The sequence below is a fragment of the Ahaetulla prasina genome, chromosome 1, assembly GCF_028640845.1.
Source record: "Ahaetulla prasina isolate Xishuangbanna chromosome 1, ASM2864084v1, whole genome shotgun sequence".
NCBI classification, from domain to species: domain Eukaryota; kingdom Metazoa; phylum Chordata; class Lepidosauria; order Squamata; family Colubridae; genus Ahaetulla; species Ahaetulla prasina.
The window spans coordinates 210,420,211-210,492,299 of NC_080539.1; the positions used below are offsets into that span (position 1 = coordinate 210,420,211).

The window sequence follows — 72,089 nt, forward strand, 5'->3', positions numbered from 1 at the left end:
CAGTTATCAAAGGAAAATAAAGAACCAACTTTGGAAATAGCTAAGAACAAGTATTGCCATCATCAAATTTTTATTTTGGGGAACTGAGAGTGACTGGCATAAGGTCACCCAGCTGGCTTTATAACTAAACCAGGATTAGAACTCAATCTCCCTAGTCCCTTAACCACTACCAAAGTGGCTACCTTACCTATATTTGGGCTTTAAAATTTCTAACAATGATTCAGTTTACTTTTCATACTAAATAAATATAATCGGAACTCCTCTCCTTGCCAAATGATTATTAGTTCATCTGGCATAGCAGTTTAAAATCTATACTGGCTTCATGAAATTTTCACTTTGTGCCTTATTTTTATTGGGGTTTGAACAAGCTTTACAAAGCATGAAATAATATGTAACTGTGACAGTCAACTGAGTTTGACTCTTTGCCAACCAGTTACCTTACCTATTTAATCCCTCTCAGACACTATAGGAATTTTTATGTTCATTCCAGCAACTTCCATACTTTGGCAAAAGCAATTAGCCGTTTTTGTAATTTTGATATGTTTTAATTTGTTTTAATTGTACATATTTTGTATTTTATCTCCGGCTGTACACCGCCCTGAGTCCTTCGGGAGAAGGGCGGTATAAAAATTCAATAAATAAATTTAAAAAAATTACATCATAGGTTCTGCCCTTCTGTACATGCGTGGGATATCATGGCATATATAGAAAAGGTAGGATCCACATTGCAACACTGTGATAATGCTTGGATCACTCTGAATCTTTTTGTGTGACACTGTGGACACTGCTGATTAGATTGATTTCTTATTTATTTGGAGGCCATTTCAACCAACCAATTTTGAATGGCATATGACTTCTCCAATTTGTAATTTGGATGAAAATAAATACATAATAGTTAAAAACTAAAATGAGAAGGGCACAACACAAACAATTATATGCACCAGGAATCAAACATAAAAAAACCACCAGCAACTATTAAAGTAGTTGTTCATTCAGGGGGAAGGTCATATTTTATTGGCCAAGTGTGATTGGACACACACAAGGAATTTGTCTCCAGTGCATAAGCTCTCAGTGTATATACAGTGTACAAGACTTCACAAAATAATCTAGGGTCCACTAATTTTCTGAAGATATGGAAAGAGACTATTCCAGAGGACAGGGAGACCAACAGAAAAAACCCCTCTGACTAAGGAGCTGCATAAGCAGCCTGCCTTGTTAGGTCCTATAAGATAGAGAGATATCAATGGGAGAAGGTATAAATTTCAACCATATATATATATATAAAACCATATATATATAAATAAATATCAATGGGAGAAGGTATTTCAACCAGCAAATGCTCAGTCTTACATATAGGAAAAAAGAACCCAAAAACTAAGTACATACTAGAAACTAAATGGACATTACCTTACAGACGACCCCCATCCCGTTAAAGACCTTGGAGTTTTCATGTCAAATGATCTAAGTGCCAAAGCCCACTGCAACTACATAGCAAAAAAAGCTCTAAGAGTTGTAAACCTAATCTTGCGTAGCTTCTTTTCCAAAAACACCACACTACTAACCAGAGCATATAAAACATTTGCTAGACCAATTCTAGAATACAGCTCCCCTGTTTGGAACCCTCACCACATCTCTGACATCAATACAATTGAACGTGTCCAGAAATATTTTACAAGAAGAGTTCTCCATTCCTCTGAAAACAATAGAATACCCTATCCCATCAGACTCGAAATCCTAGGCTTAGAAAACTTGGAACTCCGTCGCCTTCGACAAGACCTAAGCTTAACTCACAGAATCATCTATTGTAATGTCCTTCTGGTTAAAGACTACTTCAGCTTTAATTGCAATAATACTAGAGCAACTAATAGATTTAAACTTAATGTCAACCGCTTTAATCTAGATTGCAGAAAATATGACTTCTGTAACAGAATCATCAGTGCTTGGAATACTTTACCTGACTCTGTGGTCTCTTCCCATAATCCTAAAAGCTTTATCCAAAAACTTTCTACTATTGACCTCACCCCATTCCTAAGAGGACCATAAAGGGCGTGCATAAGCGCACAAACGTGCCTACTGTTCCTGTCCTATTGTTTTTCTTTTCTTCTTTCTATATATATGCTTATACCTCCTTATATTTACCCATATATGTTTATATACTATATAATCTTTTGTATGATTCCTACATATATTGTTGTGACAAAATAAAATAAATAAATAAAAATAAATAAAAATATGCCCAGTTATATTCAGGCTCTGAAACATGCAGGGTTTTAAAGCTGACAAGCAGGACCTTCTTTTGAGGACAGAAACCAACTGACAACTGGTGCCGCTCTCAAAGCATGACTATTATGTGAATGCCTCTAGATGTATTCATATCAGGGGTGAAATGCTCCCGGTTCGGACTGGATTGCACAATCCGGTAGCGATGGGGGCAGGTAGTTCGGAGAATAGGTAGTCCTATTGTTTTTCTTTTCTTCTTCCTATATATGTTTGTATGTGTATATACTATATAATCTTTTTGTATGATGTTGTGACAAAATAAATAAATAAAAATAACCGGTAGCAAAAATCCCTGCCCACCCACACCCCGCCCATGCCCACCCAATTGCCCGGTCTCCACTTGCCTACTTGCTGCTTTTTTCAGGCTTGCTAAGCCTTGCTTTGGCTGCTGCAATCAATTGCATCAGCTAGCAACTGAATCTGCCTGCCTGCAATCCATGTCATCAGTGAGCAACTCAATCTACCTGCCTTGTCCCTTGGATAAGTAACTGGGGGGGGGAGCTTTAAAAATAGTTAATTGAGGTTTTTTAAAGTTTTTTTAAGACATAGCAATTAACTTTAAATTGCTACGTCTAAATTTAAAAGGAAGTTTTAAATTTGACTGCTTTTATCTAAAAATATATATAAAATAAAATAAAATATTTGCGCAGCTTTTTGAGATTTGGTGTGTTTCTGTAGTGTTTCACTCTAACTACACAAGTACACAAAATCTCGCAAAGCTGTATGTGGTATTTTGTGTGTGTGTGTGTCAGTTGTGTTGTGTGTGTGTGTAAATTGTGAAAGTTGGTTTTTGAGCTTTTTGTGGCTGTGTGAGGTTCCTGCTTGTTGCAGGGGCCATTTTGGGTGAAGTGCAGCTGCTTTTACATTGTGTGAGTCAGTTGTGTTGTGTTGTGTGTGTGTAAAGTGTGAAAATTGGTTTTAGGTACCTCTTATTGTTTTGTATACTTTGTTTATTATTTTTATTATTTATTGTTATTGGCTATGCCCACCCAGTCATCTGACCACCAAGCCACACCCACCAATTAAGCCACGCCCACAGAACCCGTAGGGAATTTTTTTAGATTTCACCTGATTTATATCTATATAAACACCACATTCTGGATCTTCAGGTTTTACCATCAGTATTCTTAGTCTATAGATACTTATATCAAAACGAAGGACCAAGCTTGAATTTGTGAACATGAAGACCAAAGATGATCTTGGCAGAATGCAGAATAACAGAATTGGAAGGGACTTTGGAAATCTTCTACTCCAACCCTAACCCTAACTTCTGTGGCACCGAGGGGCCTCTGTGGCTCAGACTGGTAAGACAGTCTGTTATTAACAGCAACTGCCTGCAATTACTGCAGGTTCAAGCCCCACCAGGCCAAAGGTTGACTCAGCCTTCCATCCTTTATAAGGTAGGTAAAATGAGGACCCAGATTGTTGGGGGCAATAAGTTGACTTTGTATATAAATATACAAATAGGATGAAGACTATTGCTTGACATAGTGAAAGCCGCCCTGAGTCTTCGGAGAAGGGCGGGGTATAAATGCAAATAAAAAAAAAAACTTCTGAAGGCAAGCCATTTCAATAATTACTTTTTCTCAGTGTCAAGAAATTTCTCCTTAATTCTAGGTTGGATCTCTCTTTAAGTTTCCATTCATTATTTCTCGTCTTGCCCCCAGGTGGTATGGAAAATAGGTTGTCCCACTCTTCTGTGTGACAGCCTTTCAACTATTGGAAGACCGCTATGATGTCACCCCAGTCCTTTTCTTCATTAGACTATAAGCAACAATTCATCATATGATTCAGCCTAATCATCTTTGTTGCTCTTCTCTACACTCTTTCCAGAGTCTCAACATCTTTTTCATATCATGGTGACCAGAACTGGATGTAGTATTCCAAGTGTGGTCTTCTCAAAGCAATATATAATGGTACTAACACTTCGCATGATCTTGATACTGTTCCTCTGTTGAGGCAGCCTAGGATTGCATTGGCTTTTTTTTTTTTTGGCAAGGATGTTGGAAGAGGCAGAACAAAAAGGAAGACCGAAGGAGGGAGAAAGGCTGCAGTTTACTGATGCTTATTGACGGTGAATTAATGATGATAATCTCATGAGTGCTGCAAGGGAATTACAGTATTGTGATCTGCAACGAGCCCAGTGTTGCCTTCTTACCTGAAGAGAACTCAAAACTACGTCTGCTACAAGCCCAAGTTTAGGTCTTGATTACTGCAGAAGAAAATGTAAAAAAAAGTTTGAGGAAAGAGTTTCTAGACTGCAAAGTGGGAGAGTCAATCAGAATTGTACACGTTATGGGTCATCTGTCAGAGAGCTTCTAGTAGATCCTGCCCTGAGCTAGATGGCCTTTAAAGTCTCTTTTAATTCTATGATTCTGCAGTTTGCTTTTGACTTAGCATGATGAGCAAATTCATTATGGCTTACTAGTAGGCAAAAGTGTTCAGTCAAATAAATAAATGGGGCCGGAGGGGGTAATTGCAAATATGCAATGCCTCACCCCTTTGTACTTGTGTCTACATATTTGCCTCCCTCCTCTGTTCCCAAAAATCTGGTCCCCTTAAACATTACCAGAAACCTCTTTTATTGCCCTTACAAGGGATAATGTGATTTCACTGAATGTGACAAGGCTAATAGGTTTGCACAATACACTTCAACAGAACACAAAAACTGAGTCAGCAGGAGGATAAGAGAGGATTAGTTTTCTCCCCAAATAGCCTCAGGCTTGTTTTAGTTTAAACTGTTTCCCCCTGCTCAGCTATGTCAGGGTGAACCTGGGGAAAAAAAAAAAAGAGGTAATGCAAGATTCAATCTCCTTCTAGGGACAAGGGGCTAAAATTTGAAATAAGATGGGGGTGGGTGGGTGGAAGGCATCTGGCTTTGCTTTTCACTCCTACGCAGGGGGAAGGTGAAACGGAAAGGGAATGAAGATGGCTAAGCCTACCATCACCATATCCAGTGTCTCTAACTCCAGTTGAGCCATGGTGACACACCCTCCCCCCACTTAATTTTTTTTAAGGCCTGAGGTCTCAACCAAGATGGCCTCCTCCTATTTCTATCATGTCCCCCACAATCAACGCCTAGGTATTCTCTGAGGCAGATTTGTGTCCAAGTGTGCAAATATAGTTAGGAGTTTCAATAAGGAATCAAAAGCTACTAATTGCCCCCATCAGGCTTGCTACGTCATACATTGCCTTGCAGAGTATTACAAAACATGTTGGGCAAGTGTAATACATTCTTCTCCTCTTCAGTTATCTTTATTTTTTCTGGACATGTCACAGATGCTTGATCTGAAGGTTGCATCTGCTGAAACCGTCTGCTTTGGGAATTTGGCTTTTATTAGCATGCCTTGCTGCACGCAAGCAAAGTCTTTTATTTATTTGGCTGAAGCGACAAGTCTTTCTTTCCTGGATTTTGTGACTGGGGAAAAAAAATAATCCTTGGAACAACTATGGTAGCATTTTGGTTAGTTCTTTGATTTCTAGGAAAAGGATCAAACTTTCCTTGGGAAATTTTAAATTCATGATATCCATGTAATGTTTCTATAGCATAACTGGTTTAGGCCAAAAGAGCCCATTTCTAGTTCTGAGAGCATCCCGTGGATATTCTTTAAAAAATAGTGTGATGGCTGAGGGACTATACCCAAAATGGCTGATAAAAGATATTTAATAGAAAGTAAGTAAGTATAGTTCTCCTCACTGTACTCTAATCCTCCCCACATTTTGTTTTCTCAAGTCATATTTCCAAACAATATTTTGGGTTACAACCAGTGGTGGGATTCAGCCAGTTCGCACCGCTTAGGGAGAACCAGTTGTTAACTTTCTAAGCAGTTTGGCAAACTGGTTGTTGGAAGAAATCATTAGGACAGAGAACCGGTTGTTAAATTACTTGAATCCCTCCACTGGTTACAACCATCCATCATTTTTCCCTCCTTAAAATGAGATCTGGCAACATTTTGTAAAAACAATACTGGAAATGGCTACCGACTTGAAATATGCCAAGCAACGTCCCATATCTTCAATAAATATACTTCAAGTAATAAGAGGGGTCGGATAGGGAGTGTAAGGACACTGAAGGAGGTATCTGCAATGGCATGAGCATTGTGCATACATGTCTGTGCGAGATAATCTGCACGATGGCAGTGTGATTCATCAAGTTCATATGCACCAGAGGCAATTTTGATCATGAAGTTCTGTCCTTCATCTTGTAGATTTTGATCTCCCTCCAACAGATGGCCAGGTAGGTGTCCCTGATACTTGGATCGACCACTCTTGTTCAAAATGAAAAACCAGGCATCCATTTTGGGCCCATTTGATTCGCCAACCAGAGGAACAAATACATCACTGCATGTAACAGCTACCGTCATAAGGATATTTAATGGTTGTGTCACTTTATGATGGTATCATAAATATAAATTTATGATGAAACCACGTTTGAAATGCTGGAAAGAGTTTATAATACTTCAACAAAAAATATGAGTAATGATATTCGAAGTGTTTCATATAAGAACTGTGTACAGATCTTAAACCTGTTTTGATGGAACTAATAGGCTTGTTTATTTCTGGACTGGTGAAATCTGAGGAAGGGAATAGGGCCCTTTAGCTCCTTAGGATGGCTGATAGGACATGTTTGGTGATTAATGCCATTTTTAGGGACTGTAAAATGCCACTGTCCTTAAAGGTGGTGTGCCCTCTTGAAATCTAGCCATGTTGGGCAACTTCCACCTAGGCTCCAACTTTCCCTTTTTAGGAGAGGGTAGTATGGAATCAGGGTTTCAACGTCTGCTTCACAGATACTTGCTGCGGGGTCTTTGAGAAACTAAGGGCAGTGGATGAATGGATGGATGTTCAGACACAGTTCATTTTCTATCATTAGAGCTTTGCCTCTTGATTAAAGTTTCTGGGAATTTTGAAAAGCGAGACAGTTAAGAACATATTCAGGAAAAAAAATATGACAAACATTACATATCACAATCCTGAAATACAGTTTAATTTCTTATAAATTCTGGTTTACAATACAATCATGGAGTGAGACAAGAACTTTTGTCAGTCACAGTGTAGCTCTTTATCTGTTCTGCTTAAAAGGGCTAAAAAGAATAGTGTTTTTTATTTGTAAACTTTACAACTGGTTTTAAAACAGAATTGCTATTCTCGCACCAAACGTTTATAAAGGTCCTCTTTGAATACACAGAAGTACAGGCACCCAGGAACAGGTAAGGTATATATTTTCCCCCCAGACAAGTTGTTTTAGCTTTTGTGCCTTCACATATATTTGACTCCCAAAACCGTAGCCCATAATGGGCCCATCTCACAAATGAGTTCAGGCTACTTACATGAACACTTCTTCAAATACAAGCCCAATGAATCAAATATTTATTCTGTGTTTCTTCAATTGCTTGTTCTACTTCCAGTCTAGTATCCAAAAGTATGACTACATACTTAATCATTCAAGAATATAGGAGTGTTTTCCTACAGTGTAGAATCTTTGGCCTAGATTGTATCATCAAGGAGCTCAAAGGTAGGTAAGCCTAAGAGATCTTCCAAACCCTGTCATAAATCAAGTTTCCTTATTAGCAAAACCCATTCTCCTATACAGAAAATAATTTGCAAGTCACTTTCTAAGAGTAAAAGTAAATGGCAGGCAGCTTTTTCTCTCTCTTCCTGCAAGGTAGCATTTTAAAAGATTTTTTTACATTACTGAATCGTGCATCCCAAATAGGCTATATGAGAAACTGATGAATAAAAACTTTTATCAATAGATGTAGCCATTTTATCTATTATTTTCTATTACAGACCAAATCATATTCTTGTTTTGCTTTCTATTCATCAGCAATGTCTATAACCTTAGCCTTGGAAGAAGCATATCTGGAAATTTTATAACAAGATTTGCATTCCTAGCTCAGTTATCATTACATCTGGGTATGGATATTTCAGATTATGGAAGTACATATACCCTTCCTGATCCTTCCATATGCAGAAAAATATTACACATACAAGAAGTGAGTAACAATTAGGATGTGGTCACCAATAGTTGACCTCAACTTGATGGCAGATAATCAAAAAAGCTGTAAGTGTGAAAAGTGGTGTCCTTATCTTAAAACAACACTGTCTTGTGTCAAATCTTGTGTCAATATTAAACACCACACTTCATTTTTAAGCAAAGAAAGATTTTTTTTTCAAGTGGCTAGCAAGAGAATTGCAAGGAAAGATGTGAGAAAAGAAGTGAAATACGGACTTAAGAACCTGAAATAAGTTTCGTAATTTTATAGGTCTTGATCTGGCATCAGACGAGTATTTATTATACTGTAAGGGTATACATCAAGGACACTGTTCTCAATCCTTGAACAAGTCTAATAAGACTATCTCAAGTAGGTTCCCAATATTACAAGCTTCACAAAAGTTAACCATAACCATCAGTAAATGTTCGGAAGGCACTTGAAATATATATTTATGTTTTATAATTCTGCTTCTTAAGACATAGGAGTAGGCTGGCAACAAAGCACACTGTGCGTCTCAGACGCAGGTTTGACTATCCTGTTCTAAAAAAACAGAATAATTCTGCTGTGGCACAAACTGTAAAAAGGTGTACTCTGAACTGGAAAAATTCCATCCAGCTATATCTTCCTATGGGCTTGCTTTTTAAAATGTGTATCTGCTTTGATGTCAAAAGCTTTAAGCTGGTCTTCTATAGTTGCTTACCTGGAAACATGTTTTGCTGAAACCAATGAATTTCCATGCCAATATTATCTCCCTGTCGCTTCAAGTGATCATGACAGAAGCCACGATGGGTAATCCCTCTGTCCATTAATGTTCTTAGATATATTATTACCATCTGCAGAAGGAAACTCTTTAGCCTGGGATGAAAAACCAAACTGCTTTAGCTTGCAACACTGCAACCTTGTGCTTGTACTGCCAGCTGCTGAACTGAGCTCACTGTATGATCCTAGAGACAATGTCATTGCTCTTTGAACACTTACAGTGATGTTCCAGAAAATGTTCCACCAACCACCAAGCATGGTTTTCTCTTAGCTGCCATGCACTGAAATCTTCATGTAGTTGTTTGTGATGATCTGAGTGCTCTTCAACATAGTCTAGAAGTTGGGATAACTCATATTCTACATAAAGAGGGTCGAATGTTAAAGGGAATTGATTATTCCTAGATCTTTAGCTTACTCAGTGAATCCTTGACAAAGCGCACTAACAGTAAAACCGGAGTTCAGTCTTTTTCCCTCAGAGACGAAGAGATTTGCTTAGTCTTTCTATCTTGAAGAAAAGACTGTTCACCTGCCATCTTATTGAGGTTCTTTTTTCAACATAAGAAAAGACGATTCTCTAGAGTACGATTCGGAAGGTGGAAAGAAAAAAGAAAAAAACCCCCACTACCTATCAAGTCCCATGTCCACAATCAAAGAAGAACAGCCTTCCTGAGATGCAGTTAGGGTGCCAAACTGGTTGCTGGAGTTGACGTCTCTGTTACTAAATGTACACTTTGGATGATTCAGAGCATGTTCCTTAATAGTCATAGAAGATTCACGTGCCCAGGAATTTCAGTGCATTTCCTTTTCTTCTTGAGGAACATGATCTGATCAGACCACTGCTGCAGATTTGAATCCACTTCTTAATTTAGAGTTCATCCTGGTTTTCAGAAAAGGGAGGAAAAGAACAGAAAACACAACTGAGCGAGTAAAATACTGAGAAATTATTAATTCGTAGTCTCAGAAACCCAGCTTCCTCTGTTCTACCTGCTATAGGAATATCAGCTGTGTTACATCTTAAAGAGAGGAAAACTCTTTTCATTAGCTTTATATTAAATGTATTAAATATTTCCTAGTTGTTCAAAATTGGTCCCTTTCCTCTTTGGATTAAATCTTATGGCTCACTCTTTTTCCTGAACATATTGTTGTGTTATTTTGCAATGATCTCCCAGGGATTGCAAAGGACTCCCATATCAGATATTTGTTTACTACCACCTGTTTGGGCTGCAGTCCCATTCAAAGTCAGCCTTCTTAACTCCACCAATCTGCAAATATTTGAAATGATTCAGTCTCAACCGTGAAATGTTGAAATTGAAAAAGGAAAGGAAAGGAAATGTAAGAATGCCATCCTTTGGAAACAAAGTGGTTTTTTGTTCACAGGATGCATTTTTCCAGGCTTGAATTATATGGTATTTTTGCTTTTTGGCAGTTTCTCAAACCTGGCATGCATACAGCAACCCAAATTCCAGTCACCAAGGCCAACATATCTGGAGGGCATGAAGGAGGTGTTCATATTAGTAGTTGATCATCCAATAAGTTGGGACACCCAAATTTCAGTGATCTGATCAAATATTCTGAAAAGTTACTTTCAGGAGCAACTACTACCATATCTGAGCTGTAAATATTCAGGAAAATCTCTTCATTAACATCTAATCATCACACTGATTTTTTGCAGGCCAAATGTAGCAGCTCTAACAATTTCAAAGATACTGATGGTACAAGATAATAACATTAAGGTACGTTTCTGAAAAAAACCTTTTAAAATATTGCCCACCTTTTTTCTGGAAGATTGTTTTTTCTTTTTTTTAAGGCTTTCCACTTTCTCCATCAGTAGTTCGGCTATGACTTTTGCATCGTGACTTTCAATCTGCTCCCCCAAAATATTTTTCTTTAAAAACAAAGCAAGAAAGAATGATCAGCTCTGCTCAAGATACACGCACATACAGGAACAAACAGATTTACGGGTGGTTTAATAGTAATGTTTGGTGTTGCTTATGTAGGTAATGTATCAGTAGTGGGATTCAAATCCCATCGCTAATGGTTTGCTCATGGGTGCGTGCTCACTTGCGGGTAACGCTTCTGTGTATACGCAGAGACGTCCGGGCGGGTGGCTGGAGCCTCCCACCACCGCCACTAGTTCGCCTGAACCAAAGTGAACCGATAGAAACCCACCACTATAATGTATATGTAGGCTTGATACTGTTGTCTTTGGAAGAACAAAGTGATACATATAAATAAAGAATAGCTTAATATTTGGGCTTTTGTTCTGAGCTCCGAGCTTGGCAATTTGGTTGCAAAAGCTTTGTCGCCATTCGAGGAGACATCGTCAGTGAGCTTTGAATTGTGGTCATCTGTCAGCACACTGGACTTTAAATACCTTTTTATGTGATGCAAATTAGTGTAGATGTTGTTTGGCTACTTCTGAGTCATAGTAGCGGAACAAACAACATCCACACTAATTTGCATCACATAAAAAGGTATTTAAAGGCCAATGCTCTGACAGACAAGCACAATTCATAGCACACTGACGATGTCTCCTTGAATGCTGATGAAACGTTTGGAACCAAATTGCCAAGCTCGGAGCTCAGACCAACAGCCCAACTACCAACCCGAGCTACTTATATTCAAATATTCATAGTTTAATATTGAGAGATCAGGAGCAAGAAATCCCCCCTCCCCAACCTCTTTTTGGCTTACAGTACTTAAAAAGTGGGTTTATAATCAGTGAGTGAGGCTCTGCATATGACCAGGTACATTTTATTGGATGCATTTCTAAGATAACACAAGAAGATTCTTTTGGAACATATATCAATCTATACATACCGTATTTTTCAGAGTATAAGACGCACCATAGTATAAGACGCGCCTTAGTTTTTGGGGAGGAAAATAAGAAAAAAGCTGATTGGCAGGTGGATTGGCCTCCCAGAATAGACCCAATCAGCTGTTCCCAGAGGTGAATTTTAGCAACAGGTTCCTTGGTTGTGAGCTCTGTGCCTTGCTTTTTTTTCTGCCTCTGAAAGCCTCTGAAACAGCTTCAGAAAAAAAGCCTCTGAAGTTTTGTTTGGGGCTTTTTTTCTGAAGCTGTTTGGGAGCTTCTTTTCTGAAGCCTAGCTTCTGATGCTTTTTTCAGCCTCTGAAACCTCCGGGGCTACATTCGGAGTATAAGACGCACCCAGATTTTCACCCTCTTTTTTGGGGGAAAAAGGTGTGTCTTATACTCCGAAAAATACGGTATGTATTTTCTGAAAACAGTTGTAATAATGCCCATCCTATATCTATTTTAGCAAACCATGGTTTATTATACTCCTTGCAACTGCTGATATAGATGGCTTACCTTTGTTCCTTGATAAGGATAAAATTTAACTGTGGGATAGGCTCTGATGCCCGCAGATTGACACGTATGTGCATAGGCTTGGCAGTCAACTTTGCCAGCTTTCACTTTTCCTTTAACAGTCTTTAAAACGGGGGAAAAAGAAAAGGAGCTGCATGTTAAAGTCCATTAGCTTAACAATTAGTTTTACTACTAAGCAATTAGGTGAAAGCAGTTAACTTGCCATTCATTCATTCATTCATTCATTCATTCATTCATTCATTCATTCATTCATTCACTCACTCACTCACTCATTCATTCATTCATTCATTCATTCATTCATTCATTCAAGCTTTTATAACACTCCAGTCTCATAACTCTGTGCAGTTAATGCTCCTGTCATCCCAAATAACTGATTTTCTAACTAATCAGTTCTCAAGAGCTTCAAAATCAATGGATCTTGGTTCAGCCATTCTCAACTTTTTAGGCTGTTTCAAGGAAAGGAGAGAACTCCCACCCCACCCCAAAATGTAGCCCATTCCTCGTTTGAGGATTTGCCATAAGAGGATTTGTTTGTTTGGAATGATAAAGCAGTTCTAGCATTACTAATACGGACATAAATCAACCAAGCAGATCCTGGGAAAGCGGCCTTTGAACTATCTATTATACAATGAACTCCTGTGAGAAAGTCACACTCATGTGCTTGAGCGATTGAAACGGATTTTCAAAGTTCATGTTCAGACACTTTCTGTCCCACAAACCATCCCTGCTCATGATTGTCTCCTCGTCATTTTTTTATCCCACCTTTTTATATATATACACCATATAGACTTGTGGCTATATCTATTCACAGATAAGCTGATCTTGGCTTATCTGCACAAAAATACAGTAATTCAAGGTGGCAAAAATATTTCATACTCCTGCCTCCTATACTCCCCCCCAACAATCCTGTGAGATTAGTGGGGTTGAGAGAGTAACTGGTCCAAAACCACAAAATTAGCTTTCAAGGAAGGCCTAGATGTGACCGTCTTCTGGTTTCTAGGCCAGCACCTTAACCACCAAACCAAATAAGTCAATGAAGTTCCCCATTATTTTTTCTAGATGCTAATGGAAAATTTAGTTGCCAGAAAAGAACCATGCTTAGGTAAGTATATTGTCAACATTTCTATTTCTGACATAGACTCCATTTACTCTTTTGCTTCAACTGTCATTGCCAACTTTTGAGTTTTGAGAGACTATATTTGAAGTCATTGGTGCTCACTAATGACCTTAGCTAGATTGACATTACCTTGGTCTGTGATGGCGAACCTATGGCATGTGTGCCAGAGGTGGCATGCAGCGCCCACTTTGATGGCATGTGAGCCGTTGCCCCAGTTCAGCTCTGCTGCGTATGCGTGTGCGCCACCTGCCGGCCAGCTGGTCTTTGGGTCTCTGCTGTGCATGCGCAGGGTGTGTGTGCATATGTATGGGAGCCACGCACTCATATGTGGGGATGGGGGCATGCATGGGAACCGTGTGCGCATTGCATTTTGGGGGTCCAGGCGCATGTGTGCGCATTTGCACACACATGCACTTTGGGCATTTGGTCCGGAAAAGGTTAGCCATCACTGACCTAGGTGTTCATTGTGATATCAGGAGCACACACTCTGATGTTAGGAGCATCATGATGTTGCTCATCAGTGATGTTGCTCACTGTTAATGTCACCTATTTAAGTAACGAAACATCCACACACAAATAAGCAAGCTTAGAGAGCACCAAGGAGTCCACATTTCAACCCTGAGCTACATGTATTTTCTTCTACTGGAGACTATATTTGAATGAGAAAAATAATCTAGAGGTTAAAATGCTAGATATCCTGGTTGGGATATAATTTGGGGTCTAGATCAAGTAAATTCAATTGAACAAATATTTTCTGATGCTGGAAAACCATAAGAATTTACCTTTGCAAGTATCTCAAACTCTGGAGCAAAATTTTGGCAAGGGCCACACCAAGGCGCATAAAAGTCAATGACCCAATGCTCCTTTCCATTCAGAACTTTATCACTGAAGCTCTGAGGTGTCAGGTCCAGAGACACTTGAGGCAGATAACTAAAGAAACAGAAGAGCCATAGTGAAATCAACAATGAAGTTAGTACCTTCATGTGAAGGAGTTCAGAGAATCTCCGAGTGCAACAAACAACTCAATATTCTTAAAAGCAGAGATTCATGAAAGTTTATTTGATTGCACATTCATCATCATGAAGAGCACCTCCTGAAATATTGATCAGCCTGAGCTTCAGAAAAAAGTAACATTTTACTTTTGAGTGATTATAATCACTCAATTCTTAATTCTAATTAAGATTAATTAGAATTCCAGTTAAGATTAATTAGAATCTTAATAAAATTTTGAAGATCTCCAACTATTTAAATATTGAATCAACTCCAAAAATGTATTCATCAAAAGGAGCTAGGGTAGGCCAGAATTTCTGGTTTTAAAAGATGCATTATACACTTGCCTACAATATAATATGAAAAGCATTACTATAACCATTGCTGTAAGCTTCCATATTTCTAAAAATTCTTCGTTAGGCAAACTGATTTTTTTTAAGCCGAAAAAAGAAGTTCAATCAAGTTGTGAACAAAGGTAGAGCTAAGCAACTTACCCAAGTGTCCATCTTCGCAATGAATAGGCATCTCGATGCCAGCCATTGTAGCTACTGTTGAAAGGTATATATATATATAAAAAACAAAGTTACCTTTCTACTAAAAGATTCAGTTTCGAGAAGAGCTGCATAAAAATATCCTTACCCGGAATCTGACTAATAGTGCGCCCTCATCTGGCGTTTCTTACACAGTCATCCCTAATAGGTGCTATTAGGATCTATTTCACCCCAATTTATCTAAGCATCTTTTAAAGTCCCTACACTAGATTCTGTCACCACATCTCAAGGGCATGAATTCCACAAATGAGTAGTTAAATACAACTAAATAATAAAAATGGTGCAGAAAAAGATTTATTCCAAAGAATAACAAAGCACTACGCTAGGACACCTACATCACTATGCTCATTTAGCTTAGTTAATGGTGAGATCCACAATATGAATAGTGACATTTGAATGTAAGTCATATTCTACACCTGTTTTTTGATAAATATTTAGAAAGAGAGTGATCAAAGTACTACAGATGCTATTGTACAAATATTGAGCAACAGGACCTCAGAAACAAAAAAAAAAGATGTTTTGGAATACATAAGGTGCAAATATAGCACCTATATTCAATTCTTTAAAGGAGTTGTACACTTCCCCTGGATTGTGTTGTTGTATTCTGCAGCTGCTGTGCAATCCTGAAAAAGATGCAATGATGTAAGGAGTTGCAAGTAGCAGCTATATTTGCATTTCCAGCCATGCCAAATTACTAATACGCTTTCAGTTATGAAATAGTACACAATTGTAATGAATAAGGTTTAATCCAAATCACTGAATTTTATATTAGACCATCATTATTTTTCCAATCTACACAAATAAATACTTGTTCGGATCTTCAAAATACACCACACATACAAGCATTTTTAACTAAAGCATTTTTTGCATGAATGTAGACTGGAATAAGAACAACTGCATTACTCACTAGTGCTGATAAGAGGAAGCCGATTTTTGTGGGAACAGCCTGATTTCAGGATAGCCTTGAATATTTTCTTGATGACACAGAGAAAAATATTTTTGGCAGTCCACACTACCGACTACAATCAGTCCATTCAGCAACTAAAACAAAGGATTGGATTATTCTAGTTGAGTTGTAAAAATTGCTCCAATAAACCATCCAAACATAACTGCAATAAAAAAATTAAATATGTTTTTTTAAAGAAAACCTACCCAACTACCTTATTCAATAGCTTGTCATCTGAAGAGTTTGCTGAGAGTTTCTCCCCAGGCATGTACTCAGGGCTTGACTAGCAAGCAAGTATACTGGCATGAAATTTGGTAGTCTCCTTATCGTCCCTCTATAGATGGACTGTTTCAACTCACTCAACTTCCCTCCAATGTAACAGGAAACAAAGCCTGACAGATTTTATACAGCTTGAGGCTGTTCTTTGGCAGTGTCAGAATAAGTGGAAAGATACCTCTTTAACACCAGTACAACTAAGAACAACTTAAGACTACCTCACTCATAGGCAGGGTAAGAAATAAAAGCAACCTCTTGAGGACACAGCAAAAAAAGTAGCTGCCATGCATATTAGTGCCCCAATTACATACATATTAGAAAAGGCCCCCAGACTACCTTTATTTTTGCATGTTTTTCAGTTAAGATGCCACACTGGGTGTAAAAGGAAGAACATACACCCCTCTGCTTTTTCCAAAATGAAAAGCCTATGTCCTAGGTCAGTGATGGCTAACCTTTTTGTCATCACGTGCCAGGAGTGGGGTGGGTGGGGGATGGGTTGCGTGCACGCCCACACTCATAATTCTATGCGCCCCATCCCCGCGCATGCGATCCCCCCTCCTGCTCCCGGCACACGATAGCGTGGTAGGCCCGTTTCTCTCTCTCACTAGGCTCCAGAGCCTTTCTAGGAGTCTGGGGAGGGAGAAAACGGCCCTCCGGAGGCCAGAAACGGCCCATTTGCCAACTTCCAGTCCCACCTGAGCTCCAATATGGCTACGCGTGCCACCATATTCGCCATCATGGTCCTAGGTGGTGAATTTGAGTTTTTATATGTGTATAATGGTTATGGGGATGATAGTAAACCAAACCTTTAAGATCTCATTATGAAAACGAACTAAAGGATAAAATGGTAGTAATCGGATGAACTGTAGCTGATGTTCACCTAGCTAAGTTTTTCCAGTGAGTTCCGGTCCCAAATTTGCTTGTACAAAAGTTAAGGGAAAAAGCAATTTGGAGATGTTTCTTTTTAGCACCTTCCTGTTCCTAAAGACAATATTTTGCAATTGTAGTCAGCCAGCCAAGAAGTTATCATTTCCCCTGTGTTTGCATAAGTTAATGCTCTTTTTCTGGGTTTCTTTTCTCTGACATTCTGCGCCATGAATAGCAATGCATTATTCAAAATAACTGAGGAACTTAAACAGACCAGAGCCATAAATCAGATATGGAATTTCAATAATTTCAAAAGAAAAGCATAACCCTATTTAATGTCTGTTTTCACTGCATTTAAAAATCTGTGGCACTATTCCAATGAATTCGAACTAGGGAATTAGTTGCTTTGGAATATCGGTATCCGCTACAAAAATGTAATTCATAAGGGCAAGCAGGTAACCTGGACCCTGCTTATGTTCAAGTCTATTATCTATTATTACATACCCTTTTCTTCTTATGACAGAAAGGGAAGAAAATATTGAATGGACTAAATCAATAGCTGTCATGGCAAGCTTAAACTCAGATGAAGGAAACCAACATTGAACGGCCAGTTCCAGAACTACTGGACTAACTACTGCCTGAGGAGTTTCAGAGGAAGTAGAGCTGTATAGGCAAACCAGCAGGTACAGCTGCTGCTGATCTCTGAAGATCAGGACCCGAAGTTACCATCATTCGCCCCTCCAGTAGAAGGGCTTGCCATGTGGAGAGCAGAGTAAAGAAAGGAACATTACCCTTCTAAATGTGCGACACTGGGGTTGTTTTATTTAAGAGCGGCATGCTCAGGCCTCTCTGTTGGCAACAACTTTTTATTTACTCTGACTGTGTGAGCTTTGACTCCCAATTTGAATAGAATGGCTTGCCTTCAGAAGTAGTGGGTGCTCCATCACTGGAGGCTTTTAAGAAGAGACAGGACAGTGCCACTTGTCTGAAATGCTATAGGGTTTTCTGCTTCAGTAGAGGGTTGGGCTAGAAGGCCTCCAAGCAGTGGTGGGATTCAGCCAGTTCGCACCACTTCAGGAGAACCGCTTGTTAACTTTCTGAGCAGTTTGGCAAACTGGTTGTTGGAAGAAATCATTAGGGCAGAGAACCGGTTGTTAAATGACTTGAATCCCACCACTGCCTCCAAGGCTTCCATCTCTGTTATTCTGTCTTTGAGCTTGGACCCGGAACCGGATGATGAAGCTTCTACAACCCTTCGACTTCATTTGACCACTCTTGCACCTGCTCTTTTGGACTGGAACCTTAAGGCAAGCTTTTGGGGAACTTCTTTCCTCTGTTCTGGACATGTGTGCAGCTGCACTTGCATTTCCTTTTCCTCTTGTTTATATATTTGACAGATGTTATCAGTAAAGTTTGCAACCATCTCTCTAGGGGTTTGTGTAAGCTTCCCCTGGAACAGGACAGGAGTTCGTTTATCACAGACAAAAAGTTATGTAAAAAATTATGATAGACAAAGTATATTAAAATTAAATGTTATGGAACACTGAGGGAGTTTCTATGGATGGTATTTTTTTTGGGGGGGGGGGAAATGCTGTATACACTCTAAGACAACTTAAAATAAGCAATATTTGCTTTTACCCTTGCCATCTTCTTCCATTCTGGCATTAAAGCTTGGCATGGACCACACCACGGGGCATAAAAATCAACCACCCAGATTTCGTTATTCTTCCTTTTCTTCACTAGCTCAGCGAAGGTATCTGGTGTTAGGGATATCACTGAAGGGTTCATAAGATCCTGAAACACAGAATGGAAAAGGTTTAATGAGATTCCCTTTCAAATGTATCAACCCTCACCAACCACACCAAATGGGGCTAGGCAACATTTCCTCTGAGGGGATAGGTAGCACTTCTCATATCAAGGTTTAAAATTGGAAAAATGGGTGTCACACAGTTTACATTTCCTTCCTTGTAATTGCTTATTACCTTATGATTGTTTATATTTTACTTTTGATTATTTTAAATTATTTACTAAATATAATAATATATAATGCTTTTAATGTACCACAGCAACATTTGCAACGTTTTTTTAAATATAAAAGTTTCATTAAATGAATTTATGATCAAAATAAATTGCCATTTTTTTCCATACATATCTTACAGGCCAAAGAGTCTAACATATCCTTGAATTATTTCTGGCTTGTATACTTCAGGTTTTGTACAATGCTAACTGGACCATAGATGTTCTATTTGTTTTCCTGTAAAGCTGTTGAGACTCCTGTTGGATCGCAATGTGGTAGAAAATGTTAATAAATAAATAAATACCTCAATAAACTCTAAGATCTGTTCAGCTGAGTGATGTCCTCCATATTCATGCGTGTGAGACTGATTGAATACCACAGTGGTTGGATAAGCTCTAATGTTGTGCTATAAAAGATCATGAAGTAAAAGGTCTTGAGAAATGGCAGGAGCTAGGCCTCCTTTCATTCAGTACTTTCTTCTGAAAACTAAACCAAAGCACCCATATCCTATATCACTGCACTTATTTATTTTTTTAAAAAAAACCAGAAGTGAACAAAACACAGGTGTCAGATCCGATAAATATTAATCAGGTTAAAAAAAAGTTTTATTTTGCAATTGAATATATTTAAGTCCCAACAAACATGGATAAGACTACAGGTTCAAAGTTACACATTGTAATTCACAGAACATGATTTTAACTTCTGAGAAGTGCTTTGAACCTTTTTTTAAGAAGTAGAGTTTAACTTAAGGAAATAAACTTATTTTCTGATTATTAAGAACCAAACTCTTGAGCTTTTAACAGTAAATAAGCAATAGATTTGTCCAGAGATATCTGTTATCTGGATAGTCATCTCTATTATAAAGTTATAATTCTTTAAAATCAGGTAAACTATTCTGCCTACGTTCTATGCACTTTATTCTTTACTTTCAAGGTTTAAGGTTTTAGTAAACCTTAAAGTTTAAAAGTTGTAAGATCCTCAAAGAATTAGTGTGTCTGCGCATGTGCACGTGTATGTGTAGAAGACAGTCTTTCATATAAATAGATACTTTAAAAAAGCTGTAATTTCCCAATTCTCCCATCATGTGTTAATACCATGTTTCTCCGAAAATAAGACCTCCCCTGAAAATAAGCCCTTACCCAAGAATAAGCCTCCCCCCCAAATGCATAGGCAGCCAGTCCCCGCCATTTTCTCTGGTTAGGGTTAGGGAGACAGAGCTGGAAATCAGGTAAGACGGCAAAAGGAGCCCCGTCTTGCTCCACGGGCCCCAAAATAATAAGACCTCCCCGAAAATAAGGCCAAGCGCTTATTTCAGGGTTCAAAAAACATATAAGACAGTGTCTTATTTTCGGGGAAACACGGTATGTGTAAGCGTATGCCAGCGTAAGTGTATGCAAGTAATGTTACTTGGAACTTACCAAATTACAAATCCCTTCATGAACTGTACAATCCAATGTCCCAAACTTGAGTTGGCCATACAGATGCTTTGATGCTTTCCTCAGTTCTGGCAATAAAGCCCGGCAAGGAGGACACCACTAATATCAAAGAGAGAATGAAGGGGAAAAAAATCTCCCCAGTCATAGAGCACCACAATTTTTGGTTCTTTTTTGACCTATTGTTGTTGGTAATTACCTATTCGTACATAATCATTCCCTAGAGTTTAACTGGGAGGAATGCACAAATCTCTCTGGGCTTAGTTCTTTAAGGATGAATTTACTTCTATGCTTCAACATATACTCCTCCACTAGCTACATGGAAGTACTGTAATTCGCCCAAAATAAGACCGGGTCTTATTAATTTTTGCTACAAAAGACGCATCATGGCTTATTTTCCAGTTAGGTCTTATTTTGGGGGAAGTACAGTACTAAACGCCTCCGTCTGGTTGGCAATCTTAACTGGGGCTTATTTTTGGGGTAGGCCTTTTATTAGGAGCATCCTGAAAAATCATGCAAGGGCTTATTTTCCAATTGGGTCTTATTTTTGGGGAAACAGGGTATGGTGATGTACTTTTTTGTGTGTCTGCCTTCAAGTCAGTTGTGACTCCTTGTGACTCCCTGGATATGTCCTTGCAGTTTTTATGAGAAGATTTTCAGAAGGGCCCTGCCATTTGCCTTTTCCCTAGGGCTGAGAGAGAATACCTTGTCCAAGATCACCCAGCTGGCTTTATATTAAAAGTGGAACTAGAACTCACAGTGTCCTCGATTCTACCTTCATTACTTAACTACCACACAAAACTGGCTCTTGATGAAATACTTACAGGTGCAAAAAAATCAACAAGCCATGGTTCTTTCTCCTTGCCAGGAAAATTTTGAGGTCCAAGTGTAATGACGTGGGAATTCACGCTCTCCTTGGCAAAGGCCACTAAATCATATAGAATATTTTTCCCTTTAAAAGGAAACAAAAATAAGAGATGTGGTGTAGACAGCCACCTACTGTTCGTTCAACAAAAGACAGGCAAAAGTCAGATGAAGATGAGAAAGAGAGCTTCAAGTAAAAGAACATGCGTTCTGAGGAAGATTAATCAAGTTTGCAAAATCATTACTTCCCGAAAGGGAATTTAATGTTTCTTTTTAAAGAAGTCATAATAAATATAGCACTCCTAATGAAAGAAAGCAAGTCAATGCCACAAGTCAATTTGTCTAACGGAAGTATGTTTTAGAATGCAATTTTCATCATCAATATAAACCAGTATCTATAACAGACAGCCAGTGGTGGGATTCAAGTAATTTAACAACTGGTTCTCTGCCCTAATAATTTCTTCCAACAACCAGTTTGCCAAACTACTCAGAAGGTTAACAACCAGTTCTCCCGAAGTGGTGCGAACTGGCTGAATCCCACCACTGCAGACAGCTACTTAAGGAAAGCTACAATAGATGAATGATCCAGTATTGCGAGAAAGCCTCTTTCAATCACCCTGAGCTTAATTCCAAAAACCTTATGGAATAATCATCCCTGAATTCTACAGCATCCTAATTTTTTACTTAAAGTAGCAAAAATAAAATCAATTCTCTTTCTGGTGAACTGAGAGCAAAATTTGGGCTCCAGAAAACTCCACAAATGGGACAACAAACTAGGCACTGTGTTAAATCAATCAGAACCAAATCAATTTATGATGAATCTAAGGAATACCTATTAAATGGTATCCCATCTTCCACCAAATGAAAAACAGTCTTAGGGGAGCAAAACAAGCAAAAGGAAAAGATTGCTTATATTCATAGAAAAAAAATGAGAAAATTGGCCATTTTCACATTCAAAGGGCCACACATACCTCAAATTATTTTCCAAGCTGTGTTAAAAGCAAGCGGTTTAGAGAATGACAGCAAAGGAGGGAAGAGGTGATTAAGAATGGAAAAAATGACCAATATAGAAACAGCTGAAAACTCTCCTAGTCATATTTTTGCTTAACAATAGCAGTGTCCAAGATTGCTTTTGATGTATATCTTAAATATGACATTTGGTACATGCAGATTTTTATTTTCCCACTGTGGTTAGAGTGGTCAAACCTTTTGTTTTGGAAGCCATTTCCCGTTTCTATATATCACATTATTTTTAATATCAGAATGGATAGACCAAGCTTGTTGGCCCTTTTCCAAATATTTATGCGTATGTGTGGAGCTGTGTCATTAGTTAGTAAAGAATAAACCTGAGGTTTGGAGGTGGGGCTAAGGGTAGCAGGGTATGCCTTAATCTGCACAAGTTGTTATCACACAACCTTTGTGACTCCAGAATCCTAACTATTAAAAAAAAAAAACCTTCACGGAGGATTTCAATGGGTGTTGTAAAAGGGGGCGGGGGGAGCAGCAGACAATTCAACCCTTCCCTAAAGAAAGGTTATCAAATACCACAACATAATAAATCAGAAATAAGCGATCTACTCGTTTTGTATTTTGATTCCAATTGATTAGAATGTCAATGGCAAGGAACCCTGAAGCTACAGTTAAATATATCTGTAAAAACGAAATTGTCTATTGCAGTTATAAGTGTAAAATTTCTATATAAAAATTGTTTACCATGGTGGATTTCATAGTTATCCATTCCCCGTCCTTTAAAGACCACTACACATGGTTCATAAACATACAGACTGTTACAAATATTAGCAGCAGTAAGACAGTCAAACTTCCCAACCTGTGAAAGAAACAGATAAGTTTAAGGCAAATTTTCCACAAAATAAACATTCTACTTTCACTCTCATTTTTAAAACTAGTTTCCTTTTCTTGTTTGTCCATTTTTTCCTCAAGAGCTTTGTTGAGTAATAAATTTTTCTTCCTTCCTTCCTTCCTTCCTTCCCTTCCTTCTTTTTCTTTTCTTTCATTTTTTGCAAATGAGAGCATTGGTCAGTTCTGACATATTTTAGCCAATGGGCCTTAAATGCAATCAAAGCCTAGTTTTATACCAAGCATGCTCACACTGTTCTAGTGTGCAAGTTATGGTAGAATCTCAAATCTTGAGACTATCTTGCAACTTCATTATATTTTTCATTATAGAAGAAACATCCAGAGCTTTCTAATATTATTTCTGTGTGCTTCCAAATCTATCCCAACTTGAAAGGGGAAAGACTATTATTTTAGATGCTGACTCAGCACATGCTCTAAATCCTCAATGAAGGCACAAGTAGCTGCTGATTTTCAGTATGGGGAAAAAAGTTTAATTCAAGTCTTCCCAACTCAAGGATATATCTTTAAGAAAAGGGCATGGGTGACCAGATAGAGGTGGGAAGCAAGGGACTAAAAGAAAACAGCAGAAAGCTTCAAAATGATTAGGATTTGAAGAAAAAGGTACTACATAAAACAGTATTTTCTCTTTAAATCAAAGATTATTGAGCTTCACACACTTACTTGAATATTTTCAGCTTTAAGGAGAACACTTAGCTTCTTAAGGTCATGGGAATCTGACTTGCTGTTTTTGCCAAACTGAAAGAATATTAACCATCGATGGTGGGCCACGTGGTCCTTGGAAAAGGGAAAAGGCAAGGAAAAACAACTCAGGCTTTTTGAAGGAAAAACATATTAAACAGAGAATAGAGAAAGCGATCAAATAGATTAGCTGATTTTTCCCAGGTGTATATAACATGTCAAGTTATCTGTAGCTCCCCATATTATTTATTGTATGCATGTTTTCTCCCATTGAATAATCATAAATATGTATTTCTTCTTAACGCACAATGCAATTCTATGGAAGTTTTTTGAAATGTATATTTCTGTGGCGCCAAACGTATACACGGGTAAATGTGCTTTACTTACGCAGTATGTTGTATCAAACATATGGCATACCAAATTAAATAAATTTACCAATAATATGTTCATATTATTTGACTTTTCATTCAAAAGGGCAGTTTGAGCTTCCCAACCAAAACAGATTTTATTTTCTTCCCTGCTTTTTTACGTTCTGGTTTAAGCCAGGTGTATCACTAAACCTCAGGAGAAGGTCTGCACATTTTGTAGATGGAATGGGCCATACTGATGGCAGCAACAGAGTTGGAAACTCTGGTGAAGCCTCGAGACATGTGAGAGCCTAAGCAGTCTGTTTCAGGAGGGCAGAGGCAGAAACTTCCTGGTAACCTATGGCAGCAAGGAATTTACTGATATGTTTAAAAATGCTAGTGGGCCACACAAGGCCTTGTGTTGTACAGGCCTACTCTGCGGTTTAAAAGAAAACACGGCCCAGATTTAAGAAAAGAGAATTGGTATGACCTCTTAGGGAAAAAATGAGCGGATTTAGGGAACAAAAATAAAATAAAATAAATGTGTTGCAATGAAGAGAGAGATTGAAAGTTGAAATCGTTACCTCTAAAGTAGATGCCAGGATTGTATCGAAGTCTGGAAGGTGCTTCATGACTTCCAAATATATTTCTCTTGCATCTAAGGAGTTCAGGTGCTGAAAAGGGTGGAAAATCATCATATAAATGTTATTCAACTGTACAGTAGGTATTTTATTTACCATAATTTAATTGTTTGCAGTAATGTTTCAGTAATTTTTAATGCATTTCAGGAGCCATTTCTGCCCTCTCTTGAATAGACGAGATGAAGAAAAAAAATGTAACACTAAGAATAAAAAAAGTTTTATTTCGTTGCATAGCTTATATTTACTGCCACTTCCGATACCTTCTCATTCCTTAAAACATTTCAGTCTTCTTGAAATGATCCCAAGTTAGAGAGAACTTAGAAATGAGATAACTTTTTTCACTATGTATTCCTTCTTACCCTTACTTAGATTTAAGAATACACAAAGGAATTCTAGAGAGGAAAAGAACCCGATTATTTTTCAGAAGTGGTTTGCCACTGTCTCTTTCCTAGGGCTGAGAGAAACTGACCGGTCCAAGATCATCCAATTGGTTTTGTGCCTAAGACTAAAACTCAAGGTCTCCTGCTTTCTAGCCTGATGGTTTAAACGCTACATCAGTTACTCAGTATCTACGAATATTAATTATCCTAAATATTTATACTTTGTCCAACATTAGAAAAAGAATACAATAAATAGAATAAAGTGGTATAGTTAAGCACTGGACACTTTAGTATCTTCAGGACAATTAACTGCCAGAATGCAGTTATATGCTCTCTAAAGATGTAACAGAATAGCACTTAATCTTATATGCTGTCCCATTGTGTTTTGCAGCACTCTGTGGCTGGTTTACAATGCCAGCATATTGACTCCAACAATCTGGGTCCTCATTTTATCGACCTCAGAAACATGGAAGGCTGAGTCAACCTTGAGTTGGCCAGGATCGAACTCCTGGCAGTGGGCAGTCATCCTACAATACTGCATTCTAACCACTGCTCCACCAGGGCTCCAATTGATACCTTCCAAGTATGATCAATAAGAAATCTGAGCAGTGCAGCTAGCAGTATCATGGACAATGTTGCCTAGGGATTATGGTAGAACAGGGGTGTCCAAACTTGGCCCCTTGAAGAGTGGTGGACTTCAACTCCCAGAATTCACCAGCCAGCATGAGCTATAAATATGAGCAAGTTGCTGGCTGGGGAATTCTGTGAGTTGAAGTCCACCACTCTTCAAGAGGCCAAGTTTGGACATCCCTGGTTTAGAACAACATATTTCAAGGGTGCCAGATTGAATGAGTGTTCTTCAATACACAAAACTTTACTCATTCCCTAGAATGCCAACAATAGCCAAACACTTAAAATTTAACAAGTACCACCTGAGCATAAGCAAAATCCAGGAAAAAAAAATACTAAGGTATTTATTTTATTTTATTTTATTTTTTTATTTATTAGATTTTTATACCGCCCTTCTCCCGAAGGATTCAGGGCGGTTTACAGCCAAAATAAAAACAATAACAATGTACAATTAAAACAAAATTAAAAAACTTATTATATAATTGGCCGAAAATTTAAAAACATTGAAAATCTAAAAACCCTTAAAATTTATCTAAAAATTTAAAATTTAAAAATTTAAAATTTAAGCCAGCCCCGCGCGAGTAAATAAATACGTTTTCAGCTCGCGGCGAAAGGTCCGAAGGTCAGGCAATTGACGCAAGCCAGGGGGAAGTTCGTTCCAGAGGGTAGGAGCCCCCACAGAGAAGGATCTTACCCTGGGGACCGCAAGCCGACATTGCTTGGCGGACAGCACCCTGAGAAGTCCCTCTCTGTGTGAGCGTACGGGTTGGTGGGAGGCGTGAGGTAACAGTAGGCGGTCCCGTAAGTACCCAGGCCCTAAGCCATGGAGCGCTTTAAAGGTAGTAACCAAAACCTTAAAGTGTACCCGAAAGACCATAGGCAGCCAGTGCAGCCTGCGCAGTATTACCCGCGCAGCTGCATTCTGAACTAACTGGAGCCTCCGAGTGCACTTTAAGGGGAGCCCCATGTAGAGAGCATTGCAATAATCTAAGCAAGAGGTGACAAGAGCATGAGTGACCGTGCATAAGGCATCCCGATCAAGAAAGGGGTGCAACTGGCGAACCAGGCGAACCTGGTGAAAAGCTCTCCTGGAGACGGCCGTCAAATGATCTTCAAACGACAGCCGTCCATCCAGGAGAACACCCAAGTTGCGCACCCTTTCCATTGGGGCCAATGACTCGCCCCCAACAATCAGCTGCGGCTGCAGCTGACTGTATCGGGGTGCCGGCATCCACAGCCACTCCGTCTTGGAGGGATTGAGCTTGAGCCTGTTTCTCCCCATCCAGACCCGTACAGCTTCCAAACACCGGGATAGCACTTCAACAGCTTCGTTGGGGTGGCCCGGGGTGGAGAAGTACAGCTGCGTGTCATCAGCGTACAGTTGGTATCTCACCCCAAAGCCACTGATGATCTCACCCAGCGGCTTCATATAGATGTTGAACAGGAGAGGCGAGAGAATCGACCCGTGGCACCCCACAAGTAAGGCGCCTCGCGGTCGACCTCTGCCCCCCTGTCAACACCGTCTGCGACCGGTCAGAGAGATAGGAGAACCACCGGTAAACGGTGCTTCCCACTCCCAGACCCTCCAACCAGTGCAGCAAGATACCATGGTCGATGGTATCAAAAGCCGCTGAGAGATCTAATAGGACCAGGGCAGAGGAACACTCCCTGTCTCTGGCCCTCCAGAGATCATCCACCAATGTGACCAAAGCTGTCTCCGTACTATATCCGAGTCGGAAGCTGGACTGGAACGGGTCTAGATAGACAACTTCATCCAGGTATCGGGGTAGCTGCCATGCCACCACACTCTCTACAACCTTCACAACGAAGCGAAGGTTGGAGACCGGACGATAATTACCCAAAATAGCTGGGTCCAGGGAAGGCTTCTTGAGGAGGGGTCTCACTACCGCCTCTTTCAAGGCGGCAGGGAAAACCCCTTCCAACAAGGAAGCATTAATAATCCCCCGGAGCCAGCCTCGTGTCACCTCCTGTGTGGCCAGCACCAACCAGGAAGGGCACGGGTCCAGTAAACATGTGGTGGCGTGCAGCCTCCCCAATCCTTCATCACCTCCACCACCACCAACTATTCAGCGTACACAAAGGCAAACCAATGGTAAAACTCATACCAAAACACCTCCTTTCTCTTTATTAGTTAAGGTGGCTCCAGGTGGAAAATACGCTGTTGTGCTAGATGAGATATCCAAACTATCACAAAGCTCACCCTGGGTGGCACAGTCCATCCAGCCTACTTTAACCAGGCCTTCCTGTATCAAAAAACAAAAGAAAAATGAAAAACTGGAATCTAACAGAGATACATCACACATCTATTTGAATGACAGGCATATTTTGCCATTCAGTTTATGCTTCGTTTACAAAATAATTCCATCCCAGGGAGGGGTTAGAAATAATGGCCAAAACAAAGTTAACGTGAGATAAAGGACTCCAGTATGTATTTTGCTCTTTCCCACTGAAGTCAGTGAGATGAAGTGCTTTCCTTTGGGCCAAATTTCACTGGTGTATTTAATATTTTTTTTAAAAAAAATAAAAATAAAACACCAATGCTTACCAACATGCCAGCCAGTTTAAGGCGTGTTCGAGAAGTCAAACAATCTAGATAAATTACATTAAAATGAGTAAACATATTTTTAAAAAATATTATATTAATCTACACTAGCATTTCTCAACCTTGGCCATTTTAAAATGTGTGGACTTCAACTCCCAGATTTCCCAGTTAGTGCTGGCTGGGAAATTCTGGGAGTTGAAGTTCATACATTTGATTTACATATTTGTATGTCTATTCAAATACCATTGCACAGCTAAATATTCTTCGGGGAAAATTGTTAAGGTACATTTTCAGCACAAAGAGATTATACAATACATGGCATTGAATCCTATAAAAAATAGGAAAGATTTCTTCATGTGTCTCAACTGAACTACAGAACATACTAAATCAAGGCTGCAAAGCATCTAAATCATTTTCTGACTATCTATTGTAGTCCTATTTTTCCTTATTTAACATTATACACACACACCCCACCCAAAGCTTTGCAGGGAAGCACGAGGGCCTGGAATTCCATGTTTGGTTCCCTGCTTGGTTTGACACCAGGGTTGCTTCTTGCCCAACCAGGGAAGGAGGATGGATAACCTCCATCCCTCTGAAAAGATAATTTACAATCAAAGAGGAGGTCTAAAATTAACAAGAAAGGGCAAAGAAAATAGTAATGCAGATGAGATTTTAAAAATAGCTTTTCAAAAGACTTGTTAAAAAAGCAAAAGCCTACTCCTGCAGGATTATATTATCTAATTACAGAATGCTGCCTCTTGAAGTTCAAAATATATGAATGAAAACGAAATTAATTCCTGTCCTAGATGCAATTCTAAATATTTTCCTGCTTAGTTTCAATTTTAAGGTTTTTTTTGGCTGTTAGAAGAATTAAAATTTCTCATCCATTCTTTGATAAGTAAACATATATTTACCTCCTTGTTCAGTACAAAATGTAATTAACCAGCCAATACCAGAAGCAAATGCAGTTTCAACAGTGTTAACAAAATTTCCTAGGGAAAAAAAGAGGAAACTGGATTTAGGAATTTGCATCTATTGTTTTACTTATTCATAAGGCTTACATAGTATGATTCAGTTGTAACAGAACTTTAAAATATATTTTTTGTAAACATATTTTATAATTTATGAAAGAAACATATTTGTTTAAAATATAATCACCTATATTTGATCCAATAGTGAACTATTTATTTGTTTAACATCTACTCACTGTCCAAGACTCTGCTTTGGGTGATCTAACATAATAAATGCTAAAAGAAACACATATGCAATTTGAAAATAAATAAATGTTTACCTGCCCATAATTCTGTCACCGTGCTTGTGACATATTGCATGGCAAAATTTGTTAAACTCTCCTTTGATCTGTCACCATAAAATTTTACTGGATTCTAAAAAAGATTTGGAAAAGCATCCAATTTTAAAACAGTATTTTGTGGTCACACATATTAATCATTATTATTCTTGGGAACTTATTTATATCCTCGATCTTTGCTACAGAAAGTTTCTTTTTTGACTTTAGAAGTGGAATCTGGAATAGAAACTGAATACATAACATTATTACCTCATTGATACTATATTTCTTCTCCTAGTTGAAATACTATAAGGATCTACAAAATATGAACAGCTACGCCTAAGCAGAACAGAGCAACAACCTGTGCTATATCCTGTCCATTTAGGATAGATTTAGGATAGATTTGATGCTTTCTTTACAACTGGAAAAATCCGGGGTTTAAATTGCTTAGGCTTTTGGATTATGTAGGGCCTTTTCTTCCCATTTTCTGGAAGCAAGGAAAATACTCTTATCTCTGCTCAATAGAAAGGTTGAGGACAAACACTGTAAAAAAATTTGGGCAGCAGGATACCTTGTACCTCTTTCGTGCACTGCCTTAAGACTTTTGAGAATCAAAGTATAAACAGGCCTACTGTTTCGAGTTTCCTCCCATCATCAAATGCCTTCTATTAGGCTTCTTTCAAAAGAAAGCAATTCTAAATTCAACTGAAGACTGACAACTGAAGACTGGACAGAAAAAAAATATATCTGCGTATTCTGAGAAAATCTAAGACATCCTTCTCAGTTAAGAAATAAATTACTGGGGGAAAACAATCTTCCTTTCAATGTTGAGATACCCTCTCGCAATGTTTGGCCTTGAGGCTACACATCACCATGCAACTAAGATAAGCTTTGGCCCCAAGTCTCTAAGCCTTTTTTTCCTGCCAGAGATCCCGGAGTGTAGTGGAGTTGCTTCAAACGCTCCTCTATGGAATGGAATGGGATGCTAGGTTCTGTGCCTACTTACCATTCCACTTTTGAAGACGTAGAGGCTGGGGTAGCTATTGATTCCCTTATTCCGGCAAAGCATTCTGTTATCACCACAGTTGACGGCGCCAATGCGTATTAATCCATCCATTTCTTTAGCAAATTCTCTCCACTTCAAATGAGGAGAAAAAAAAAAGAGATTATTTTTCAGCCTTTTATCCCATTAGGAAATGCTTAAAAATGATATGATTTCAATATCTGTTCCCTTAATTGTAACTCAAATATAGCTTTGCTAGTATGGTTTACAAAAACCCACTTTTTCTTCTTAGGTTAACTGAATAATATCATCACACACACACACACACACCCCCCACTACCAAGCACATTCCTTATTCTTGTTCGACATCGCTGCATGCTCTCACAGACTGTCAAAGTGGCAGAATAATTTTTGATATGACTCCTAGCAGAACTGTTTCAGAAGAAATGGTGGCAGACTGCAAGACATTGCCTATATTCTTGCCAAAACATGCAATAGGGCTTCACATGGGCCAAACTGGAGACCATTGCATTGCAGAAATATAGTCCTGGTCCATGCCAGAAGGATGTAGCTTCTTCTTATTCTCATGCCACAAGGAAAGTCTTCATTTCCCCCCTCAATCAGCCCTCTAGGATTCTATCCTCACGTACACATACACACACAAAGAAACAGGGACATAAATTTAATGACAACACACCTACAGTGGCAACCTACCGTGGGTGCTAAATCATGGCAATGTGAACATCGAGGAGAATAGAAATTTACAAACCACAGTTCTCCAGAACCAACAGCAGCATCTATTAAAAAAGAAAGAATGATGAAGAAAAACGTTATTTCCAGGCAAACATAATGGGAGGGAAGCGGGAGCACGAGGATGAGCCTAGTCTTCACCTAAACCAATATCCTCCAACTGAGTAGGAACTTTTCATGCCTTCCAGTCAACATGCTGCTGGTCTAGAGGTGATGGGAATTGAAGGAAAACGTATGTGGAAGGAATTGGAGTATCTTTGTAGCCCATCAAAATTGGGGGAGGATGATATACTTACAGAGGGGTGTCAAACACAAACCCGTTGTGGGCCGCATCGTGATTTTGTTTGCCCTTGCGGTGGGGTGGGTGTGGCCTGGTTGTTGTGGCCAATTGGGTGGGCATGGCTGGGCCCAGGGCAGCAGGGGCCGGCCCTTCGCTGTTTTCAGGATGGCCCACAAGCCAGCTCTGTGGCCTATTGTGGGCTGAATTCAGGCCCACGTGTTTGACATCCCTGGCTTACAGTAAATAAATTACTTTAAAAGGTCTTAAAATGAGACTGAAACTTGCAAGTTCCAGCTGAACAACAACTCCCATCCTCCACAGTTCTTCGCCTTGTTGGTTGGGAAAGAACTAGATTCCCTCCCCTAATTTAAAACACATGATACATGCCTAATTACCGTAGATTTAAAGATAACCAGACCAGCAAAATCTAACACCTACACTGAAAGTTAGCCTGCATTAGAAACATTAATAAGAAATAATAAAGAGAGTGGAGCCTTTGTTTTTAAACCTTCCTTGGAGGTCCTCAAACCTGGGTACTTTTGAAAACTAAATGCTGGATTTGGCAGAGCCTGCTACAGTTCAATTAACTATTCTGATACCATTAAGTAAATCAGTGAGGAAATCCAAATTGTTTTACTACTGGTTCTGTGCGCATGGCTTGGTGGGCATGGCAGGGGAAGGATACTGCAAAATCTCCATTCCCACCACATTCCAGGGGAAGGATACTGTAAAATCCCCTTTCCCTCCTCACTCCTGGAAGAAGGATATTGCAAAATCTCCATTTCCACCACACTCTGGGGCCAGCCAGAGGTGGTATGTGCCAGTTCTCTGAACGGCACAAAATTTCCGCTACTGGTTCGCCGAATTGCTCAAAATTTCTGCTACCGGTTCTCCAGAACCTGTCAGAACCTGCTGGATTTCACCCCTGAGGTAAACTGCCTGAAACACGGGTGTTCTTAATGCTACAAAAATGGTTTGAGAACATTCCACCAACTCCATGGAGGACTGAAGTTCTTTTCCCTAGTTTCCCCTTTGAATAAAAGTTGACGGGAACCTTGCTCTTTAAAAGTGGAACTGCACTTCCTGGACCAAAGGAAGGAATATATTGATAACGCCTGCCATCTCAATTATAGTTGCCCAGCAACAGAGAATATTTTGGCATCCCACTTCTTTCAAACGCATCATGCCAATTTATGAATCTCAGGAATATATGGTCACTTAAAAGTTAACTTAAGATGCATACCATAATCATTTGGCAGGGCAAAAACAGAAACAAAGGGAAAGAATTAATATTAATATGTCTACTGTAGGATGAAAACAGATTTATGAGGATAAGAGCGTGAAGTATGAGCTTAGTGGTTAAGATATTGGCCTAAAAGCAGGGAGACCAATGTTTAAGTCCAGGCTCAGTGACAGTAGCTTGACTGTTTCCAGACTTTCTCTGTCTACTCAACGTGATAGGGTTGCTGATGTAGGAGAAAGAGGAGAGCTATGTGCCCTTTGACCTTCAAAATGAAAGGCAGGATGAAATACACCCACTCCTCATTTAGTAACCACCTTGATTAGCGACTATTCACGAATACATTAAAAAAAATGTTACAAATTATGGGTGCACATATGACCAAATTTCTACGCCTGACAACAGCTGATGCCAAAGTGAGAATAATGCTGATATTGCCTCATCAGAGAATTTTATTTGAATGAAATGACAGCAAGCAGTGATCTTCACAAAATGTGTATGTCTCTCTCAGTCACCTAATGGCCATTTCACTCAGTGTTTGTATCACTTCCAATTTAATAACTGCAACCACTAAATGAGAGGGCGCAAATAAAAAAATATATTTGAAGATCACCTCACATGGATTCTAAATGACATTCTGCTATCTGTAAATTAACAACAAAAAACTCATAAAAACAACACAATAAAGAAATTGGAAAGCATTAATGTTAGGAAATTACATGATCACATATGACTTACCAAATTCTCCTCTATCTAATGTTATGATTTCAGGATCATCATCATAGATACCTGGTAAAAAAAGCACTCAGCATTTTTAGAAGTCCATTTAATCCAGCTATACAACATTTAAATACTAATAACCAATTACTACTCCTTTGCTCATATATACTTAAGAGACCATTAATCCATGAATAGAGAGAGACTTTAGGTTCTAGTATTTTCTTAGAATATTTTATGATAACAAAATCTTAGCAAAAAAACTCATCAATAGTGACTATAATATATCTCTTTAAAGCAGGGAAGCTACATTTCATTCATACATACAGTGTAACAGTAACAGAGTTGGAAGAGTTTGGAGGTCATCTAGTCCAGGGGTCTCCAACCTTGGTTCCTTTAAGACTTGTGGACTTCAACTCCCAGCAAAACTGGCTGAGGAACTCTGGGAGTTGAAGTCCACAAGTCTTAAAGAGACCAAGGTTGGAGACCCCTGATCTAGTCTAACACCCCTGCTCATGCAGGAGACCTATAGGGATTCAAACCGCCAACCTTTAGTGTACATTTTAATTTTTGGCTCGAGTGAAATTGAGCTTCATAGCTCATCCTGTCACACATAATATTGTCATACAAAATACAAAAACCTGGAAAGAAACCACCACTCTAACATTTATTTATGAATATATTAAGACAACGTCTGAGACACACTTGAACCTCTATTTCCCTTGTGAGACCAAAGGGCTAACCATCTTTTTCACCAGATAAGACTTACACTGAAATATCCTTCTGCTTATTATTAATGTTTTGAATCGCTCCCATTTTCCCCCAGCAACCGAGATCTACCTTAAAGGGCAAAGAATGTTGTTTGTTGAGAAAGTCAAAATGGTTGGTTGAAGAGTATGCCTCTGTCCATTTTGTTACAGGATGCAGATAATTGAGAGTTGTGTGTTATCAGGAGAGACATAGAGGCAAGTTACATGCAGTAGGAACAGGATATTTAGAAAACGTGTATGGTAAAACAAGAAAATATAGCATGAACAATAACTCTCAAATGATTCTGGGTGTTGAATAAAAGCAGGCAGAACACAAAATCAAGGGAACCACGCTGAGTTGATTTAACTCTAAAAAGAGATTGAATGAGAACTAAATTGTGAAACATAAATGAAGAAAGAGCTTAAGGGAAAAAGGAAGACTATCAAAGTTGTGGTTAAATATACAGTTCCTTAGAGAGAAGGTTAGAAGTGTAAGAAAACAACAAACAATACACAAAGCAATATAAGGATGCAATGGAATAATTTGCAAGGGCAGAAAGTAAGGAGAGATAAAATGGCTGATATTAGTATAAACCAGGAGTGTCAAACTCACGTTGTTACGGCGGGCCACAAGACTTATTGGGATTTTTTTCCCCTTCACTAAACTGGGCATGGGCATGGGCCTGGCCAATATATGACGCAGCTGGCCTGCGGGCCGGGAGTTTGACAGCCCTGGTATAAACCAAATTTAGTTTGACTTCTTTTTCTCTTATATAGCCTCCCCGCCCCTCCTTTAATTTCTTTTGCTTGCTACTTCGCATTCTTTGTCTGGGCTCTGTATTACCTGACACAGAAGGAGTGTATTTGATATACATGTACATATGTATGTATGTATGTACTGTGTTTCCCCTGTCTTATATTTTTTTGAACCCTGAAATAAGGCTTGGCCTTATTGCCATGAGCTCAAACTGGGCTTATTATCAGGGGATGTCTTATTTTGGGGAAAACAGGGTATGTATATATGTATGGCTGGCTAGTGGATTGCCAGTTGGCCATCCATACCAAGAAGCAATTTTAAATGGAGACTCTTACTCAATCTGAAAGCAGTCCGAGAACCTCCTATGAAACAACTCATTAACAACTCTGATGGCAAAAGAAATTTAATATAGTGGATGTCCTAGTCCCAAAGTAATTAAAAAAGCCAAATATACATAATATGCTATCACATAACATCCACACTCCTAATTAAGACTTAAATTCTCCTACAGCTTTTAGTGTGCAAATGAGGGCCGATACTTTCCTTTGAAGTTTTTTTTTCTTTCTACAAATGAACCACAGGAAATAGGTTACAATTCAGTTTCAACCTACAAGAAAACATCTTACCAAAATCATAGCGGTAAAAGTGCCAGCTTTCATAGCGACCTCCTTCCTGGTGATCTTCCAGACCCTTTTCACCATATTTATCATATTTCTTTCTCAGATCTTCATCTTTTAATACTTCATATGCTCGGTTTATTTTCAAGAAATTTTCATGTGCCTCTGGATTGTTCTGGAGAAAGAGCACTGGTGTTAAAACTAAAATATTGAGGAAAAACATTGAAATCTGCTCAGGACATTTCAATTTTCAAAAATGTTCTGACATTGGCATTGCATTAATTTTTAACTGTCTTATACATATATCGAGAGTTATAATTTACATTTTTGCTAACTTCAGCTGAAGACATTACCTAGGATTCTGACAAATGCTAGGCAGGATGGGCTATGACAAGGCAGAAGATTACCACCTCATCAGCAATATCACAACTTTCTTACAGTAGGTTGTGTGTGTGAGAGAGAGTGTCTTGATGAATTTTTTAAGTGAACTGTAGCATGAAAATTAATAAGCAGTTGGTGATATGACTTTTAGATTCCTAAACATGTTGGTATAATTTTGCTTCTTTCTGAATCTTTCCATTTATTTCTCTATCTATAGCTCACAAATCTTACAGGCAACTTCTCAGAGAGCCTGAAAGACTGCTAAGGAGAGGTAGGCAGAAATCTCACCTCCTCCTCCTCCTCATTGGCCAACATTTTCAGGATCTGAGCTTGAAGTAGAACAAACGCGGCTATTATACTCACAGCATTAAGACAGATTCTATTGTTGGGTGTGTAATTCAAGTAAGAAATGTACATTGCACAGCAAACCTGTACAAAGTTTGACCTATTTCAAAAGGAACACCAGCTGCTCATTTTATAGAAATGCATGCACAATGTTGTCAGAGTGATTATTATTATTGATGACTGACTGGGACTCTGATTACAAAAAGAATGGATTTATCACGCGTCCTTGCAGTTTGCTGCAATTACATTTCATGGATCTATTATTTACCCTGAAGCTATAGATTAGTGTTTCTCAACCATGGAAACTTTATGATGCTGGGCTGTGGAATTCTGGGAGTTGAAGTCCACTTATCTTAAATTTGCCAAGGTTGAGAAACACTGGTATAGATTATATAATCAAATAGATTTGACTACAACCTCTGGAACTGTAGTCCACAATTAAGAAGCATCAGACTGAATATGAATATGAGCCAGGGTGGTGCAGTGGCTAGAGTGCAGTACTGCAGGCTACTTCTGCTGACTGCTAGCTGCCTGCAATTTGGCAGTTTGAATCTCATCAGGCTCAAGGTTGACTCAGCTTTCTCTCCTTCTGAGGTGGGTAAAATGAGGACCCAAATTGTTGGGGGCAATAGGCTGACTCTGTAAACAGCTTAGAGAGGGCTGTAAAGCACCGGGAAGCAGTATATAAGTCTAAGTGCTAATGCTAATGAAGAGAAATGGTTTCTTGGAAGCAGAAAACAAAAAAGAGAAGTGCTAACTGCGGAAGTTGTAAGAGTTTCATGGGTATTTTCTCTTTCGATTATATAGGAAGCTCAAGACTGAACAACTGTAATGTAACACACTGTACTTTTTGTAACAATTATACCAATTAATCATGAAATATGTATTAAAACAAGATATTTAAACATCTGCATGTACATTTCTTAGTTAACAGGAAAACATTTCCTGACAAGCCTACCTACCTGGTTCTTATCAGGATGCAGCTTTAGAGCCAACTTTTTGAAAGCCTGCCTAATTTCCCTACTTGTTGCTTCTTTGGATATTCCAAGTAAACTGTAATAATCTTGAGTTGGGTCAACTAAAGCTACAAGCCATATTAAAATGAAACACAAGGAGACAATTTTTATAAAATCTCTGACACATTGTCTTTTGGGAAATGAGATCTCCATTATGAATATCTTAGTCGAGTATGCTTCACAACAGACTTAACAGCTCTCACTCTGATGTAACCTGGATTGCATATATTTCTGAAGAAGCTTCTTGTAGGATTTTTGCTGTCATAATCCAGGCATAGAAATGTATGCTTCTTAAGTAGACTGGGCCTAGGGGAAACAACAAACAGATTTTAGGTTCTTTTATGTTCTACAGCAAATTCATGACATGAGTTCTCTCAGTGGTTCTCCCAGTTTTCTCGAACGATTCAACACAACTCTGCTGTTTCTATCTTGTTCTGCAACTGTGCTTGTAAAAAGAGACATAACTGGAACTTCCTCAAATTTAATTTCTTTTCTGTGTTGCTGTAAACTGTTCATATCCCCCTTGGCCCAAAATATCCTGCACTAATAGTGCAATAGTGATAATAGACAGTACAATGAAAGTACGCAAATGACCCTTTCTTTTGGAGTGAGCAGAAGCAGCTATGACTACAATGTCTAGCCTAATGAAGTGAAGGTCTAGGGGTGACATGATAGCAGCCTTCCAATATTTGAGGAGCTGTTACAGAGCGTGTGTCTGGAGGTCAAACCTATTCGCCAAAGCACCTGAGGATAGGACAAGAAATATCTGATGGACACTAATCAAAGAGAGATCCAACCTAGAACTAAGGAGAAAATTCCTGACAATGAGAACAATTAACCAGTGGAACGGCTTGCCTCCAGAAGTTGTGGGTGCTCCATCATTGGAGATTTTTATGAAGAGACCGGACAGGTACTTGTCTGAAATGGTATAAGGCCTTCTGCTTGAATAGGGAGTTGGACTAAGACCCCAAGTTCCCTTCCAACTCTGTTATTCTGTATTCTCATTGAGTGTAAAATAGGCCATATATTAGTCAAAAAAGAAAAAAAAGAGGAAGAATTATAACCTTAGTGACAAAGCATATACTGGGCGCTGGAAGAAAGTTTCAGGTTCTCTCCTTACATAATCGGCTGAATGTAATTAAGGAACCATGAAGCAAGTGACAGGAAAGTCCACCACAAAAGAATCTGCCAGCACTTGTCTAAAAAGACAATTAATTGGTTTTGGAATAAGGTGGCCTCCATGTAATAAATTATTGAGAACCAGTTTGATTCAATTTGGTTAAGACACCAGGTTAGAAGCCATGAAACTATGGGCTCTAGCCTGGCCTTGGGTGCGAAAGCCAGCTGGGAGACTTTGGGCCAGTCACTCTTTCTCAGTTCATGGTTGGGCAACAAGCCAGCTAATCAAATCTTGTTGCAACCAACTTATCAGCACTCTGATGATGTGAAAAAAGCAGATCCTGCACTTGCAAAAAAAATGCTAGGAAGAAAAAATTGTAAGAAATCATTCCTGAAAGGCAGAGATGGGAGTTTAAGTACTTTAACTTGAGGAAAGTGTTACCAGCCAATAGAAAATGTAGAAACACCTAAACAAATCTTCTCTCTTGGGCCAGTTCAAACCCTGCAGAGTTTGCTGTAAATTAGGGAGGAATCATGTATAAATCGAATTCAAAACTTGAAGGATTCCGGGATTATCAAGAACCTAGAAAAGCTGCCTTATATTTAATTTATTCAACTGATTTTTATATTGTTTCCCCTTTAGCCATATCTTAAATAAGTTACTTCTGTGTTTTTAAAATGCAATAATAAAATAATGAAAACTATGAAAAACAGAAGAAAATAAAACCATTTTTGCATAACATTCATTTAGTGAATGCTTGAATGAAGAGGTAAGTTTTCAACAAGGATCTAATGAACAAAATATAAATGTCCCATAGGTTTCAGGGGGAAGATCATTTTAGAAAGCTGGGGCCATCATAGACTCAACTATAAGTAACCAGAAAATGGCATTCTGCCAAACCCAGCAGTTTCAAGAGGACTTCTCTAATGTTTGATAGGATCTACATCCTGGTCCCAGTTTGTTTACACCCTTGTTTGCCAGAATCAAAATTTTAATCCTAGCTTGGTAAACTAACTGGTAGTCAATACAGCTGCTTCAACAGAGGATATGGCCAAATGATCCATTTGGTGTTCATATATTACATTCCGCATCTATTTCCAGATCCAGTAAGAGCAAAACCACACACTATGCTGCACTACAACAATCTAACTGTGAAGCATTCAATACATGGATTAATGGAGTTAGATGGTTGAGGCAATTAGCTCTTCTAGCCCAGTAACACAGTAATTTATCAGTAGTTCTACACGACACTTTCTCAGCCTTTGAGCATGTGCTCTTTTGCACACAAAGCTACACCCCTGCCAAGAATGAATGCCTGCACAGTAAGGAAAAGGCTCACCTATTTATTCCTGTGGTTCAAAGGCAGAAGCACTCCAGCAAAGCAGCTTTACAAGATTCAGATGAAGCGTGTGGCTACAGGAAATGAGCAAATGCACTCACGTGTAGTTCACCCTGAGGAGAAACCAACAGCAGAATGAGTGAAAGACTACATACCAAAATCTTCAAAAACAAGTTTTTGAAAAAAACTAAGGGAAGTATAAATGTGATAAGGATTTAAGTATTAACATTCCTCCATCCTAGGTCATGGTTTAAAAGCCAAGTAGCTGCAAACCTGGTTTTTTAAAATTAACAAAGCTGCCATCTTGAGATTTAATAGATCTGGGTCCTGCCAGTCCTTTCCGGAGCACTAATAATCCACCGTGCCTTTGTGGGGGGCTGATGAAATAATACAAACACTGCTTTTGGAAATGCAATTTGATGCCATCCAGGTATATGTTTAGGCAATTCCCATCAGTCCAAGCCAGCAAAGACAATGGCAAAGGATTATGAAAGCAATCATCTGAAACAATTACCTCTCTATACAGATAGTCCTCAATTTACAACAGTTCGGTGACGGTTCACCGTTCCAAAGGCACTGAAAAAAGTGACTTTGGACCGTTTTTCAGTTACAACCATTGCAGCACCTCCATGGGCACACGATCAAAAGTCAGACGCTCGGCAACTGATGCATATTTATGACCGTTGCAGCGTCCCGGGGTTATGTGATCCCCTTTTGCGACCTTCTAACAAGCAAAGTCAATGGGAAGTCAGATTCACTTCAAGGCTGCATTAAACTTAACGTCTGCAGTGATTCACTTAACAACAGTGGCAAAAAAAAGTCACACCTCACTTAACAAATATTTCACGTAGCAACGTAAGTCCATAGGGGCGACTTACTAATTTAACTGCGGCGATTCGTTTAACAACTGTGGCAAGAAAATGGGGCAAAACTCACTTAACAACTGTCTCGCTTAGCAACCGAAAAATTTAGGCTCAACTGGGGATCGTAAATCGAGGACTAGCTGTAGCTCCAACTTTAATTTGGCACTCACTCTCTCTCTCCATAATCCTTAAAGAGGAGAAAGTTGCACTTGCTGACACTCCACTGGGGTTAGGGTGGGGCGGAGGACCGAGGGAAACCAGCCAAAATTACGTTCTGATTCAAAACTCTTGGCTTATTCCTACGAATAAAGAAATAATTTTTAAAAAAAAGAGAGAGGGAGGGAGGGAGCCACCAATAGCGGATAGGAAGCGGGGTAGGAGCTTCTGGAGAAACAATGCAACGGCTCCCCCGGCCTAAAGGCTTGGAAAAACCATGAAGGGAAGGCTTAAATTAACACCCCAGAAAATGCCTCCGTGCAGAAGCCGCGGCGGGGATTTAAAACGAGCAAGGCATGCCCGGGTTGCGGAGGATGCGGTGCGGGGAAAAGAAGGGCCTAAGCTCAGAAGAAGAAGAAAGGCTGGTTGGTGGGTGGAAAACGAAAGCGGGGTGGAAGAAGCGGGGACAAACCGAGCTCTCCAACTAAGGAAAGCCGGGAGACTTTCCCCGAAGGCAGCCGGACTGGAGAGCGCGGGAGCCGGAAAGCCAGGGGTGCTTGGCGGCTCCAGCTTTTATCTTTTTATCTTTCCCAGGCCTCGGGCGGTGGAGCGGAGGCGGAGGCAGCAGCCGGAGCCCTTACCTGATGGCTGGACGGTCCTTGGCTGCTGGTGCCGGCGCGGGGGAGGAGCCGGCGCTGCAACCGCGGGACCAGCGGCGAAGAACAGGAGGAAAAGCCAGGCGGCGGATCCGGTTCGCGGCCGGAGGAGGAGGCGGCGGGCGGGGTTGGGAAGGGCAAAACGGGCTGACGTGGCTGCAGCTCCGTCCGCCGAGTCTTCCAGAGGGGTGTGTGGGGGAAATCTCAGGGTGGGGTGGGGGCCCTTGGGGTGGGCGGGAGGGGGCTTCCTGGCCCTAAAAAAAACTCCCCCTGCAAACTTACAAAGTCGCTCTGGAGGAGGAAGCGCAGGGCAGCCAAGGCAGGCCGCTCCGCATGGCTGCTCCGAAGCCAACGCCGGCGCTAACCAGCGAGATCGCGGCCTCCTCTTCCGCTGGTTTTGCTTCTTCCGAAGCGAATGCCTCCTTGCGGCATTTACTCCGAAGTAAACCTGACAAAAACCCGATGCGATTGACCGGGAGGGCTGGTGCGGGAGGGGAGGGCTTCTTTGTCCTAATTAGAATAGAATAGAATAGAATAGAATAGAATAGAATTTTTTATTGGCCAAGTGTGATTGGACACACAAGGAATTTGTCTTGGTGCATACGCTCTCAGTGCACATAAAAGAAAAGATAACAAGTAGTTAGTAGTTGCTCAAACCAGAATCCGAATAGAGCTGGAAGGGACCTTGGAGGTCTTCTAGTCCAAACCCCCACCCCCACCCCGCTCAAGCAGGAAGATCCTATGCCATTTCAGACAAAGTGACTGTCAGGTCTCTTCTTAAAAAAAAACAGAAAACAAAAAACCACAACTCCAGGGATGAAGCCACCCATCACTTCTGAAAGTGAGCTGTTCCACTGGTTAAAACGACTACTTCCATGCTGTAAAGACATGATATTCCCCACCACCACCTCTTTTGTACCTGGGCAATGAATAGCCCCTTTTCTGGCTTTACTTTTAGCTTTGCTGTGTTGGCTTAGATGCAGGGGTGTTCAAACTTCGCTCCTTGAAGAGTAGTGGACTTTCAACTCCCAGAATTCCCCAGCCACCATGAGCAAGTTGCTGGCTGGGGAATTCTGGGAGTTGAAATCCATCACTCTTCAAGGGGCCAAGTTTGGACATCCCTGGCTTAGAAGTAGTTGCTTCTAAGTTGCTTCTTCTAAGCCCACAGAACAGCGTTTGTTTGGATGGATTGGGGGTGGGGGGGAAGTGTCTCGTACAGATGAATCTGAGATGTCTCATCCTCTTTTTTCTTCTGTTGTTATTATTTACTGGCCATAGCTGTCAAATTAGTGGGTGGGAAGAGAGTGAGAGGGCTTTTTTTTTTTTTTTTGCAGCCCTGCTTATTAACATCCCACACAACTGCTCATCACTCCCACACCCAAAGAGAAGTTGGCACCGTGACCAGATCCCTTGGTTTGGAGATGTCTTCGCAAAGCAAAGCATCTTTAATGCCAGGGAGGGAAGCTGAACTACATTTCGTATAGCTTCTGTCTTGGTTAGGGGTGTAAACGGCTTTCTCCCAGATGGGGGAAGCAGAGGAGCTCTGGTCTAAGGCTTTTTACAGACCCCTCACATCCTGGACATAAACTGTTTCAACTCCTACCCTCAAAACGACACTATAGAGCACTGCACACCAGAACAACTAGACACAAGAACAGTTTTTTCCCGAACGCCCTAACTCTGCTAAACAAATAATTCCCTCAATACTGTCAAACTATTTACTAAATCTGCACTACTATTAATCTTCTCATCGGATCCATTACCCATCTCCTTCCACTTATGACTAACTTTGTTCCTGGTATCCTTACGATTTATTGATTGTTTCCTGATTGCTTATTTGTACCCTATGAGTATCATTAAGTGTCGTACCTTATGATTCTTGATGAACGTATCTTTTCTTTTATGTACACTGAGAGCATATGCACCAAGACAAATTCCTTGTGTGTCCAATCACACTTGGCCAATAAAAAATTCTGTTCTCTTCTATTCTAGTGGGAATTCGGGTGTTATTCTGACTAGAAAATGAAAAGGTCTGGATGGACAGTGAGAGTTAATAAAGAATATAGGTGTTGAATTTTTGCTCCTTTAACATAAGCTGGGTACGGTAACGTTGCCCCTTGAGCTTGGTCTGTGACTTGGACAGCCAGCGATATACAGGTAGCCCTTGACTTACAACAGTTTGCTTAGTCACCATTCAAAGTTACAACGGCACTGAGAAAGTGTCTTATGACCATTTTTCAGTTACAACCTTTTCAGCAATCCCATGGTCATGTGATCAAAATTCAGATGGTCGGCAACTGGTTCATATTTATCACCATTGCTGTGTTCCCAAGGTCATGTGACCGCCTATTGCGACCTACTGACAAGCAAAGTCAATGGGGAAGTCAGATTCACTTAACAACCGGGTTTATTAATTTATCAACTGCAGCAATTCACTGAGACAGGAAAGGTCATAAAATGGGGCAAAATTGACTTAACAAATGACTTGCTAAACAATATAAATTTTGGGGTCAGTTGTGGTTGTAAGTCAAGGACTACCTGCAATGACCTTTTCTTAATTTGTAGCATGATATTCTGGAAAGGGTGGGATGGAAAGGGTGGGATGGTTACATTTATGTCTTAGGCTGGAGGAAAATATCATACCAGGTGATCACATAGCTGGATAAATTTTGCCAAAGCATTCTTCTGCGTAGAAGTTCTAACTCTTGCTAACTTCCACAGACTTGAAAGCAGGGGTGAAATGCTCCCGGTTCGGACTGGATCGTGCAATCCAGTAGCGATGAGGGCGGGTAGTTCAGAGAACCGGTAGCAAAAATCCCTGCCCCCCAGCCCGTGCCCACCCAATCGCCCAGTCCCCACTTGCCTACTTGGCAGCTTCCTGCTTCTTTCGGTCTCGCTCGCTATTCTGGCCTTGCTTCGGCTGCTGCAATCAATTGCATCAGCTAGCAACTGAATCTGCCTGCCTGCAATCCATCTCATCGGTGAGCAACTCAATCTGCCTGCCATTTAGGAGTTGTTGTTTTTTTTAGACATAGCAATTTAAAGTTAAGGAAGTTTTAAAGTTAAGGAAGTTTTAAATTTAGCTGCTTTTATCTAAAAATATAAATAAAATAAAATAATAAAATAAAATATTTGTGCAGCTTTCTGAGATTTGGTGTGTTTCTGTAGTGTTTCACTCTAACTACACAAACACACAAAATCTCACAAAGCTGTATATGGCATTTTGTGTGTGTGTGTGAGTCAGTTGTGTTGTGTGTGTGTAAAGTGTGAAAGTTGGTTTTTGGTATCTCTTATTGTTTTGTGTACTTTATTATTTTTATTATTTATTATTATTGGCCACGTCCACCCAGTCACGTGACCACCAAGCCACACCTGCCAATTAAGCTATGTCCACAGAACCAGTAGGGAAAATTTTTAGATTTCACCCCTGCTTGAAAGGTCTATTGGGCCTTTGTCTGTATAAAAGTAGAACTAAAGTTAATTGGGAAATATGACAAGCAGAACTACTGAAAGAGATCCTTACACATTTTAGCCTTAAGATTTGGAAACAGTAGTTTAGTGCAATTTGATAGTATTTTCAGCCCTTTCTGCTGTAAGGAACCCAAAACAGAGGCCCCAAACATGATTAAAGCCTGTTTCACTTTGTTCAAGAACTTAACAGCTCTCGGGACAAAAAAAAAAGTATTCCTGCTTTTGGCATAGATACTGTACATAACAATCAGCTTTTTTTCCTTCTTTCTTTTTCAATTATGTAAGTATCCTTAAATACGTTATTCAGGAATAATTGAGAAACTTAAATTTAAAATAAATATATTAGCAAATCAAATCTTAAGAACATTTACCAAGTTTGCATTTATTTTTCCAGCCCAGTTTTTCTTTTTAACAATGAGAATTACTTTGTTTTCTAATCCAGTCCAAACCAGACTGTACTTCATCTTTTTTAAATAGGTAATTTATATGGCATTGTGCAGATGGCAGCCCCAGATAAGAATCCATTTCAATTGTGCAACTTGCTGGGAGGGTGATTTTCCTTATTAGACAATATCAGTGCGTAAACACAAGAGGGCGCTCTGATCACGTTTGTTTTCTGATGGGAGAGAAACTTCTTTTTATGAAGTCTGAAATGAAATTTTACCAAATATATATCTAAGATACTAGATACTTTCATGTGAACATTAGTTATGAAAAAAAAAATCTCATGTTTGGCACATTTACCATGCTGACTAGTACAGATATGCAATATATGTTTAGGTACCTATAGTTGCAAAATGTATACATAATTCATAATAATTTATTGGACACTCTAAATTTCACATATGTCCACTTAGGAAGATTGGTACTATAAACATGTTTGTGATTCAGTGGAAACCTATACATTTTACACATCCAAAAATCTGTTCACAAATTAGTATGCAAATATAAGGAAATGTCCAAAAACCTGAATTTTATGATGAAGTTCATGATTCAAACTAAGTGTACAAAACTGAGTATTGAAGATAAATGCAACAAAAATAGATATTTTTGGAAAATAAGTTGCACATATTATATCTATGCATATATTAGGAGACTAGCTCACGAAAATATGTGCAAGTTTTCATACTGACTTACGTGAGGAAAAAAAACAATATGTGGAATCAAAATACAAGAAACATGAGATGGAAAGTATTAAAAATAATGTGAAATCAAACTTGGTGAAATCAAACATTCAACTTTGTTTCTGCCAAATGTGCCATTCAGGAAGTCAGTACTCTTGAAATATGTTCAGACAGAGTCAACAATCTGTTAAGTTGTATATGTGGGTAAACATCTTTGATATATTCAGTTGTAATGGCAACTTCTTTATTTAGTGGTCTGTTTGTATGAAGATTTTGTTCTGATAATTTTTGAGCTATTGATTGCTTTCAAATGCTGTTGACTTTCTACTGTATGGACAAAAGTCTCCAGCATCACTTCCTGGGGAAAAAAGCCCACCCACATTATCTCCCAACAATATTAATAAATAGGGTTAAAAAGAACAACACAAGCATTTGCACAATTATTAATTTAGGAAATATTGTCCCACACTCAACAATACTACCTTGCTGTGACTCTAAACTGGAGAACATCTGTACTAGTAAATTATATTAAACGAAACAAGTAAGTAGGTACATAGCATTCTGGAGAAACTATGTCTCTCTTAATACTGGATCCAGAAATTTATACCAATTCAGCAACATATGGAAGACTTGTAATATATAGGGTTATATATCTTGAGTCTTGGCTGAATTCCCACTTGTGCTACTTACATCCTCCCTCTCAGCATACAATACAATCCCAAGTCTATTTATTTAGGTGTAAATATCTCTGAGTTCAATGGCTTTGTCTCCTCTCTAATCAGTCCGCGTCACATAAATACTCTGAGGACTTAGTGAAAAATCGTCAGAATTGCTTCTACCCTTTCTTCAAAATGAGCATTCATTTGTAGCTTAATCTTCAAAAAGGAAACTAAAAACAGTGGTGAAATGTAAAATTTGTTACTACTGGTTCTGTGGGTGTGGCTTGGTGGGGGGTAATGTGACTGGGCGGCCGTGGCCAATTTTTTTTTTCTTTTAAAAACATTTTTTCGGCTGAAGAAAAAATGTGAATTTTAGTGAATGTGCTTTTGAGGAAGTCAGTACTGTTGAAATATAGCAATAGCACCTAGACTTATATACACCGCTTTACAGTGCTTTACAGCCCTCTCTAAGGGGTTTATAGAGTCAGCATATTGCCCCCAACAATCTGGGTCCTCATTTTACTCACCTCGGAAGGATGGAAGGCTGAATTAACCTTGAGCCTGATGAGATTTGAACTGCCAAACTGCAGGCAGCCGGCAGGCAGCAGAAGCAGCCTGCAGTACTGCACTCTAACCACTGCGCCATCATGTCAGCAATCTAGGTTAAGTTGTGTATGAGGTTAAGTTGTGTATGAGGCTAATTTATAATTTATAAATTCAATTGTAACAGCAACCCCCTTTTTTTAAAGAAGTTTATTTGTATGAAAATTTTGCTCTGATAATTTTTGAGCTATTGATTGCTTTCAAATGCTGTTGGCTTTTTACTGTATAAAGAAAAACCACTTTCTTGGGGATGGAGGAGAGAAACTCCCAGATAATGATCCTCTAGTAACATTACTGAGTAGATTAAAAACAAGTATTCCCACAATTACTACGGTAGTTTGGGGGAAATTGTCCCACATCCAAGACTACTAACTGGTCTCTTAAGTTGGAGAACAAGTGGTAGAGGTTTTTTTTTTTGGTTTTTTTTAATTTGAATTTATATCCCGCCCTTCTCCGAAGACTCAGGGCAGCTTACACTATGTTAAGCAATAGTCTTCATCCATTTGTATATTATATACAAAGTCAACTTATTGCCCCCAACAATCTGGGTCCTCATTTTACCTACCTTATAAAAGATGGAAGGCTGAGTCAACCTTGGGCCTGGTGGGACTTGAACTTGCAGTAATTGCAAGCAGCTGTGTTAATAACAGACTGTCTTAGTCTGTTGAGCCACCAGAGGCCCAAGGTTGAGCCACCAGAGGCCCAAGATTTCTATCACAGCAAGGGGAAGCATCTAGAATGGAGAGTGCATGAATGATTCCCCACTCAGCTTGCTTCTCCAATCACTAGCAAATAAACACGGTTTTAGTTTGGAGAAATAGAGGAGGGGTGGGGAACACCACCATTGTTTTAAACACTGCTTTATTTGCTCCAGATGGAGCAATCGTTTCCATGCTTCATGCATTAATCCAAGAGGGAATTTCAGAGAAGGAATGTATTTATTGGCTGTCCTCAGAATCTAGTTTTTTGGTTGGACAGATTTTTGCCATGATTCAGTAGTAGCTCCTCTCTTCCTTCTCTAGCCTTGCTTTCCTTGGCATTGGGTGCTATGACTACTCATTAAGTGTCGTACCTTATGATTCTTGACGAATGTATCTTTTCTTTTATGTACACTGAGAGCATATGCACCAAGACAAATTCCTTGTGTGTCCAATCACACTTGGCCAATAAAGAATTCTATTCTAGTCTATTCTAGTCTATTTTGATGATAAACACAAATTGTCATTTTTTTGTTAATTGAATGGATTTAAGACATTAGGATGGGGTTTTTTTAGTTACAGAATAAGATATAAATCCAATAAGTAAATTTACAGTATTTATCAAACATCTCTATCATTACATAGTTTAGCAATAACAAAACACGGTTATCTTTTGTTGTTGTTGTTTTAATGTTAGTGAAATAATATTGACAAATATCATTTAGTGGGCTCTGAAAATGGAGCGAAATACCTGTCCTTGTCTTGGAATTTCCCAAAGATTTTAATGAGTGTAATTTTGACTTCAAACTGAAAATACTATTTGTGCTAAGTTATTGGGAAGAAGCAATTTTGTTCTTAATATTTTTATTCCTCCCTTTAGGAAAGCTGCAAAAGTCATTTTTTTTTTATTTTGCTGAAGTTCTTGTGTATTTTTTATGTTCCAACTGGGAAAGCATCGACATTTTCCTCCCATGCTAAAGACAAACAAAGATCAGTATAACAAAATCTCCCCAACTATGATGTAATGTCTCAGAAGGCTGAGAGTGATAAAAATCAGGTCTTTAGTGACTGATTGCCCTGCTGTGTTTTCAGGACACATTCCTAATTCAAACTCGGCAAGATTTATAATCAGAAATAGTATGAATTGTTGCTGGGGTGGGACAAGGAAGAACAAAACAAATGCAATTCATGTCCAATATGTTGTTGTATTTGTAGTCTATAACTATATATAACGCTATATATAATGCTATATATAAAATGCTATATATATAATGCTATATATAACGCTATATATTTATATATATATATATTTATATATATATATATATATATATATATATATATATATATATATATATATATATAACGCTATAGAGCATTGCACACCAGAACAACTAGACACAAGAACAGTTTTTTCCCGAAGGCCATCACTCTGCTAAACAAATAATTCCCTCAACAATGTCAAAGTATTTACTAAATCTACACTACTATTAATCTTCTCATCGTTTTCATCACCAATCTCTTTCCACTTATGACTGTATGACTATAACTTTTTGTTGCTATCACTAAGGGTTAAATTGCAACCTATGACCATCATTGGTGTTGTAAATGTTGTACCTTTGATGAAGGTATTTTTTTTCTTTTTCTTTTCTTTTATGTACACTGAGAGCATATGCACCAAAACAAATTCCTTGTGTGTCCAATCACACTTGGCCAATAAATTCTATTCTATTCTATTCTATTCTATTCTATTCTATTCTATTCTATTCTATTCTATTCTATTCTATTCTATTCTAGTATAAGGAACATTTAGAAAAACGTAGTCTTGGGAATCATGCTTAAGGACTATTGTGTACTTTTATAAATACATACACCAGTGGTTTTCAATTTTGACACTGCATCTTTTGATGAAAGAATCTTTTGTCTGAATGTTTTTAATTTTTTTGTATTATTGACAGCCCATTTATCTTTTTTTCCTTTGAAAGCCTACACTGTGTTTCTTTGGACATATGGTTATAGCTGACAGGCTCATAATTACGGTAACTTTCTACGCCTTGTGCAATTGCTGATTCCCATTTGATGTCATAAAAATTGCATATTACAACTTGGCTATTAAGTCTCCGTTGAAGCTGAAATATAGCTGGTAACATTAATGTTTTTGTTAAGGTAAAAAAGAAAAGACATAACATGGTGAATAGATAAAGCCTTTTGAAATTGTACAAATTGCGTAGGCAAATTATTATTATTTTTTTAAAAAAAGAGTTGTCTCAGTTTGAAGAAAGAGACAGAAAGCTTTGTATCAAGGCAGTAAAGAATATTCAGCAAGACAGCAATGGCTCAAAAGAAAGCTACAAGGTGATTCCCCCCCACCCCCAACCTTGACATTTTCACAAAAGAACAGAAAATCTGGTTTGTTTTTCACATAAAGCATCAGTGCATAAACCAACCACACAGCGCTTGTTCATATACCATGCTAGGTGAAAAACAAACATCCCATGGTACAATTGAACAAATATGCTTGTAAGTAAACTGGATATGTTGAAACAAATCCACAGAGGGAAGTCTCAGTTTATTTAAAACTATTATGGAACTAGTAATTTAATTACATAAAACGAACAAGGGTCTCACTTGTTAAGATACCGTATATACTCGAGTATAAGCCGAGTTTTTCAGCACGTTTTTTGTGCTGAAAAACGTCCCCTCGGCTTATACTCGGATCGGCTTATACTCGGATCGGCTTATACTCGAGTTTTTTTTCTTTTTTCACATTATACCGGATGGCGCAAACTTGGCGGGCTTTTGCATTAGCGCGGGGAAGCCCTGCCGGTGCAGTGAGAGGGCGGGGCGGGGGAGCCGCCAGCCTTCTCGGCTGAGGGAGGGAGGGTTTCCCCGACCGGTAGCTGCCTCATTTCCCACCCTCGGCTTATACTCGAGTCCCCAGTTTACCCCAGTTTTTTGGGGTAAAATTGGGGACCTCGGCTTATACTCGGATCGGCTTATATTCGAGTATATACGGTAAATGCAAAATATAAACCCAAATTATAGAATCGCACAAGAGAAGCACTGAGTTTTGTAGCCGAATGAAAATGAAAGCCAACGCAAAATAAGCTTACAGTCTGTCTGCAGGGAAAGAATTTCTGTTGTGTACTTGGTTAAGAATTATGGTTAGAAGGTGAGCATTGCATTTGACATGATTGCCTCTGAGCAGCCTCTCTTATTTTCTGACCTCAGGTTGCTCCTTAGTTTGCTGAGTTGCTCCAGAAGTTGAAGTGATGAGTAAATGCTTGAAGTGCCAGGGAATGAAAACAAAAAGTGATCATAACCAAACAAGAATACAAGCTCATATTCAAGCCCGCACCTTGGAAGAGCATCAGTACTTTTCCAACCTTACTTTATCAGTGAGTCATCATCCAGTATCCAGTAGCACTATTTAAGGGAGCCTTCCAGTTGGAAATGAGTGGCAGGAATATCTGCCACCATGCTGCTTTGATGGGATTGCATGGCATTTTGCCTTCGGAGACAAATTAGCTTAAGTCCTGTCTCCATGGTTGGGACCTGAATTGCTAAGGTAGCATTTTGTAGGGTGATCTGGGATTTGCTTTGGCATCTCAGATGAAGCAGAAAAAGTATTGTGATTCAATCTTCGCCATCTGTGGCTTGGATCCATGTCCCTCCCAGCTTCTTCGGTTGGCATCTGTGGTAATAGATGGACGTATCTTTTCTTTTATGTACACTGAGAGCATATGCACCAAGACAAATTCCTTGTGTGTCCAATCACACTTGGCCAACAAAAATTCTATTCTATTCTGTTCTGTTCTGTTCTGTTCCTATTCTACTCTACTCTACTCTACTCTACTCTACTCTACTCTACTCTACTCTACTCTACTCTACTCTACTCTACTCTACTCTATTCTATTCTATTCTATTCTATTCTATCTAATAGAATTATCTGGGACATGGTCTATGCCTCTTTGGGAGATGGGGTCATGCTGGGAAAGAGGCTGCGTCCTCTCAGGCCCATCCTATATTGGACAACTGCTTTATATACAACCTTTTTAGAAAAGGTTATTGAGAAGGAGGCATGGCTTTAATTACAAAGTTTTAGTGCAGAGAAATTATCTAGAACCCTTTCAGTTAGGATTCAGGCATGAGAATGGGACAGGAGTGGCGTTGGTTGCTCTGGTGGATGACTTTCATCAGGACCTGGATGGGAGGAATAGGCCCTTCCATTCTTGACCTTTCGTTATCTGTTATGGCGATGTAGGAAAATTGTTCTGCAGTGATTCCATTCCTTTATAAGTGCAGAATCAGCCAATGGTGTGGAAAGAGGTTGACTCAGTTGGTAGTCCTATTTATGATGCAGCGTGGTTCAGTCCAGGGGTGAAATCCAGCTGCTTCTATCTGGCTCGGGTGAACCAGTAAGCAGCGGTTGTGGGAGGCTCCACCCACCCACACGGACGTCATGATCTCACTTTTTTGTGACATTTTAAGTGTCTGCATGCACACAAGACTTTGTACATGTGTAGACAACGGCAGGCGCAAGTGGAGCGAGCGTGCGCATGGCGCGTGCCCATTGGTGAACCGGTAAGGAAGGTAAGTAAATTTCACCCCTGGTTCAGTCTCCTTACCCCTGTTTCGCCACCTGCTTGAAACAGAGGTTATCCATAAGATTTGAAAGAGGTATTATCAGTATGCTCTTGGTACATCTCCAACTTGCTTTAGGCCAGATATCTATAGATATTTTGTCTCAGCTTCTGGAGACTGTGAAGTCTAGATATGATTTTGAATCCTATCATGGTAGAGTTGTTGTTTGCCATGAAGCCATCTGGCTCTCTCTCATAATTCTGGACACAGTGTCCCCCACCCAAGAAGGAGTAGGTGGAGATTGTGGGAGCTTCACTCAGCTTTACCAAAATTCTGCCCAATCTGGAACAAAAGGCCGTGGTAGTTATGACTCGTGCCTTGTCTACCACTACAGCAGACTGCCTCAACATGCTTTATGTAAGGCTGCCTTTTGATGATACTATAAAACCGCAATTGGTGCAAAATGAAGCAGCCCGTGTGCTGGCAGATAAGAACCAAAAAGCCATATTACAATTGGGGGTTTAACTACCAATGAGTTTCTGAGTACTACCTAAAATGCTAATTTTAGCCTATAAAAATACAGCAACCACATTTTTAAAAAAAATATTTGAGGCATTCTGGGGAAAAAAATAGTAGCCTGCATGAACAGCCAGATTCTGATAGTCCAAAAACAAAAGCAATTCAGGTTATTGACCCGATGACCAAAGAAGAAAAATCGTTAAAGGAAAACCTCATTTCCTTAGAAATACAAATGTTTCTGGCTTTCAGCTATCATCTGATAGTCCTCCTCAGGTTTATGCAGCAATAGCCCACAAAGTTAGCTATAATCTCTACAAATAGGGGATAATCTCTACAAATCTCTACACGAGGGTGGGCTGCTGGGGGTTCTCAGGGGTTTGGGAGAACCTCTAAGATTCTGTGCAGTTCGGAGAACCCCCAAATCCCACTCCTGACTGGCTCTGCCCACCCTGCCCTACCCCTCCCAGGAGTCCCCACGCGACCTGTTTTGGATGCAGGTAAGTACAGGGTACGCGCGGAGGCTCGGTGAGGGCAAAAAAACAGACATACAGTTTGGGCCCTGTTTCTGCCCTCCAGAGGGCCTCTGGAGCCTGGGCAGGCCATTTTTGCCCTCCTGGAGGCTTCTGAAGGCTCGAGGAAAGCCTCTGGAGCCCATGGAGGGCAACCACTCCTCCATGGTGAAGGAGGCCATGCCCACCATGACCACACCCACCCAGCAACTGGGCAGAGAACCCCTTGCTAAAATTTTTGAAGCCCACCCCTGGGCGATACAGATACAGGAATTTATCCTCTGAGCATCTTCCTTTCAGATAAATTCAGTTGTTTACTTGATTTAAATTTCTCACAATACCCAGGCTCCAAATTGAATTTAAAAAAAAATCATATCTTAAACTATGGTAAAAAAAGAAAAAAAGTAGAAGTAAGTTTTGTCTTGACTCTAGTTTTGTCTGACTTTAGTGTTCTCTATTTCCTAATCGAGGGAGCCAGCATTGTCCAAAGATGCTTCCATGTGGCCAGCATGACTATACCCTGATGCATATGGAATGCCGTTACCTTCCCACCAAAATGGTACTTATTTATCTACTCGCTTTTGCATGCTTTCGAACTGCTAGATGGGCAGAAGCTGCGGTAAGGACAGGAGGTCACCCCATCACACGGTACTTGGATTCAAACTACCAACCTTCCAGTCTTAACCATTAGGCTACCACATGCCAGAAACTGTGGTATTCTCTTTTTAAAAAAAACTTTTGAGACATCTGCCCCTACCAATGCTGCTCAGGAGATATTAATACATTTGATCTATTTCTGAAGGCTGCAACATTAATCGTAAATATCCATGGTATTTAAAATATATAAGCACTAAAAAGACCTAGATATTTTTATACGTAGGCTTGGGATAATGTGGGATAATGAGCACATAATTCTCTAATTTAAATGGGTTAGATAAAATGGTTTTTAAGCAACAGGATCCCACCAAGCAAAGTAAAGTTGGCTCTTTTTTGGCACTATTACGTAAATCTATTTTATAATTAAATGATAGGAATTTAAATACAGATTCATTTCAGTACTTCTTCAGTTCCCTGTGATACATTTTCCAACAAAGTCACTCACAGCTTTAACAACCGGAAGCGTTTCCAATACTCACGGTAAAGCTACTAATTTCTCCCCTCTTAAGAAAGATATGCAACTGTCTAAATTACATTTTCCTCTCATCAGAAGATCCTCTGGTTCTCTGTTTTCAAGTAAACCATCAGATATGAGATCAAAAAGGGAAACGAGAAGGGATTTTTTTTTACTTGAGCAACATTCAGACATGGAGTGTAGCAATTGTACCTCAACCTTATGGGAGGACAGCTTGGAGAAGAAAAGAGTGGAGCAATTTTGAACAGAAATGTCAAAACTTCCCCCGCTGATGGCAATCACAATTGATCAGGAAGTAATCTCTTCCCTGTATGTGTACTGGATTTATCCCTTAAATAAAACAAAACTCTGCTCATTCTGGTGTGTGTCATTCTTTTTATTGGATCTCACCTGCAGTAGCCATAGGCAATAATAATGGGAAAAATTTAAAGGGAGCCATGAATCAGCCATGTATTTTGGTGATATCAACAGTTTTATGTTTTCTTTTAGTTAATTATCTGAAGTTTCTGAATTTTAGACAAACATCTTAAATTTAAAGGTGGAAGATTTGGATTATTAACAAATGACACAAAAGTACAATCAACTATTTTAGCATTTAATAGTTTGGAAATTAAATATATTAGCATTTTATATTGTAGTGTGATCTACAATACACAGTACTTGAACAATTTCACAATTAAGCTTTAATTACTTTATATTTTCTCTAGCGTTTTAGCATCTGCATTTATGTTCAGTCCATTTCCATTTTACACATTTAGAAACATTCATTTCATGTTCTTTGAAGTTCTACGAAGTTACAAAAGGTGCACGTTTAAAAATGATTTTTTAAAAGTGTGCCTGGGAAGGTGTTAGCAGTATTTAAATTTAAGAATGTAAACAAAAGTTCAGCCAAACTACAGTATGGCTTTCTGCAGAGCAATTTTTTTTTGCTCTTCAGCAAATCATTGAAAAAATATAGTTGTGAAAAAGAAAGTGAACTACACATTTATTAATTTATAGAAAGGTCACAAGAAAGTAAATAGACTTGAATTATGGAACTTTTGCATAATATACCCTGCCATTCTTCAAGCTATACTTGCTGCAAGCAGGCTCTCCGAATGTGATTGAAGGTTCTTGGTACCTTACAAGCTTTATATAGCATAAAATTAAATTATTTGAAAGACTGCCTTCTCCAAAAATATCTGCCCCAGGAGTGCCTGCTCCAGGTTCCTTCCTTTAAATTTTGTCATCATATTGGAATTTTTCTATGGTTGCCCTTGTTCACTGGAATAATCCTTCCCCCACATTCCATTTTATTTATTAATTTATAATATAAAACACACAAAAAATAGGAAAATAAGGGAAAGGGTAAGGGAAAAGTGTAAGGCAAAGGGGAAAGAAAGAAAAGGCATTGACTTCTGACTCCCTTTGGTGCAGTAAAATAAGATAATAGCATCAAACCTCAGCCTTTTACTTTTACATAACAGTATAAACTAGCCAGTTCTATAACAACAAACTTGTCCAATTGATAAAACCCAAAATCAACGTGTCATCCCCCCACTCCAATTTTCATGAATTTGGCAAGCCAATTGAAAGCAGAACTAAATTGCAGCACCTTTTGCGTTGATCTGTTATTCCATGGTTAGTGGCACAGCAGGGACAATGGAACCAATAGAACTGATTCTTAAACATTTGCCAGCATGCTGCCAGATGGATTGCTTGAAGGATAGGGGAAGAGCAAAAAAGTTTTAATTGGGTGGGGTTGATGAAAAACTCAGAGATGAATAGAATAGAATAGAATAGAATTTTTTGGCCAAGTGTGATTGGACACACAAGGAATTTGTCTTGGTGCATATGCTCTCAGTGTACATAAAAGAAAAGATACGTTCATCAAGGTACATCAAGTTTAAAGACAAGGGGCAGCATATGAAGTATAGAAATGGTGGTATCGAGATTTGTAGAGAAAGTTTCTCCTTTAATGAGTTCATGTTTGAGACAGAAGGATGTGTGTTCCCCATCTGGGAAGCAGCTGTCAATCTTGTGACTGCAAGGTAGCTTCATGAGAGATTTATTAAAAATATTCACATTAGCTTAGATTAGAATAAGAGATTTAAGGCCATCATCCTCCATAACCATGGAGGAATTCAGGTACAGTTTTCTCTGACTCATACTCTACCGCTGAAACCTTTGAGGATTCATTTGGGTAATTTTCTGGATGACTGTACAAAAGTATTTATTTAATTAATTAAATTAAGGCACTGCTCATCTCATTATCTAAGTAACTTTGCCATTGCCTCTTTTGCTTGCTTTTTTTTTTTTAACTTCGCAGTCCAGTCCAGCAGCCAAGAGTCTTGATGGATTCCTGCCAAAGTATTAATCAGCTTGCTCAGGTTATGCAAACCCATCTTTGCTTATAAGGCAAGAATTTCATTTTCTTTCTCTTCCCCCCACTCCCAAAAAATCTGCTAAAAAACTTTCCAGAGCACATTTGTCTGGTACATAGAGAGTTGAGAAGTTTAAATACAAGAGGCAGCATATGAAGTATAGAAATAGGGGTAGCAAGGAGATTTGTAGAGTAAGTTACTCCTCCTTAAAGGAGAAACTTACTCAGATTTGTCAAGCAAAATTCTGCTAATAGAAGAGGGCTTACAGATAAAAGCTGACACTTACAGGAACCTTCATCACCAGTCAGATAATCCATTTTCCTTAGCAGACGCTCTTTCAAATGAAGTTTAAACATTGTTTTTAAATACAAGTCTTGCTCAGGTGCTTAAAAAGCATAGCCTGATATCAATCAGAAGTTTATCCTAAATTCCTAAAGCTGCCTGTTTTATATCCTCAGAGAGAAGTCAAGCTTAAAAATAATCTGCCAACAAAAGTGTGTGTAGTCAAGGCTTGGTTTTCCCAGTTGCAATGTATGGCTGTGAAAGTTGGACCATAAGAAAGGCTGAGCACCAAAGAATTGAGGCCTTTGAACTCTGGTGCTGGAGAAGACTCCTGCGAGTCCCTTGGACTACAAGGCGATCAAACAAGTCAGTCCTAGAGGAGATCAGCTCTGACTGCTCTTTAGAAGGCCAGATCCTGAAAATGAAATTGAAATACTTTAGCCACCTAATGAGAAGGAAGGACTCACTGGAGAAGAACCTAATGCTGGGAAAGATTGAGGACAAAAGAAGAAGGGGACGACAGAGAATGAGGTGGCTGGATGGAGTCACTGAAGCAGTAGGCGTGAACTTAAATGGACTCCAGAGGATCGAAGAGGATAGGAAGACCCGGAGAAACGTTGTCCATGGGGTCGCGATGGGTTGGACACGACTTCGCAACTAACAACAACAACAAACCTGTACTTTACAGTATCTGAATTTACTGTTGTGCTTTGATTAATTTCTTTCCTTAGTTTAATTGATTTTAAAATATTTTAAATGCATTATGTGACAGGATTTCTTTTTTATTTCTCTCAAGCTAAGAAGAAAACTGAATCACAGGTGAATCTTTTATTTTCCCAAAAGAACTACCTTAAGCAAAGCTGGCTGGGGAATTCTGGGAGTTGAAGTCCACCAGGCTTAAAGTTGCCAAGGTTGAAGATCCCTGATTTAAAGCATTCTTTGTCCTGTGATTTATTTATGCATCAAATCAGTAATGCCATTTAAAAGAGGTCCCCAAAGCAGCTCACAAGAGATGATCACGATAGCAGATGCCCCACCATATACATTCCTTGTGTGTCACAGTGAGCCTTTGGCTACAGTGCCACGTTTTAATTTGTCCAACGTTATCGATTTCCTTCCTTCTACTGCAAACAAAATATTTTCTGCAAATACTAGGAGCTGATAAAATGTGACATTATGTATGGGTTGTATACAACTTGCAAGCAAATACTCCATTAATATTTCAGCAGTACAGGTTCACTTTTTTTTTCCAATGCAGAAGTTCTTCTTCAAACTTTTGATGATATTCCAGTCAGTCCTAGATAGATATATTATGTTTCAGTTATAATTCCATTCCATTCAGACTGTGGTCATGTTTTTTTTTCCCTACTGTGGATCATTATGAGCTGTGAAGATACCAAAGAAATTCTAAAGTTTATAATCTGTGTGTGTCACTTTCCTTCTCTGTGTTAATTAGTAAACTTGTCACAGGGTTGTGTAGTTTTCTATCTTTTTATTTCCTGCATTGTCAACTTATTTGTGAAAAATGAAATGCACTGATTTGAAGATAAGGTTGGGATGTCACATGATCTTCGGTCAGCCTATAGGAATTATATTTTTCTATATAAAATCTTCTATTTTTTACGTTGTAACAATAGGAAAATGAAGAGTGCTTAAAGTATCCTGCTGTTAATAATGACTCATATCCTGAGTGCTTTTAAAAAAATTATTATTTTGCATAAGACACTTCAGCTCCTGCTATTTCTGGCAAAGACCATTAAAATTCCTTTTTCGTAAAGAAAAAAATCAGCCATTTATTTTTCAGCAGCTGGAGAAGCCAGTTAACATTATCACAAGAATCACTACATGAAGAACATAATCACAAGAGAAATACTTCCATGATGATACAATATGTTGCTTAAGAGATGCCAAAGAAGCAGAAATAAAGTCATGCTTTATTTAAAAAAAAAACTCCTTCTAAATGGCAAGGTTGACGAATCTCAAAATTCACACAAATAGGTAAATAAGCCCCTTATATGCTCTTCTGTGGGAGCCAGGTTGGTTAAATACCTGGTGGGATCTATCATGTTAGGTTTTTTAGGGCTCATCTTTACATCCCACTAAGGGTGAATCACAGGACGTCACTCTGGCCCATTGCCAACTTTCAGTGGAGACAGATTAAATAGGTTATTTTAAAAAAAATCTAATATCTATTTATTGTTTCTTTTATTCTTTTATTTATTTATTTATTTTGTCAAACATATATAACATAATGGGTAAAAGTATAAACATAATTTGAGTACATGAAAAGAGTAAGTAAAAAGGAACATTAGGACAGGGACGGTAGGCACGCTGGTGCTCTTCTGCACGCCCCTTACAGACCTCTTAGGAATGGACTGAGGTCAACAGTAGACAGTCTAAGGTTAAAGTTTTGGGGGTTTGGGGAAGAAACTACAGAGTCAGGTAGTGCATTCCAGGCATTGAGCACTAAAGTCATATTTTCTGCAATCGAGTTTGGAGTGGTTTACCTTGAGTTTGTATCTATTATTTGCTCGTGTATTGTTGTGGTTATTAATTGTTATAGTTTAAAATACAATTTTTCCTCTTGTGTCTGTGGAAATCATGTCATGTACTACCCTCAATGGCCATTTTGGGATCTGCCTAGAGACCACTGCCTAGAGACCACCACTGCTGCAGGTGTGCCCCTTCCCCCTAGCATAGGGGTGTTAAACTTGCGGCCCATGGGCTGAATGCGTCACATGCTGGTCACGCCCACTCTCGGTTTAACGAAGTGGGGAAAGTTGCAATATGTCACATGAAAACAACATGACACTGCGAGTTTGACACCCCTGCCCTTCATGGCCATTTTGGCTTCTGCTTTTGTGAAAGGATCAGGTCTGATTGGGCCGCTTTGAAGTGCAGCTCTTTTGCAATATGGGCTTCTTCTAAGTCTTGAGTTTGCTGTTCTTTTGAAAGCGTGGTAGACCTGGCTTTAGAAAACCCAGATCCTTACTTTCTTGTGGGAAGGGGGTATATGCTTGTGTGAACATTGTTGCCCCTTCTTCCATTTTTATCTCCAGGGTAGCTGGTGTGTGCATAGTGCTAGCAGCTTTTCCTCCCTTCTTATTTATTTAAAACAGTTATTTATTTATTTATTTATTTATTTATTTATTAGATTTTTATACCGCCCTTCTCCCGAAGGACTCAGGGCGGTGTACAGCCAAAGATAAAAAGTTGATATACATACAATTTAAAACCAAGATTTAAAACTAAGCAAATTACAAAAAGGCCAATATTAAAATTTAAAAATTTAAAAAACCCTAAGACAATAAAAACCCAAATTAAAATTAATAAAACTATTATGTCAGTCCCGCTTGAATAAATAGGTGTGTTTTTAGCTCACGGCGAAATATAACCACCAACATTAAACCAAACGCTGGATGGTTCGCAAGCAAAGAATAAAAACAAACCCCCCCCCCCACAATAAAGTCAAAACCAGAGAAACTGGGTGCCAGAACTAAACTTCCCAATACGGAATTCAGGAATCTCCTCCCATTCTGCCTTCATTCTGTCCCAATGTAAAAGCCAGTTTTTTATGTACTTTCCAGAAGATGAAAAAAGTTGAGGGACTGCTGGATGTCAAAAAGAAAAGTATTCCATGGCTGTAATAAAAAAAAGCACAATTCCTAGGTTCCATAAGATGGTGACATTCAAGGTGTGGGACCTGGAGTGTAGCTACCCTCTTCATCTAATGGGACGAGCAGAAGTTCTCAGTCAGAGACAGTCCCACAAATAAACTAGATTTGTGCCATATAGGTAGGACTTTAGAAGTGATGACCAGCATCACTTCTAAACTGAATTTCAAACTAAACTGAATTGCACTAAGGGGTATAATGTGGGTGAACCTACAGGTGGCCGACACTGTGTGCATTGTCACATTCTGGACTAGTTGTAACTTCCAGGTGGTCTTCAAGGACAGTTCCATGTAGAGCATATTTAAACTGCTCCCCCCCCTCTTTCTCTCTCCCAATGAAAGAAACAAAGAAACAATGGATGGAAACTAATCAAGGAGAGAAGCAACTTGGAACTAAGGAGACACTTCCTAACAGTGAGGACAATTAACCAGTGGAACAGCTTGTTTGCGGAAGTCCAATCCTGTTTGAGTGGACTAGAAGACCTTCAATGTCCCTTCCAGTTCTATTCTAATTGATTGATTGATTGATCTCTCTCCCATTTCATTCTTCCCACCCTAGAATTGACTAAAGAGAGGAGAAATTGATGAGTTTCTCAACTATATCATCAATAACCAACATTATAGTCGTCTTTTTTTTTTTTAAAAAAATTGCAGATTAATTGCAGCTCAACACATGAACCGGGTTTCAAGCCACAGTACCATAGAATTCAATGACTTTTCTTTAAAAGCTTCCAAAACATAGGGGAAAACTCCCTCCCAAATTTCTCCTTCCTGTCTCTAAGATATTCATTTGAAATTTCATTTAAAATTATAGGAGATGCCTTTAATTGCAGGTGGTAAGATTGTTCCATTTAAAATGTCAACTTTAGTATAAAGAGAGCCCTTCCCTAACAAGTGAGAAAAGGAGAGTACATGCATGTGCGCATTACCATTGAATTAACCACTCTAAAAAGAGCTGACAGGCAGAAGGTGTTGCTTGATGCTATGGGAATGCTCCTTCACACACATGAATACCTTTGCCTGTCCCCTGGTTTTTCCAGCTTAAATGTAGCTTGAAAAACCACTGAGGGATGTTGGGGGAATATTCTTTTGAATGCACATCTGCAAAACACCTTCACAAAAACCTTGGCCTTAAGTCCACATTAAGGAGAATACTTGGTGGAGATTTCACTCCCTGAGAGGTGATTCTTGGTCGGGAAGCAAAGTGCAGCTGGGGAAATCCATTTCCTTCTTTAACTTGCCCACCTTAATCTGTAAGGGCAGGACATCTTCTCTTTTCTGAGGCAGAATAGAGCTTGACCCTTGACGCAAAGCCATTTATGCCAGTGTATAATTCTATTGATTGAAGGACTGCATGTTAACATGTCTGAGAGAAAGGTTCTGTAGGCCTCTTTGAAAGCAGTGGGACATGATCTTACCGAAGAAGAGAAATGGATCAAATCTGCTATGTTCCCTCTCTGCAGTAGCATCCTTGGAGGATCAAACTAGTCATACTGATGCAAGTCTGAGGTAATGTTTTTGACTTTCTTTAATTGGAATCTCTTTATCTAGTTTTAGGACTTGTGGAGAGAACAGATCATGCTATATTTGTGCAGAAATATCAAAAATTCAAAAGGGTTTGCAAACATTTAAGCACCACTGTGTATCCTTATACTTCTACTTGCAAGGATAAAGAGCTATCATAGGAGTGTAGCATTCTTGATCGTAACACATTTGATAAACTTGAAAGTAAGCTAAAGCTTCAAAACTTTTTACAGTGAGAAACTTACTGTGAAAGCAAATTTCAATTAATTTATATTTCGATATTAGCAGCTGTGCTTTCTGAACATTCAAGACTGAACAGATCAATTTTCTTGACAAAATGTTCAATTGTTTTCATGCAAGTAAAAGACACTTTTAAAAAAATGAAATCAGTTTCTTTTCCCCCCTGGTTACATTTCCTGATTAATTCACTGCAACCATATGCTGGAACTTGTTTATATTCTGTGACACACACTGAGATGTATTTCATTTGAAAGTTGTTTCAAACTAACACAGTTCAATAGGCTTTTTAGAAAAATCAACAGGAACCCAGGGTTATAAAAGAGGAACCACAGGCCTACAGAAAATGAAGTTGACAATTGCTGTTATTTATTATAGTGGCATTCATGTTTTCCTCTGAAGAATTAAAACACCTGATATAATATAATATAACAACAGAGTTGGAAGGGACCTTGGAGGCCTTCTAGTCCAACCCCCTGCCCAGGCAGGAAACCCTACACCATCTCAGTCAGATGGTTATCCAACATTTTCTTTAAAATTTCCAGTGTTGGAGCATTCACAACTTCTGCAGGCAAGTCGTTCCACTTATTAATTGTTCTAACTGTCAGGAAATTTCTCCTTAGTTCTAAGTTGCTTCTTTCCTTGATCAGTTTCCACCCATTGCTTCTTGTTCTACCCTCAGGTGCTTTGGAGAACAGCCCGACTCCCTTTTCTTTGTGGCAACCCCTGAGATATTGGAACGCTGCTATCATGTCTCCCCTAGTCCTTCTTTTTATTAAACTAGACATACCCAGTTCCTGCAACCGTTCTTCATATGTTTTAGCCTCCAGTCCCCTAATCATCATTGTTGCTCTTCTCTGCACTTTTTCTAGAGTCTCAACATCTTTTTTACATCGTGGCGACCAAAACTGGATGCAATATTCCAAGTGTGGCCTTACCAAGGCATTATAAAGTGGCACTAACACTTCACGTGATCTTGATTCTATCCCTCTGTTTATGCAGCCCAGAACTGTGTTGGCTTTTTTAGCAGCTGCTGCACACTGCTGGCTCATATCTACATGGTTATCCACTAGGACTCCAAGATCCCTCTCACAGGTACTACTATTGAGCAAGGTACCACATATACGGTACCTGTGCATTTTGGGTTTTTTGGCCTAAATGTAGAACCTTACTTTTTTCACTGTTGAATTTCATTTTGTTAGATAGCGCCCAATGTTCAAGTCTGTCAAGATCTTTCTGTAACTTGAGCCTATCTTCTGGAGTGTTGGCTATTCCTGCCAGCTTGGTGTCATCTGCAAATTTGATGAGTTCCCCATCTATCCCCTCGTCCAAGTCATTGATGAAGATGTTGAAGAGTACTGGGCCTAAAACAGAGCCTTGGGGTACTCCACTGCATACTTCCCTCCATGTGGATGTAATTCCATTGAGGACTACACGTTGAGTGCGGTTGGTCAGCCAGTTACAAATCCATCTGGTGGTGGTGCTGTCTAACCCACATTTTTCTACTTTATCTAGTAGTAGGTTATGGTCTACTTTATCAAATGCTTTACTGAAGTCCAAGTAAATTATATCGACAGCATTCCTCTGGTCTACTAATTTGATCTGTGGCTCTCAGTTGATCTTCCATCCTGACCTCTTATAGGACCAGATCTGTTTAGCTTTAAAGATTGACTTGCACAATGGAGCTTCAACCACTATGATGGTTAGTCTATTTCAGTGGTGTCAAACTCAATTTCATTGAGGGCCACATCAGGGTTGTGTTTGACTTTGGGGGGCTGGAGTGGGCATGGCCAGCTCAACATCACTCATGTTGGGGTCGCTTGTGGTGGCCCGAGTGCTCTGCCAGAGAAACAGGTTCTCGTTTTTGGGTGCGATGGCCTCCTGCAACCATCTGTCAGTAAAAACAGAGCTTGGAAGGGCAGCACGCAGCCCTCCTGAACTCCGTTTTCTCTGGCAGAGGCACCAGTCCTTTGCTGTTCCAGGGCAGCCCTACAGGCCAGATCTAAGCACGCTTATTATTATTATTATTATTATTATTATTATTATTATTATTATTATTATTATTATTTAATTAATTAATTTATTTATTTATTTATTTATTTATTTATTTATTTATATTTCTAGACCGCTGTTGCAATTTAGCCATATGGACTCCTTTGAGAGATTGTTTATGTGCAGATCAGGCATGGGTAAACCTTGGCTGATTGAATCACGTACAAAGGAAATAGGCAGAAACTTGTTTGGTGTAAATCACATCAAAGCTGCAGGATGTTTACCTCTAACGATGGTGTGAAATGCATCAACAGTTTTGTGATTACATCCCTCTTCCTTCCCCTGATAAGATCCCTCTCACAAAGATCTTAGGAGTTCCTCTTACACACAATTATGTGAGATCAATTAGTATGTAAGGTCAGGATGTCACAGGATGTATTGCTATGTTTTCTACGTGATTGCTATACAAGATTTTGTATGCAAGTCATTATCTTTGATGTATGTGCCTTCTGATGTCATTGTCTTTGATGTAAATGCCTTCCTGTAAGAATCCCAATAAAAGAGAGACCCAAACTCTGTTCTGGGCACTCTCATCCCGAGGAAAACCATGTGTTTCTTCATGAGAGACCGCCACAACCGCCCTTCTCCCGAAGGACTCAGGGCGGTTTACAGCCATATAAAAAACAATATTACAAACATTAAAATAATTTAAAATGAAATATTTAAATTTAGGCTAACTCCTTAAAACCCATTTAAAATTCCCAATTAAAACTATCAGGCCAGTCCTGCGCGATGAAACAGCCATGTTTTCAGCTCGCGTCGGAAAGTCCGGAGATCAGGGAGTTGGCGAATACCAGGTGGTAATTCGTTCCAGAGGGTTGGAGCCCCCACAGAGAAGGCCCTCCCCCTGGGGGTCGCCAGCCGACATTGTCTAGCCGACGATACCCCGAGGAGGCCCACTCTGTGGGAGTGCACTGGTCGCTGGGAGGCCGACGGTCGCAGTAGGCAATCCCGTAAATAGCCAGGTCCCATGCCATGAAGCACTTTAAAGGTGGTAACCAATACCTTGAATTGCACCCGGAAGATCACCGGAAGCCAGTGCAGCCTACACAGGAGTGGTGTTATATGGGAGCCTTGACTTGCTCCCTCTATCACCCGCGCAGCTGCATTCTGGACCAGCTGAAGCCTCCGGGTACTCTTCAAGGGGAGCCCCATATACAGAGCATTACAGTAGTCCAGACGAGAGGTGACAAGGGCATGAGTGACCATGCATAGGGCATCCCGGTCTAAGAAGGGACGCAACTGGCGAATCAGGCGAACCTGATAAAAAGCTCCTCTGGCGACGGCCATGTTTGATCTTCTAATGACAGCCCTGCATCCAGAAGAACGCCCAGATTGCGAATCTTCGCCGTGAGGGCCAATGACTCGCCTCCCACAGTCAGCGATGGAATCAGCTGATTATACTGGGATGCCGGCATCCATAGCCACTCGGTCTTGGAAGGATTGAGCCGGAGCCTGTTTCTCCCCATCCAGATCCACACAGCCTCCAGAAACCAGTACATCACTTCGACGGCTTTGTTGGGGTGGTTTGGGGTGGAAATGTACAGTTGCGTATCATCAGCATACAGATGACACTGCACCCCAAAACCACGGATGATCTCGCCCAGCGGCTTCATATAGATGTTGAACAAGAGGGGTGAGAGGACCGACCCCTGTGGCACCCCACATAGGAGGCGCCTCGCGGTCGACCTCTGCCCCCCCGCCAACACCGTCTGCGAATGGCCCGAGAGGAAGGAGGAGAACCACCGAAAAATGGTGCCTCCCACCCCTAACCCCTCTAGCCACCACAGCAGGATACCATGGTCGATGGTATCAAAAGCCGCTGAGAGATCCAATAGGACCAGGACAGAGGAACAACCCCTGTCCCGAGCCCTCCAGAGATCATCCACCAACGCGACCAAAGCCATCTCTGTGCTGTACCCAGGTCGGAAACCGGACTGGAATGGGTCCAGATAGACAGTTTCATCCAGGTACAGAGGTAGCTGATATGCAACCACACTCTCAACAACCTTCGCCACAAAGCGAAGGTTGGAGACCGGACGGTAGTTCACTAAAACAGCCGGGTCCAGGGAAGGCTTCTTGAGGAGGGGCCTCACCACTGCCTCTTTCAAGGCAGCCGGAAAGACACCCTCTCTCAAAGAAGCGTTAATAATTCCCTGAAGCCAGCCTCGTGTAACCTCCTGTGTGACCAGTACCAACCAGGAGGGACACGGGTCCAGTAAACATGTGGTTGCTCTCAACCTCCTCAGTGCCTGTCCATGTCCTCGGGAGCCACAGGATCAAACTCCTGCCAGCTGACAACCTCAAGACCTGCCCCCATCCCCCGGTCTGAATCTACCCAGTCTGTGTCCAGCCCGTCCCGAATCTGAGTGATTTTATTGTGCAGATACTGTCTAAAATCCTCAGCACGACCTTGCAAGGGGTCCTCCCTGGCCCCCTGAAAAAGAAGGGAATGGGTCACCCTAAACAAGGCGGTTGGGCGATTATCTGCCGATGCGATGAGAGCGGTGAAATATCTCAGTTTCGCCGCCCTTATCGCCACTAGATAGGTCTGAATATGAGACCTTACTAGTGTTCGATCAGAGTCGGAACGGCTGGCTCTCCAGACACACTCCAGGCGTCTTTTCCGGCGCTTCATCTCTCTCAGCTCCTCAGAAAACCAAGGAGCCGGTCAAGAATAGCGCTGGGTCAGAGGCCGCAAAGGCACGACACGGTCCAAGGCCCCCGCCCTGCCACCGCCCTTTCCCAAGCGGCGATGAGTTCCTCAGCTGAGTCATGGGCCAGGGCCTCAGGAATAGGCCCAAGCTCCATCAGGCACCTCTCCGGGTCCATCAGGTGCCTGGGACGGAACCAATACGACTCCCTGCAATGGGGATAGGTGGTTCGACGATCCAGTCGAAGAAGAGAGTGATCAGACCATGAGAAGGATTGAACGACTAATTCCCTTACATCTAGATCACTCAGCCACTGTCCAGAGACAAAAATTAAGTCCAGCGTGTTTCCTCCAATGTGAGTGGGACCGTCAACTAATTGGATCAGGTCCAAGGCCGTCATGGAGGCCCTGAACTCCTGAGCTGCTGCCGATGCCTCGCCGAGCGATGGCAGGTTGAAATCCCCCATAACAATAAGTCTGGGGGTATCAACTGCCAGCCCGGCTATCACCTCTAGCAGTTCAGGCTGCATGGTCCATCCCCCAGGCGTGCAGTGTCACGCTGCATGGTCCATCCCCCAGGCCTTGAGTTTGACACCCCTGGTCTATTTCAACTAGAAATACATTGGAGCACATTTTCATCCATACTTTTGCATGCCTGATTTCCAACAGAATAAGTCGAGAGTAGGTTGCAAGTTATCCGTTGAACTGCAATAAAATATTGCCTAAGACATAAGGGCAGTTAAAAAGGCACAATCTGATTTTAGTAAATCCTTCAGTCCAAATAACAGTTTAAAACAAATAGACTGATAAATGAAACTGTAGTATTCAGAGATTAGCAGTACCTTGGAGACATAGCTAGAATACACTAAAATATACTACTTATTAACAGAGAGATAATAAGAAATAAGCCATAGCTCATTAAACTGCAGGTGCAGAGAGATATAATTTTGATTTCTCCCCTAGGTAAAATGACAAAAACAAAAACTTTATTTGTGAAGATAATGAGCATAACAGGGAGTAGACTGGAAATTAATATATCTCTCCAATGGAATGCCTTTTTATTTATATTTTTTTCTTCTTCTTAAGTGGATGAGTGTAAAAGTGAAAACATCATCAACAGTATGAAACTGTGCAGTCCATACAATTCTACTTCCTTATTTTTCTGCAAGTAATCTGATTAAATACTCGAAGAGTAGAAAAGAATATTGGAGTATGGGAGTATTTAACCTTTAGTTTGCCCACAGGCTTTCTCTGATCCTTTACACTATTCAGCAACCAAGCCCCAACAGCATTGCCAACATGGCATCCTTGTAAATAGTGTGATTTACTTTGCACACCGAATGTCCCAGATTCAGTCCCAAGCATCTCCAAATACAGCTGGAAAAGATGGCTCTCTAATATTCTGCCAGTATGAATCATACTAAAATAGATGGACCTAAAAGCTGACTTCATTCCTTATGTTCTTTTACTCAGCACTCCCTTAAACCTCTAGTTGGCAGGAGAATTCAAGTCAAGTTTGATAAGGCATCTTGAAGGGAAATGTGCCCAGAAATAAATGGACTTTCTCCTCAAACCATCAATTTTTCTTTCTAGTCACAACTCCTAACTCTATTTTCCCTCTGGACAGTGAAGCATAAAGCTGCAGTGGAAAAAAATATGTTTGTGTTGGATTGGTCTTGACAATCCAACTACATTTGTTTTAAGGGGCCATTCAAGTTTTACTCTCTGGCATACTCTGTACATTGCTGTAAACACTGATGAAACTTCAGTTTTCAAACTTCCTTCAGAAGAAGCTAAGGAACACAAAGTCCATCTTAAGTCAACCAAGGAGTAAATTGACTTTTATTTAACTCAGGCAGTCCCAAATTTCAGGCTTGCTGCTTGGCATGGGGTTAAAAGATACAGTATTCTGTTTTCATAGTCTTCCTAAATCAGTACAGATAGTGATATTATTTTTTTTCCTTATATTTTCAAATGTATTTCTGTGGTTTTTTTAAAAAAAGAGTTATCAGCAGGCATTTGTGACAATTGTGGTCAACATATATTCTGTAAAATAACATGGCATACAATGTTTATTGGGTGCATTACTTTTTTTAAAGTACACATATTAGCACAAATTGCATCTATAGATATATAAAGGCGTGGTAACTTTTTCGGTTGCAAAGTTATGAGCAAATTTAAGATTACAAATTTAGAAGCCAAGTGAATCTGACAGATTTATCAGTTTTGCAAGTTGTCTCAGTTGATTCTGGAAAGGGCATAAAGTTGTTCTAACAAAGGATACAATTCCCCTCCAAGGGGCCAATAATTTACCCAGTATGCAGCATTAAGAATGGAATGGGATGGGATGGGATAGGCAAATTGCTTTGATGAAGCCAAACGACTAATTGATCTATGGAGTAATATATCAGCTTACCTGTCTTTTGTAAATTAGACACTGTAGTCTCATTTAGACATTATTCCATTTAATGCTATTTTGTGTTTCGGATGATGTCATAACATTGCTTATACATACATGATGTTTATGAGATGATTGGGTGAGGTATCATCAAGTGCTCAGCAGGCATTATATGATTAAACAAATTCACACCCACAGCTAGTAGCTGTCAAGAACATTTGTTGTTTTGTTGTTAGTTGCAAAGTCGTGTCAGACCCATCGCGACCCCATGGACAACGTTCCTCTAGGCCTTCCTGTCCTCTACCATCTTCTGGAGTCCATTTAAGCTCACGCCAACTGCTTCAGTGACTCCATCCAGCCACCTCATTCTCTGTTGTCCCTTTCTTCCTTTGCCCTCAATCTTTCCCAGCATTAGGCTTTTCTCCAGTGAGTCCTTCCTTCTCATTAGGTGGCCAAAGTATTTCAGTTTCATCTTCAGGATCTGGCCTTCTAAAGAGCAGTCAGGGTTGATCTCCTCTAGAACTGACTTGTTTGTTCGCCTTGCAGTCCAAGGGACTCGCAGGAGTCTTCTCCAGCACCAGAGTTCAAAGGCCTCAATTCTTTGGTGCTCAGTCTTTCCTTTGGTCCAACTTTCACAGCCAAACATTGCAACTGGGAAAACCATGGCCTTGACCATACACACTTTTGTTGGCAGGGTGATGTCTCTGCTTTTTAGTACACTGTCTAGATTTGCCATAGCTTTCCTCCCCAGGAGCAAGCGTCTTTTAATTTCTTGGCTGTAGTCCCCATCTGCGGTGATCTTGGAGCCCAGGAAAATAAAATCTGTCACTACCTCCATTTCTTCACCATCTATCTATCAGGAATTGAGAGGGCCGGATGCCATGATTTTAGTTTTCTTAATGTTGAGAGTTTCAAGCCAACTTTTGCACTCTTCTCCTTCACCTGCATCAAGAGGCTCTTTAGTTCCTCTTTGCTTTCTGTCATTAGAATGGTATAATCTGCATATCTGGATTGTTGATATTTCTCCCAGCAATCTTATTTCCAACACTTGATTCATCTAGCCCCGCCTTTCTCATGATGTGCTCTGCATATAAGTTAAATAGGCAGGGTGATAGTATACAGCCTTGCCAGACTCCTTTCCCAATTTTGAACCAATCAGTGATTCCGTGTCCAATTCTCACTGTTGCTTCTTGACCCGCATACAGGTTTCTCAAGAGACAAATAAGATGGTCTGGTACTCCCATCTCTTTAAGAACTTGCCACAATTTGTTGTGATCCACACAATCAAAGGCTTTAGCATAGTCAATGAAGCAGAAGTAGATGTTTTTCTGGAACTCCCTAGCTTTCTCCATGATCCAGAGTATGATTTGATCTAGTTCCTCTACTTCCTCTGCCTCTTTGAAATTCTGCCTGTACTTCTGGTACTTCTTGATCCACATACTGCTGGAGCCTAGCTTGTAGGATTTTAAGCATAACCTTACTACCATTTGAAATGAGTGCAATGGTGCGATAGTTTGAACATTCTTTGGCATTGCCTTTCTTTGGAATTGGAATGTAAACTGACCTTTTCCAATCCTGTGGCCACTGTTGAGTTTTCCAAATTTGCTGACAAATTGAGTGTAGCACTTTTACTGCATCATCTTTTAAGATTTTGAATAGCTCAGCTGGAATACTGTCTCCTCCACTAGCTTTGTTTTTGCTTAGATTTCCTAAGGCCCATTTGACTTCACATTCTAAGGTATCTGGCTCGAGGTCAGTGACCACCCCAT

At 39.7% G+C, this 72,089-nt stretch overlaps 1 protein-coding gene across 2 annotated transcripts; it reads right to left on the bottom strand.

Annotated features, from left to right (window-relative positions):
• Positions 1–8,553: 8,553 nt before the first annotated feature.
• Positions 8,554–42,865, bottom strand: DNAJC10 (DnaJ heat shock protein family (Hsp40) member C10). Of its 2 annotated transcripts, none has more exons than XM_058189302.1 (24): positions 42,122–42,865; positions 40,165–40,277; positions 37,652–38,011; positions 35,973–36,138; positions 33,862–33,912; positions 31,568–31,650; positions 30,857–30,988; positions 29,854–29,947; positions 29,477–29,554; positions 28,566–28,609; positions 28,126–28,263; positions 24,933–25,022; positions 23,984–24,097; positions 23,159–23,273; positions 21,406–21,533; positions 20,567–20,683; positions 19,453–19,554; positions 18,770–18,925; positions 15,950–16,083; positions 14,986–15,039; positions 14,284–14,431; positions 12,367–12,486; positions 10,807–10,920; positions 8,554–9,912 (listed from the first exon to the last, which is right to left on the bottom strand). In XM_058189302.1, the coding sequence occupies exons 3-24, from the start codon at positions 37,856–37,858 to the stop codon at positions 9,901–9,903; spliced, it is 2,397 nt and encodes a 798-aa protein (XP_058045285.1). In that variant the 5' UTR covers positions 37,859–38,011; positions 40,165–40,277; positions 42,122–42,865; the 3' UTR covers positions 8,554–9,900. The 2 variants fall into 2 exon arrangements, with proteins under 2 accessions (XP_058045285.1, XP_058045276.1); XM_058189293.1 differs by lacking the exon at positions 42,122–42,865 and adding an exon at positions 41,825–42,011.
• Positions 42,866–72,089: the final 29,224 nt, after the last annotated feature.

Bases quoted from the DNA above. Each gene is read 5' to 3' on its own strand.
- DNAJC10 (XM_058189302.1), bottom strand. From the start codon at position 37,858: ATGGAGATCTCATTTCCCAAAAGACAATGTGTCAGAGATTTTATAAAA. The intron at 15,040-15,949 runs GTGAGTAATGCA...ACCTTTCAACAG, and splicing joins GCTTCCTCTTATCAGCACTA to TAGCTACAATGGCTGGCATC. The intron at 12,487-14,283 runs GTAAATTCTTAT...CCCGTTTTAAAG, and splicing joins AGTTTGAGATACTTGCAAAG to ACTGTTAAAGGAAAAGTGAA.